This window comes from Sus scrofa, chromosome Y, assembly GCF_054392235.1.
Source record: "Sus scrofa isolate SSC_HxYL_T2T_F1_AM1 chromosome Y, Sscrofa_HxYL_maternal_Yorkshire_Landrace_v2.0, whole genome shotgun sequence".
NCBI classification, from domain to species: Eukaryota; Metazoa; Chordata; class Mammalia; order Artiodactyla; family Suidae; genus Sus; species Sus scrofa.
Window position 1 is genome coordinate 14,740,417 of NC_139402.1, and position 72,089 is coordinate 14,812,505.

General features: G+C 41.0%; 1 protein-coding gene and 1 pseudogene across 1 annotated transcript; both read right to left on the reverse strand.

Annotated features, from left to right (window-relative positions):
* Positions 1-822: 822 nt before the first annotated feature.
* LOC110257878 (small ribosomal subunit protein uS5 pseudogene) lies at positions 823-52,021 on the reverse strand (annotated as a pseudogene).
* A 6,985-nt stretch (positions 52,022-59,006) lies between these two features.
* On the reverse strand, positions 59,007-60,499 carry LOC110257954 (heat shock transcription factor, Y-linked-like). The gene is made up of 3 exons (XM_085009142.1): positions 59,987-60,499; positions 59,153-59,563; positions 59,007-59,075 (listed from the first exon to the last, which is right to left on the reverse strand). Exons 1-3 carry the CDS (start codon positions 60,497-60,499, stop codon positions 59,007-59,009), a joined length of 993 nt encoding a protein of 330 aa, XP_084865268.1.
* Positions 60,500-72,089: the final 11,590 nt, after the last annotated feature.

Here is a 72,089-nt window from a genome sequence, read left to right on the forward strand (position 1 = left end):
TTTTATTCTCCTTGCTGCAAAAGGGCAAAATGAGAGAAGTCTTAAAGTTTTATACACAATGTAAAATAGTAAAAATCATTTATTTTAAAGTCAAATGAAAGGAGACCACATTTTATATGCATGTTATTGACTTATGTATAAAGATTAAAAAAAAAACCACATACACTACAGAAAGCAACAACAGGTTTCTTCACAGGTACCTTTATTGTGCATGTATTTGTTTTTTTGGGTTGCAAGTGCAGCATAGGGAAATTCCCAGGCTTGGTGCACACATGTAGCTGCAACTGTTGTGGCAATGATGTGGCATATGCAGGATCTGAGCTGTATCTGTGGTCTACAATCCTCAGTTTGCCTCAAAAGCCTAATCCTTAACCGCTGGGCAGGCAAGGGATGGGACCCATATCCTTGCACACATGTTGGGTTCTTAACCTGCTGAGAGAGAGCAGGAACTCTGATGTAAGTATCATTAATATTATGCTACTTTACTCTCTGTGGTAAAGGATCATATTTAAGTTGCTTTGGGAAGAAAAAACAAGTAATGGAGAATTTTATTAAGTAAAAAAAACCTCACATGATTATTAATTAAGCCTAGTGATCTGGATTAGTTTGTGTTTGTTGTTTGCTTGTTTTGGGTGATTTTAAAGTTTGGAATTGTTTTTTCTTTTTTCTCCTGGGGAAATGCAACAAACAAGGACATGCAATAAACTCTCAGATAGCCTTCAATATTAATCATTGAGTAGGTATTTCATTGAGTTGGATTTTTTCCAGCTTCATTCATTTTATTCCTCTAATATAAAATTATGTGTTGGACACAGTTGAAGCCTAGGCCCTCTGCACAGAGGTTCTCATGTGGGTACTCACAAGGTGCTTAGTGAATTCCTGAGAAGCAGACTTGAAGAACACCATCTCTCCAGAGATTAGGAGTGAGATAGCTGTACTCTTGGAAATGGCATCAAAGGTGGCCTCAGGAGAGTTGCCCAGCTTGGCAGTGCAGCCCCTGGTAGAAGTGTAGCAGTCATCAATTCCACATCAGCAGTAGCTTCTTAGGACAGGGGCTGAGACAATGCCAGTGGCCCTGGGGCAGGGAAGAGGCACACCAGCATGGAGCCACAGTGGAAAGGCACTTTGCAAAGGATGATATGTGGCTTGCCAATCTTGTCCCCCGGGAGCCTTCACACTGCACCTGGATGATGGAGAGCTTGGCCAGAATGATGGCCCCATGGGTGGCAGTGGATACCAGCTTAGAGCATTTGGCACCAAAACCAACGTGTCCTTGGTAATCCCTAGTGGTGACAAATGTCTTGAACATGGTCCTCCGACCAGCAAGTTCTGCTTCTGCACAGGCATCATCTCCATAGACTGGTCCTTGAAGAATGCCTCCAGGAAAAGTCGATGATCTCAGATTCTTTGATGGGCAGAGCACAGAGAGAGATCTCTTGCAGAGACTTGATCTTCATGTCTTTGACTCGGTGGGCCACCTTGGTGATTGGGAGCTTTGTCTTCCTTGTCGTCAGCTCTGCCCCCACAAGCTCCCCATCCTTGTCCTCATCTGCCTGGGCCATGACCCTGGCCTCCCTGCAGCTCTGGAAGCCTTTGTGGAAGAGTCTTGTCCTCCAGCTGTAGGTGCCCAGAGCCTCCAGTCTTCCTGGAGACTCTGGCCCCTCCCACAACACCAGCATCATCTGCCTTTTAGTGTTTTCATGAAGAAGCGAGTTCTAGATTTTTGAGGTTCAACTGGTTTTATGGAAATTGATCTGTATTGGAAAACTGAGTGTGGTTTGTAGATAACTTCCTTCTAAGGTTTAGCTTTTCTTGCCATCCTTTTAACAGAGATTTCCAAAGAACACAATTTTAAAAATATTTAGACTCAGTTTGTACTCACTTGTTAATATTTTCTTTTATGGACAATGCATTTGGTATCAAATCTGGCAGTTTGCCTAATCCTAAATTTGAAAAAAATCTTACTTTCACTTTTTCTCCAAAGATTTGTATAGGTTTTACATTTTGTGTGGAATCTTGCTCCAATTTACGTAATTGTTCACTGTGGTGATACCTAAATTTTTGTTGTTGTAGTTTGTGTGTGATATTCATCTATTTCAATACATTGACGTTTTGTTTTTTGCCTATGATAGTCACCTGCTCAAAAGATTACCGTAACTCCATTAAATTATGTTTGCACTTTTGTGTAGAAACACATAAATGTTAAGAACATGGTTATATTTTTGAGTTCTTTATTCTGTCTGATAAAACAGGGAAGGTTTTATTTCTTGTTTCTCTCCAATTTATATCTGTCTCTGCCAGTTAAATACAGTCTTAGAGCCGCCATTGCTTTGCTGGGATTTTTACATTAGTTGCGTTAAATCTGAAACTCAAGGAGCCATTTGACTAGAATCCATTATTTTCAAAATACCTCGAATCTTCCAATCCATTGATATACTTCCAATCCAGAGTGCAGCTCCATATTTTCTTCATTTTTTTTAATACCCAGCCCCAGAATTTGGTATATTTACACTTCTTTTTCAACAATTCTTAACAGTACTGCATTTTTAATATCCATGTCCCTTTGTTAGGAGTACATGTTTGTGTATATTGATCTAGTATCCTGTGTCTGTTCTGAACTCTCTGATTCTGGGAGTTTCTTAGTATGCTCTGGGGTATTTATAGGTGTGCAATCATATCTGAAAACAGGGAAGGTTTTATTACTTTTTTCTTTCTTTCTTTCTTTCTTTCTTTCTTTCTTTCTTTCTTTCTTTCTTTCTTTCTTTCTTTCTTTCTTTCTTTCTTTCTCTCTCTCTCTCTCTCTCTTTTTCTTTCCTCTCTCTCTCTTCTTTCTCTCTCTCTCTTTCTCTCTCTCTTTCTTTCTTTCTTTCTTTCTTTCTTTCTTTCTTTCTTTCTTTCTTTCTTTCTTTCTTTCTTTCTTTCTTTCTCTCTCTCTCTCTCTTTTTCTTTCCTCTCTCTCTCTTCTCTCTCTCTCTCTTTCTCTCTTTCTTTCTTTCTTTCTTTCTTTCTTTCTTTCTTTCTTTCTTTCTTTTTTCTTTCTCTCTCTCTCCCTCTCTCTCTTCCTTTCTCTCTCTCTCTCTCCCTCCCTCCCTGCCTGCCTGCCTGCCTTCATTCCTTCCTTCCTTCCTTCCTTCTTTGCTTTCTTTCTTTCTATCTATCTATCTATCATTCTTTCTTTCTTTTTTCTTTCTCTCTCTCTCCCTCTCTCTCTTCCTTTCTCTCTCTCTCTCTCCCTCTCTCTCTCCCTCTCTCTCTCTCTTTCTTTCTTTCTTTCTCTCTTTCTTTCTTTCTTTCTTTCTTTCTTTCTTTCTTTCTTTCTTTCTTTCTTTCTTTCTTTCTTTCTTTCTTTCTTTCTTTTCTTCCTTCCTTCCTTCCTTCCTTCCTTCCTTCCTTCCTTCCTTCTTTCTTTCTTTCTTTCTTTCTTTCTTTCTTTCTTTCTTTCTTTCTTTCTTTCTTTCTTTCTTTCTTTCTTTCTTTCTTCCTTTCTTTCTTTCTTGCTTTCTTTCTTTCTTGCTTTCTTTCTTCCTGACCTACCTGCTTTTTACATCTTCTCATAGTATCTTACCTAGATCTTCCTGTCCATTACTAAGTGGTGATGGCAGACACTTTACTCCATTTCTGGTTTTAGAGGGAAATTGTTCAGTCTTTCATTATAAAATATATCATTATAGAGTTTTCATAGGTGTTTTAAGTGGAGGAAGTTCACTTCCATTCACAGTTCAAACTTTACATGTTCAAATCAAGACTGAGTGTAGAATTTTGTCAATTTTTTCTTCACTGGCTGTTGTATCAAGTGTTTTTTCCTCTTCCATCAATTTAACATGGCAGAGTGTTTGAATCCATCCACAATGATTTTAGAGTTATCAACCAGTCTTGCATGATTGAAACAAATGGCAGTGATCATGATCTCTGTGCGTGTCTCTCTTGTGTATATATATCTCCAAGTAAATACTTCGCCTGGGATTCTTTGCATCTCTGGCCATGATGGGATTTGGACTTTTTTTTATATTGCTTTTTTCTAATTTTGGAGTAAGGCTAATACTGCCTTCATTAAATGAATGAACATGTGCCCCCCCACCCTTTAATGTTTTCGAGGTGATCATAGAGAACTGATGTTAATTCTTACACAGTTTGGTGAAATTTTGCAATTTCTATCTCATTATGTAGAATCGGTGTTAATTCTATAAATGATTGGCAAAATACTCCAGTATTGACCATCTAGGTCTGCAGACTTCTCTTAAACATTTAGTCATAAGATGTAAGTAACTTTTTTGGCAACCCTGTGGTATGCAGAATTTCAAAAGCTAGGGACAAAACCCTCACCATAGCAGTGGCCTGAGCCACTGCAATGACAATGCCAGATCCTTACCCTTCTGAGCCACCAGGGAACTCCTGAGAATTGAGTATCATTTATAGTGGAGAAGTTATCTCAACTGTGTCAGTGTATGCTTTCTGAAGAATTTGTTCATATCACCTAGGTCTTAATCTTATATGTTCATAGTATTCACATTTATATTTTTGTTACTATTATTATTACTGCAGGGATGAAGTGAAAGCCCACTTCATTCTTGATTCTATAAAATGTCTTTCCCTTCTTTTTGTTGGGTAGTTTAGATTTTATCACTTTTATTGATCTCTTGAAAGAATCAGTTCCTTGATTCATCAAAATTTCTTCTTTTTTTTTGGACTTTTTCCCAATTCTTTGGCTGTTCCTGTGGCATATGGAGGTTCCCAGGCTAGGGTTCAAATCAGAGCTGTATCTGCTGGCCTATGCCAGAGCTACAGCAACTCAGGATCCATGCCATGTCTGCAACCTCCACCACAGCAAAATGCAATGCCGGATCCTTAACCCACTGAGCAAGGCCAGGGACTCAACCTGCAAACTCATCTTTCCTAGCCAGATTCATTAACTACTGAGCCACAATGGGACTCCTCATTAAAATGTCTTGTTTCTCTTTCCTTGCACTTAAATTTTTAAACTTTTAAATTGATTTCCTTTTATCCTTTAGGCCCTTTTTTCTTTATGTATTTCCTTGGAGGATGTTTAGATTAGTAACAGACCCATTTTATCTTTTCTAAAGTTTGCATTTTGTGTCATGAATTTTCCTCTCAGCAATGCTTTGCTGCATTTATATCTCAATTGATAGGCTGTAGTTTCTTTTTTCTTTGATTGAGGGTTGGATTTTGTTTTTCTTGACAGCTCTTTGACTCTGGGCTTGGGAAAAGATTCTTGCTTGAACTGTGGACTAGCTTCCAAGTGTGTGGTGCTTTTCCTATTCTGCTTATCTTACTTTTGTACACTATGGCTGGACAGCCCATTGCATGGTTTTGAATCTTTCAGTTTGTTGAGGTGTAGTTTTTGGCATAGGTGTAGGATTCATGGGCCCTTGGACATAGTGTGTATTCTGAGTTAGGTAGAATGTACTGACTATAAAGTTAGACTGTCTTGGTTAGTGATGTTTATTTTTCCTTTTTTTAATAGCTGCACTCATGACATATGGAAGTTCCCAGGCTAGGCATCAAGTTGTAGCTGCAGTTGCCAGCCTATGCCACTGCCATAGCAATGTTGGGTCAGAGCTGCGTCTGTGACCTGTGGCAATACTGGTAGCTTTAACCCGCTGAAGGAAGCCAGGGATCAAATCCTCCTGGAGACTCTGTAAGGGTCTTACCCTGCTGAGCCACAATGGGAACTCCTGGTATTGTTGAGTTCTGTATCTTTGTTAGTTTTCTGCCAAGTTCTATGAACTGAGAATAATATTGAAGTGTCCTGTTGTAATTTTATTTATTTATTTATTTTTATTTTTATTTTCCCACTGTACAGCAAGGGGGTCAGGTTATCCTTACATGTATACATTACAATTACAGTTTTTCCCCCACCCTTTCTTCTGTTGCAACATGAGTATCTAGACATAGTTCTCAATGCTATTCAGCAGGACCTCCTTGTAAATCTATTCTAAGTTGTGTCTGATAAGCCCAAGCTCCTGATCCCTCCCACTCCAGATTTGTCTATTTCTTCCACTCGTTTAGGTTTACTGCACATGTTCAGGTACAAAGACATCCCAGATTGTGGTGTTGTTTTCTTTAGGGTTTTGTTCATTTATCATTATACAGTATCTTTCCATGATATTATCTTTTCTCTGATCTGATTTATCTAATATTAATAGGTTTAAGTATTCTTGGTTTTCTTTCATTAATTTTTCATTCTATCTTGGTTCCATTTTTCCCTTTCAGTCTGTCTCAATTGTTTCATTGAAATGAATTTCTTCTGAACAGGCTGTAAGTGGATCATGTTTTCCGATTTCTGCTGATCTCTTTATGTTGTTGTATGTAAAGTGTTTAGATTTAATGACAACTATGTCATGGCTTTCTAAAAATCATTGTTATGATTATGGGCTACTTGAAGAGAATTTCAAAATCTGCTTTGATATACCTACATTAAAAAAACAAGGTTGTCCCTGGGCATGTGGAAGTTCCCAGGCCAGGTATTGAATCTGAGCTCCAGGTGCAATCCTATGCCACAGGGAGAATGCTGGTTCCTTGAACACTCTTTGCCAGGCAAGCCATGGAACATGCCCCTCTGCAAGGATGCAAGATGCTGCAGTTGGATTTTTAACAGACTGCATCACAGCCAGAATACCTACTTGTAGTGTTTTTCAATGTATGTCTGTATATCATTTGTGGTGGTTGTTCTAGGTATTATATTGTACATTTACAATTTATTATGGTCTACTGCTGCTCTGTTTTTTTACAAATTTGACTAAAACATAGAAACCTTACCTCCTTTTCAATCCCTTAGCATGCCCTTGAATGTAATTGTCTACTCTCTCTGCATACATTTAGCCTATTTGGTATGACATACTTTCTTTGTCTTTTCGTGGGGGGCACACACATGGCAAATGGAAAATCTAGAAGTAGGGGTCAGATGGAATCCATAGCCACAGGCCTATGCCACAGCAATGCCAGATCCTTAACCCACTGAATGAGGACAGGGATGGAACCCACATCCTCATGGACACTAGCAGGGTTCTAAAGTCACTGAAGCACAGGGAAACTCCATGTAGCATGTATTTTTAATTGTGTTACATTTAGTTCCATATTTACCTTTGATTCTTGCATATGGAGTTTTGATGATATTAAGGAAACATATGCTTCATAAGTTTCTCTTGAGCATCAAACCTGTTCATGATTGCTTATTTTAAGCACTTTTATGGTAATATTGGCATTTGTCCATCATCTTTTTTCTTTCACATTGAGGGCTTCATTATTGTGTCCTGAACTGCAGGTCAAAAACTGATCCTAAAAGAGAGACTGTATGGCATAAAAAACACACAAGGTAAGTTTATCTTTTAAAAGGGGGGGGGGACAAGGAGGCACTCTGTTCTGCTAACAAAGGTCCCTAGGCTTTATCCCACAAGACTTTTATTAGGGAAGGTGACTTGTTGAGGTAAGTGAGCAAAAGCAGGCATTGGGAGTATCAAAGCTATCACTTAGTGAGATTTAGGGAGACTAATAGCAATGAAAATCACAGGTGTATGCATCTAGGATATAGCATAGCTGCTTAAAGAACAATGTAGTTAACATATAAGCCCCTTATCTTATTTTGACAGGAGACCCTGCACTTTGGAACTCTGTGTTGGCAGACAGGCTTATCTGGCCTTTGCCATCACCAGCATTCTGTGCCTTCCTGTGCTTTTGCACATACCAATAAGTTTGCTTTCTTCAGAGGTCATCAGTACAGTGGTATCCAACATCTTCCTCTTTATTATTTACATGTTGCCTAAGAACCACCATAGTAAATTTTGGTTGCAGAGTGTTCATTTGGCTTCTAAGGATCAATCTGATTCTGCAGACTGCACAACAAAGGAAAAAATGTAAATACAGTGACAGAACAGCAATAAAGGAAATCTTTGGATTTTCAAGCCAGGTGTGAGGATCAAAATCCTGGAATTATGATAAAATACTTTGAATAACCTGACCCTTAGAAGTGTCCAATCACATGGAGCTAAATTCTTGAATGTCTTTGTGTAAGGTAAAACTATCTAGCATAGTATAATATTATGTTGGTAGCATTCAGACACCCAAAACTTAAGCCTTAATTTTTCCAAATTGCAGATGCTGTTAATAGAGTGATCTCAAGTAGTTATATTACAATGACAAGGAAGTTCCATTTGTGTGTGCATATACTCCCCAGTTCTGAACCCATTCAAAAATTACATCTTTTAAACTATCCAATTCATCTCAGAAGGCCAGGTCTAAGGATTGTTGCCCACAACACAATTGTGACAAGATTAGAACAAGATCATTTAAAAATGCATGGGTTTGAACTGTCTGAGACAGGGCTGTAGCAGCCATAGCTACTGAAGTTATGATTCTAATAATAGTAAATACAGCTCCAAGAATCAAACCAATCATTTTTTTCCTCTATAGAGGACCATTTGAAATATATTATGTAAATTATGTAAAATAGGGTTTTGTTCCCAAGGTTCCACAAGATTTACAGATATCCAGAGAGCAGTAGGTTGAGAAGTAATCATAATAGATGGATGCCTGTTGTATTTGTTAATGCATGATGGAAATAACAATTCCTGCATTGACTATGCTATATCTGATGACATGAATTCAAAGAGAGCTGTATCTCCTGTCCTACCATAAGCACATAAGGAGCAAAGACACAAGTCTGAACACAGCTAGAATGAAGTAGGGAGATGTCCAAAGGCATCTAGATGATTACATTTGGTTACCATAAGTATAATTTGCATCTCATAAGGAAACTCTTTGTAAGGCTTCACCTAATTTCCATTGAGTATTCTGCAGTGGCCTTTCCAAATTTTAGCTATGGGCCAGCCAATCCCAAAGCATGCTAATGTATTTGAAAGCTAGAATTTCTCTGAAGGTCCCTCTCCATTTTCTCAGCCTACGAAAATTATAATTAGCAGATCCAAATTCCCCATTAGGTCCCCAAATTATTGCCCTATTGTTTTGAATAGAAAAAACACAGGGTATATTGGTCATGCAATCATGCCATTCTGTATCTCCCTGTAACCAGGAAAGGGCTGGTCTACAAACCTTTTTGGGGGATTTAGTATATTCATTGTCAGGACACATCATTCTACAGTCTTTTCTTAGCCTCTTTGCTTGCATTGTCTATGCTGAAATATTTCAAAATATGACAAGACACCATCGAAATCCAGGAGGAGAACATAGGCAAAATATTCTCTGACCTTAACCATAACAAATATTTACACAGGTCTGTCTCCCAAAGCAACAGATAAAAAAGCAAAAATAAACCAATGGGACCTAATCAAACTGACAAGATTTGGCACAGCAAAGGAAATCAAAACAAAACCTAAAAGACAACTTACAGAATAGGAGAAAATAGATTCAGGTGATGCAACTGACAAGGGCTTAATCACTAATATATACAAACATCTTTTACAATTCAACTGCAAAAAACGAACCACCCAATGAAAAAAATGGGCAAAAGACCTGAACAGACATTTCTCCAAGGCAGATATACAGATGGCAACAAGCACTTGAAACTATGATAAACATCCCTGAATACTAGAGAAATGCAAATCCAAACTGCCATGAGATACCACCTCACACCAGTCAGAATGGCCATCATTTATAAAGTCCACAAGTAACCAGTGCTGGAGGGGTGTGGAGAAAGTGTACTCTCCTGCACTCTTGGTGGGAATGTACGCTGATACCACCATTATGGAGGGACCTTAGAAAACTATACACAGAACTACCATATGACACAGCAATCCCACTACCACATGACAAAGCAATCCCACTACCATATGACACAGCAATCTCACTACTACACGACACAACAATCCCACTCTTGGGCATATATGTGGACAAAACTTTCTGTAAAAAAAACACATGCACTGACATGTTCATTGCGGCACTATTCACATTAGCCGAGGCATGGAAACAACCCAAATATCCATGACAGATGATTGGATGAGGAAGAGGTGGTATAAAAGTGCAATGGAATATTATGCAGCCACAAAAAAGTACAAAATAATGCTATTTGCTGCACCATGGATGGAACTAGGGACTCTCATCCTGAGTGAAGTAGGTCAGAAAGAGAAAGACAAATACCACATTATGTCACATATATGGAACCTAAAGTAGAGCACAAAGGAACATTTCCACAGAAATGAAACTCACATTTTGGAGGACAGACTCATGATGGCCAAGGAAGAGGGGGAGGGAGGGAAGGATGGGAGCTTGGGTTTAGTAGATGTGGTCTCTTGTCCTTGGAATGGACAGGCAATGAGCTCCTGTGTGTAGCACTGGGAACTATGTGCAGGGACTTATGATGGGGCATGATAATAGGAGAAAGTAGAGCATATACATGTATGAGTAACAGGGTCACCATGCTGTCCAGTAAAAAAAGAAAATGTATTTGGGGGAAAAAACACTCTCCATGAAATAACCTCAACTTAATAAATGTCATATATGGTATACCCTCAGCTATCAAAATGCCCAATGTTGAAAAACTGATAGCTACTCTTTTAAGAGAAAACAGTGTCCATTCTCACCATTTTAATTCAGCTTGGCACTGGAAGTTATAGCCAGATCACTAAGACAAGAAAATAAAAATTAAAGAAATCCAGGCATCCCCACTGTGGCACAGTGGAAACCAATCCAACTAGTATCCATGTGGATCCAGGTTCCATCCCAGGCCTCACTCAGTGGGTCTGGGATCTGGGGTTGTGGTGAGCTCTGATGTAGTTTTCAGACGTGGCTCAGATCTGGTGTTGCTGTGGCCGTGGTGAATGCTGGCAGCTGTAGCTGGGATTTGACCCCCAGCCTGGGCTCTTTCACATGCCACAGGTGAAGCCATAAAAAGCAAGACAAAGGGAAGAAAGAAAAAATCAAGAAAGAAATCCAAACAAAACTTGTCAGGTTTGCGGATGACATAATGCTGAACATACACTATCCTAATGATGTCTCCCAAACCTATGAATAAATCAGTGAATTCACTCAAGTTTTGCAACATCGATAGTAATCAAGAGAAATCAGTTGAACCACCATAAATTCATTGAAAATACGTGCTCATAAAGAGAAATAAGAAAATATTCCTTAAAAGGATGGGAATGCTACAAAATTGTATTGTGATGATTGCTGAAAAAATATAAATGGAAAAAAATTCATTGCCTAAATAAAAAATGAAGGCTTTGGACATTTGAGGTCTTTCCGTGTTTCCATACCATAACATTATTTTAATTATTTTTCTTTGATGGTGCTTTTGTTAGGAATTACATTGAATCCATACATGGATTTGGGAAGTATGGCCTTTATAACATTCATTCTTGTAAGCTGTGAGCATGGTGTCACTTTTCATTTATTTATGTCTTCAGTTGCTTTGACAGTACCTTATATTTTGTAAGGCATGTATCTTCATTTCCTTGGTTGAATTTATTGTTAAGTGATTGTGAGGAATGCTATTGCAAATAGGATTGAAAAAACTTTTTCAGGTATTTATTTTTTGGGTATACGACACAACAGATTTTTCTGTGTCTGTTTTGTATCCTGCCATGTTTGCCAAAATCATTTATTTATTGTTTATTGCTGTATTGGTGCTGTTGTTGTGGTGGTATTATTTTCCACACATAAATTATAATGTCTACATACAGAGACAGGTCACTTCTTTTTTCCTGACTAGGATGGCTTTATTTCTCTTTCTTGCCTAATCATTCTGGAAGGACTTTTCAAACTGTGGTGGTGAGAGGAGACACTCTTATTCCTTGTCTTAGAGGAAAAGCTTTCACTTTTCCTCACTAGGTATGTTCGGGGTCATGTTATGACTAAGGCCTTGGTCTTAACCCAGTTTATCCACAATTTTGGGGACCCTCCTCACACCTAGATCATATTTTTTTTATCATAAAAGAATGGTAGAATTTTTAAATACTTTCCTGCAGATTGTGATCTTTATCCATTGTCTCTTTAATGCGTGCTCATTGATTTTCTTTCTTTTTTTTTTTTTTTGCATCATGTGTACGTTACTTACAATGCTATGTAGGCGTCACATGAACATTTATATGTAATAATTTTTCATATATTACACTCCATTTAAAGCTATTATAAAATTTTGGCTCTATCTCTGTGCTATACAATATACCCTTGTAGCTCATATATGTCATATGTCATAGGCTCTGCAACTTAATCTACCATATCTGCTTTGCCCCTCCTCACTTTCCTCTCCCTATTGGTTTGTAACTTCTAATTGTGCCTTTGTATCAGTGTGCCTGTTTCTATCTGGTTATATTGTCCTCTTGTTCTGTTTTTGATTTCACCTGTAAATGGTAACATGCAGCCTCTGTCTTCCTCTGTGATGTATTTCCCTGAGCATAATAGCCTTCATATGGATCCTCTTGTTGCAAATGACAGAATTTCATTCCTTTTCATGACTAATATTCCTTTGTGTGTGTATATACATATATATATATACCAGATCTTCTTTATCCATCCATTTGCAGATGGACACTGAGGATAGGCCATATCTTGGTGATGGTAAAAAATGCTGCTGTGAACATTGGGTTACATATATTTATTCTTATAAGCTGGTTTGGGGGGAGGTGTGGTATATACCCAGAAGTGATAGATGCCCAGGAGAGGGATTGCTGGATCAAAGGGTAATTCTACTTTCAGTTTGCTGAGGAATCTCCATATGGTTTTCCACAGAGATTGAACCAATTTACATTCCCACCAACCACCGTTCCCTTTCCTCCACACCTTCTCCAGAATTTATGGTTTGTAGACTTCATTCTGGCTGGTGTCAGGTGGTGCCTCCTAGTGGTTTTGATTTGCATTTCTCTACTAATGAGTGATGCTGAACATTGTTGCATGTGTTTTTGGACCTTCTGTATGTCTTGTTTTGGAGAAATGTTTGTTTAGATCACCTGCCCAATTTTTGCTGGGGTTGTTTCTCCTTTTTTTCTTTTTTCTATTGCGCTGTAGAAGTTGTTTATAAATTTTGGAGATTAATGCCTTTTCAGTCGCTTCACTGGCAGATAGTATCTGATATTCTGTGGGTTGCCTTTTCATATTCCTTAGGGCTTCCTTTGCCATGCAGAAACTTTTAAGCTTAATTAAGTCTCATTTTTTTTAATTTTTGGTTTTATTGTCATTACTCTAGGAGGTGGATCTGAGAAGATATTACTGTGGTTTATAACAAAGCATGTTAGGTTTATAGTTTCCTCTAAGTGTTCTATAGTGGATCTGGTCTTATAGTTAGTTCCTTAATCCATTTTGAGGGTTTTCATTTGTTTGTTTGTTTACAGTGTTAGGAAGTGTTCTAAATTCATGCCTTTATATGTGACTGTGCTGTTTCTTCAGCACCACTTAGTGAACGGTCTGTCTTTCCTCCACTGTATATTCTTGCCTCCTTTGTCATGGATTAGCTGATTGTAGGTGTGTGGGTTTAATTCTGGGTTTTATATGCTGTTTCACTGATCTAAATTTCTGTATTTGTGCCAGCCCCATAAGGCTTTGATGACCATAGCTGCATGGTATACTCTGAAGTCAGGGAGCCTCATTCCTCAAGCTCTATTTTTCTTTCTCAGGATGGCTTTGTCTACTCAGCGTCTTTTGAACTTCCAAACAAACGTTCAGATATTGTGTTCCATCTCTGTGAAAGTGCCCTTGGTACTTTGATGGGGATTGCATTGAATCTGTAGATTTCCTTGGGTAGTATAGCCATTTTGATAGTATTTATTCTTCCAATCCAAGAGCATGGTATATCTTTCCATCTGGTTTTGTCATTGTTGATTTCTTTTATCACTGCCTTAAGTCTTCATAGTTCAGGATTTTTGTCTCTTTAGGTATGATTCTTCCTAAGTACTGTTTGTTTGTTTGTTGTTTTTGCTTTGTGCCTTTCCTAGGGCCTCTCCAGTGGCATGTGGAGGTTCCCAGTCTGGGGGCTCTAATTGGAGCTGTAGCCACCACCTACACCAGAGCCACAGTAATGCCTGATCCAAGATGTGTCTGTGAACTATGCCAAGGCTCAAAGTAACAACAAAATCCCTAGGCCACTGAGCAAAGCCAGTGATCAAACTTACACCTCATGGTTCCTAGTCAGATTCATTAACCACTGAGCCACAACCGGAACTCCTCTTCCAAAGTATTTTATTCTTTTTGATGCAATGGTAAATGGGAATGTTTCCCTCATTTCTTTTTCTGATTTTTCATTGTTAGCATACAGAAATGCAGTTGATTTCTGTGTATTAATTTTGTATCCTGCAACTGTTCCAAAGTCCTTGATGAGCTTGAACCGTTTTCTGATAGCATCTTTAGGATGGTCTAGGTATAGCATCATGTCATCTGCATACCGGGATAGTTTTACTTCTTCCTTTCCAGTTTGGATTCCCTTTGTTTCTTTTTTTCTCTGATTGCCCATGCCTTGGACTTCCAAGAGTGTTGAATCATAGTGGTGAGAGTGGACATCCTCATCTTATTCATGATCTCTGTTGAAATTCATTTGGCTTTTCACCATTAAGAATGGAGTTAGGGGAGTTCCCGTCGTGGCACAGTGTTTAACGAATCCGACTAGGAACCATAGGGTTTGGGTTTGATCCCTGCCCTTGCTAAGTGGGTTAATGATCCGGTGTTGCCGTGAGCTGTGGTGTAGGTTGCAGATGCGGCTCGGAACCCACGTTGCTGTGGCTCTGGCATAGGCCAGCGGCTACAGCTCCGATTCAACCCCTAGCCTGGGAACCTCCATATGCCTCGGGAGCGGCCCAAAGAAATAGCAAAAGGACAAAAAAAAAAAAAAAAAAAAGAAAAAAGAAAAAAGAATGGTGTTAGATCTGGGTTTGCCATCTATGGCCTTATAATGTTGAGGCAGGTTCCCTTTAAGTCCACTCTGTGAAGTGTTCCTCTCAGTAATAGGTGTTGGATTTTATCAAAGGCTTTTTCTGCTTCTATTGAGAGGATTGCATGGTTTTTCTTTTTCAGTTTGCTAATGCGGTGTATCACACTGCTTGTTTGGTTTGTATGGAAGACTCCTTGCATTCTTGGAATAAGACCCTCTTGGTCATGATGTACAATCCTTGTAATGTATTGTTGGACGCAGTTTGCTAGTATTTTGTGAGGATTTTTTCTTTGACGTTCGTCAGTGAAATTAGCCAGTGATGTTCTTATTTTAAGATATCTTCATCTGGTTTTGGTATCAGGGTGATGGTGGCCACATAGAATGACTTTGGGCATATCCCCTCCTCTGCAATTTTTTAGGAAGAATTTCAGAACATGGGTGTTAGCTCTTGTCTCACTGTTTGATAGAATTTGCCCGTGAAGCCATGTGTTCCTGGACTTTTGTTTGTTGGAAGTTTTTAAGTCATGGTTTGGAATTCAGTACTTGTGACCAGTCTGTTCATCTTCTCTCTTTTGTCTTCATTTAGTCTTGGAAGGTTGTACTTTTCTAAGAAATTGTCCACTTCTTCTAGGTTTTCCATTTTATTGGCACATATTACAGGTAGTAATCTCCTCTGATCCTTTGTACTTCTGTGAGGTCCATTTTATCTTCTCCTTTTTCATTTCTAATATTACTGATTTGAGTCCTTTCTCTCTTTTTTTTTCATGATAAGTCTGGCTAAGGGATTTTCAAGTTTGTGGAATGTTTCAAAGAACCAGTTCTTAGTTTCATTGATCTTTTCTATGGTTTCCTTCGTTTCTATTGCCTCAATTTCTCTTCTGCTCTTTATGCTTTCTTTCCTTCTCCTACCTTTAGGTCTTCTCTGTTCTTCTTGCTCTAGTTGCTTCAGATGTAAAGTTAGCTGCTTTATTTGAGATTTTCCCTGTTTCCTGAGGTAGGCTTGTATTGTTATACACTTTCCCCTTAGCACGGCTTTTGCTGCATCTCATAGGTTTGGAGTGTCATATCTTTGTTGTCATTTGCTTCTGGGTACTATGCAATTTCCTCTTTGATGTCTTAAGTGACCCATTAGTTGTTTAGTAGCATGCTGTGTTGTCTCCACATGTTTGAGTTTTTGCATGCTTGTCTTGTTGATTTCCAGTGGTATCACACTGTGGTCAGAAAAGGTGCTCGTTGTGCTTTCAATTTTCTTAAAATTACCAAGGCTTGAATTGTGGCACAGAGTGTGCCAATCCTGGAAAATGTTCCCTATGTGAACTTGAGAAGAATGTGTATTCTGTTGCTTTTGGATGGAATGTCCTATCACTATCTATTATGTCCTGGTGGTCTAAAGCTTCATTTAGGGCCTGTGTTTCCTTGTGGGTTTCTTACCTGGGTGACCTGTCCATTGCTGTAAGTGGAGTGTTGAAGTCCCCTGCTATTATTGGGTCCTTTTCAATTTCTCCTGTAGAGGTTGTTAGCAGCTGCCTTCTATATTGAGGTGATCCTATATTGGCTGCATATGTATTTACAATGGTTATATTTTCTTCTTGGCTTGATCTGTGATAGTTACCCTTCTTTGTCTTTTACAATATATTTTATTTTAAGGTCTACTTCATCTGATATGGGTATTGCTACTCCAGCTTTTTTTTTTTTTTCTGATTCCTGTTTGCATAGGATACTTCCTTCCAGCCTCTCACTTTCAATTTGTATGTGTTCCCAGATGTGAAGTGGGTCTCCTGCAGAGAGCATGTGTATGGATCTTGCTTTTGTATCCATTCAGCCAGGCTATGTCTTTTGGTTGGGACATTCATTCCACTTACATTTAAGGAGGTCATGGATATGTGTGGTCTCACTGCCATTTTATTAACTCTTTTGGATTTGGTTTTGTCACTCTTTTTCTCTTCCCTGTTTCTTTGGTTCTCTCCTCTTGTGCCCGGATGACTGTCTTTAGTGTTGTATCTGAGTTGTGCTTTTATTTGTGAGTGTATCAATGGTAGGTTTTTGGTTTCCCATTGCTCTGAAGCTTTGATATAGGTTTCCATATACTTTCATGATTGTTTAAGGTGTTGGTCTCTTAACTGCAAGTGCATCTTCATTGTACTGCATTTGTGCCCTCCTCTTCTCCTGATTTCTGCTTTTGGCAGCAAATTTGTGTGTGAATGATTTCCCACCTCTACTGAGTATATGCCTTTACTGGTGAGCCTTGCCATTTTTGGTATTTTGTTTCTAGATGTGACCTTTTCTTTTCTGCCTAGAGAAGTTCCTTTAGGATTTGTCATAAAGCTGTCTCAGTGTTGTTGAAGCCTCTTAGATTTGCTTGTCTAAACCGTTTTACTTCTGCTTCAAATCTGAATGAGAATATTGCTGGGCAAAATAATCAGTGTTGACGGTTTTCCTCCTTTCATCACTTTGAGTGTATCATGCCACTCCCTTCTGGCCTGCAGGGTTTTATGCTGCAAATTCTCCTGATTACCATATTGGGGTTCCTTTGTGTGTTATTTGTTTCTTTTCCCTCTGCTTTCAATACTATCTCTGTCTTCAATTTGGGTCAGTTTGCCTAATGGGTGTCTTGGGGTATTCCCCCTTGGGTTTAGTTTATATGGTACTCATGGTGCTTCCAGGATTTGAGTGAGTGGTGCAATTCCCATGTTAGGGAAGTTATGGGCTATTATCTCTTCAAACACATTTCCTGTCCCTTTCTCTCTCTCATCTCCTTCAGGCACCCATATACTATGGGTGTTGGTGTGTTTAATGATGTCCCTGAGACCATTCTTTATTTATTTCCGCTGGTCTGAACCATTCTTCATCATTCTTCTGTCGTGATGGTGCCGTTGGTTGCTGCTAATGAATTTAATCTTTCAGTTATTGCATTTTGCCTCTGTGCTTGCTTAAGTGTCAAGTGGTGTATTGCTTTGCTCCAAGTGTGCTGTAAATGACCAGTTTTTGCCTCCAGTTTATTTCCAATGTCTCCCATCATCTTCAGCATCACCAGTCTAAAGGCCTTTTTCCTGGAGGCTGAGAATCTCCAGATCAATTTGCTTTTTCTTCTGGGAGGGATTTCTTGCTCCCGTATCAGATTTCTAGTTCACTGCAATTTTATAGGTTTTTGGTGTGATGTCCTATTTGCTGGCAATAGAGTTGTAGCCTCTCTTGTTTCTGATGTCTTCTCCCCTTGTGGTTGAAGTTGGCATTGGGGCTTGATCTAGGCTTCCTGATGGAAGGCACAGGTGTCTGCCGACTGGTAGATGGGGCTGATTGCTATCCCTCAGGAGGGTGGGGGTGTGTCTCCGCATGAGATTGGAGGTGGCTGTTTGCTGGGGGGGGGGCTTTTAAGGCAGCCTGTTTACTGATGGGTGGGGCTGCAATCCAAGCTGGATTTTCTTTCACCTGGGGCCAGATTTTTCTTTCACCTGGGGCCATCTCAGTGACGATGGGTGGGGACAGATTTTCCCAAACCAGTCACCTCTAGAGGAACACATACTGATGATGACTATTCCTGAGATATTTGCCTCCAATGTCATTCCCCACAATGAGCCACAACCACTTCTAGTTTTCCCAGAAGGTCCTCCAGGAACTGCTGTCAGGTCCAACTCACATTCCTATGGAGCAACTGCTTTGCCCTGGGACACAGTGTGCCCATGAGAGACTGTGTGGGCCACTCAAGAATGTGGTCTATATTTCCCCTAGACTTATAGAGGTCCAGTGCACTTGCCCCACTTATCTTCAATGTCAGATGCTCCAGGGGCTCTTTCTCCCATTGTCGCATGCCTAGGCATGGGTACCTGATGCTGTACTCACATCTCTAACACTTGTGGGTGAGTCTCTATAATATAGTTACTTTCCAGTCTGTGGGTTAACCTCCAGTGTGTGTGGGGTGGTTTATATCATGTACTTGCTCCCCCTACCATCTTGATGCGGCCTCTTATATGTCATCAGGAGTAGGACATATTTTTGAATGTTTCCAGTCCATGGGTTTGAAGGTTGTACAGCATTTGTTTATCATGTTTTTCTTTTTTTTTTTTTTTGCACCCAAATCATTCTCTATGCCAAAGCTAGAACATGACACTTAAGGCTTTTAAACTATAATTCAAAGCTAATCAAAATGATATGGATCATGTAGAGAGGATTACTCATATACCAATCAAATAGAAAAAGCCATAAACATGGCTTAGAAATAAACATATGCTTACATGGTTAGAAAAATTTTTGATAAGGGAGCCAAAAATACTCTTGAGGAAATGGCTACTTCAAATGTTTTTGAACATATGAATGTTTCAAAGAATGAAAAACCTAGCAATTGTAGCAGATTATGTATGCTTATGAATATGAATTTTGTATAAGCTTTGTATGTTCCAACATAAGGGGAATCAATATCCAGAATGGTAGCTGAAATAACCTCAATGTTTGTGGACGTATAATCACAAGTTGTACATGTAACACCTGCCAGAGAAGTAATCTTAAAAAAGAGTAATGCATTTAAATGAATGAAAGTGAAAACAAGGACCTTTATTTTAAAAAATAAAAGGTCATAAGCAATGATGAGGAAGGATTTATTTCAAGGATACAACAATTCTTCCATATCCACAAATCATTGGTATGGTAATCCACAGCAACAAACAAAAAATAAAAATGATGTGACCACCTCCATAGGTGCAGTAAAATCTTTTGACAAAATTCAACATCAATTCCTGACCTAAAAAAATCAACTCTCCAGAGAGTGTGTATAGAGCAGAACTACCTCAATATAATAAATCTTGTTTTGGGAACCCCACAGCTAACATGATTCTCAATGGGGGAAAAGTAAAAGCACTTCCACTAAGGTCAAGAACAAGACAATGATGTCCATTTTCACCAACTCTATGCAACATAGCTCTGGGAGTCCTAGCTGTGGCATTCAGAGAGGAAAAGCAATAAAAGAAATCCCAGTTGGAAAATAAGTACAGTTATTGCTGTTTGCAGATGCCATGATTCTACACATGAAAAACCCTAAAGACATTACCAGGGAACAGTTAGAACTCAACAATGAACTTGGTACAGTTGCAGGATAGAAAATCAATACAGAGAAATCTACCACATGTCTATCTAAGGACAATGAAAGATTAGAAAGGGAAATCAGGGAAACCATAGCATTTACTATCACATCAAAAGATCAACCACCTGGGAATTAAGCTACCTAAAGACACAAAGACCTGTACTCTGAAAACTCTAACATAACGTTGAAGGAAACCAAAGATGACACCAATATATGGGAAGATATACTTATACCATGGTCTTAGATTGGAAGCATGGAAAAGGTCAAAATGAGAACACTACCTAAGGCAAGCTTCAATGCAATCACTAGCAAATTGCACGTGACATTCTCTACAGAACTAGAATAAAATATCACAAAAGTTGCCTGGAAACACACAAGATCCTAACTAGCCAGAGCAGTATGGAAAAACAAACAAACAAACAAACAAACAAACAAAAACCCACCAGAACTGGCTGAATCAGGCTCCCTCACTTCAGAGTATACTGCAAAGCTACAGTAATCACAACAGTGTGGTACCAGCACACAAACAGAAACATAGATCAATGAGCTAGCCTAGAAAACCCAGAAAGAAACCCAAGCAGCTGTGGTCCACTAATCTATCCCAAAGGAGGCAAGAACACACAGTGGAGGGAGGACAGTCTCTTCAATAAATGGTGCAGGGAAGACTGGACAACCACATTTCAGAGAATGAAATTAGAACGTCTTCTAACACCACACACAAAACTAACCTCAGGATTGACTGAAGACCTACTTGTAAGGCCAGAGACTTTAAAACTCCTAGAGGACAGCATAGGCACAATGCCCTTTGACATCAATCACGGCAAGATCTTGTTCCATCCCCCACATCAGATCATTACAACAAAGACCAAAACACACCAATGGGACTGAATTAAGCTCAAAAGCTTTTGGACTGCAAGGGAAATCATTTTTAAAAATGTGATGAGTACCATGTGACACAGCCCTCCCTCTCCTGGGCGTATCTCTGGACACAACTCCAATTCAAACAGGCAAATGCTCCCATATGTTCCCCACAGTATTATTCATGACAGCCAAGACATGGAAAAAAACTAAACGCCCATCGACCCAAGATTGGATGAAGATTTGTGGTAAATACACACAAGGGAATACCACTCAGCCATAAAAAGGACAGAATAATGCCATCTGCAGTGACATGGATGGAACTAGATACTCTCATACTAAGGGATATAAGTCAGAACAAGGAAGACCAACATTGTATATTGTCACTAAAATGTGGACTCTTAACTATGACAGAAATGATCTCTCTGGAAAGCAGAAACAGATCATGCGTTTGTGGGGCGAGTGTACTGACAGGAATTTGGAGTTGGTGGATGCAGAGTGCTTCATTTAGAATGGAGGGGTGATGGGGTCCTACTGATGGCAAAGGGAATTTCATCTGGTATCTTGGGAGAGAACCTGATGGAAAATGAAAAAAAAATGTGTGTTTGTGTGGCTGTGTCTCCTTGCTGTAGAGTAGGAATTGAAGAAAAGTTGTAAATCTCCTACAATTTATTTTTTTCCAATTTGCCAAATGCAGTGAAAGCAATGTTTAAAGAGACATTTGTAGCAGAGAAGGCAGGTGCAAGAAAAGAAAAATCTGGGAGTTCCTATTGTGGCTAGGTTCCCATTAAGGACCCTCATCATGTCTTTGAGGATACAGCTGTGATTCCTGGCCTTGCTTGGTTGGCTAAGGACCCAGCATTGCCTCAAGTTATGACACAGGTGGCAGATACATCTCAGAACCAGAACTGCCATGGCTGTGGTGTAAGCTTGAACCTGAAGTACTAATATGACCCCTAGGTCTTGAATTTCCACATGCCAGAGGTGCAGATGTAAAAAGGAAAAATGAGAAAGATATAAAATTAATCACTTGAATACCTAATAGGAAAGAAAAGTAGAGCAAAAAAAATACAGAGAGAAAAGGAAAGAACATTAATTCAGTAATCAATAAATTGAAATCAGGAGCTTTATAGAGAATAATCAGCAAAACAAATGATATTTCTTTCAAAGATAAATAAAGTCTTTAGGCCCATAGGTTGGACATGAAACAAACAAACAAATGCAAAAACCAATGAGAATCCAAATACTAATATCACCATTGTAATAGGAGACACATCTGCAGATTGCATGGGTATGAAAAAATAGTAAATGAATATATGAACAACTTTATACTCACAAGTTAACAGCTGATATGGGACAGGTCAATTTCTTGACAGCCAAAATCTGTCACAGAAGAAGAAATAGACATGATGTATAAGTCTATTTCAATTAAAGAAATTAAATCAATAATTAAAAATAATCCAAAGTTGTCCCCAAGGCTGCATGAGATTACCAGAAAATTCCACCAAACATTTAAAGTAGAAGTGATACACATTTTGTACAATCTCAATCAGAATATAAAGCACAGAGTGTAACTGCTGTGTTTTTCTATCAGTCCAGCACTTTCCTGCCACCAAAAGCCAAAAATTAGATTCTTGGAAAGGAAAATGAGAGAAAAATAACTCTCATACACCCAGATGAAACATCCTCTGTGACAAATTAGCAATCATCCTAGGTACGCCTCTTCAAATTTCGGAGGTGAAGTAATATAAGCACTTCAACAGATTGAAAAGGAAACTTCATATGATCAGATCAGTGTAGAAAAGACATGTCACCAACCCAACACCTATTGATTATAAAACATTAGCTGAACTAGGAATAAAGGCAAGTTCCTTAAGGTCAACAATGTCTAGAACAAAACACCTCTAGCTAACATATTTAATAAGGAGAAGCTGAAAAGCTGCCCATGAAGCAAATCACCCCCCTCACCATTTCCACTGAACACTGCACCAGAAATCCCAGCTAAGGCAAGAGTACAAGAAAATTAAATTAAACTATGAGGCAGAACACACAAAACACTTTTTCTGCAGATGTCCTAACTGTCTTGGTAGGAAATGCCAAAGATTGATCAGTAAATACTTCTGGAAGTAATCTGTAATTATAATAAACTGGCAGGATTCAAGGTTCTTATAGGTTAATTAGTTTCCAGCCATGGAGAAGAGGAAGTTGAACGTGCAGCCAAAGTAAATTTACATGCTCAACCCTCTAAACACTGAACGTAAGTATAAGTGTAACAAAATAGCCTCAAATCTATATGAGGAAACGTTGAACATCTGATGAAAGAAATGAGTGGAAAGTAAAAGAAATTAAAGGAAATTAAAATAAGTGCATGAGTAGGCTTTATTAGAAAGACCAAAGCTGACCAAGAAGTCACTTCTTCCCAAAGCGACCTCCAGATTCCATACAATTCAAATCAAGGTGGCAGCAAGTTAGTTTATGAACATTAACATCCTTATTACTCAAAATGTTAGACAGTGTGGTGAAAGATCCAGAGTAGCTAACGCAGTGCTGAGAAAGGGCAAAGCTGGAGGACTGATGTATTGGACGTCACACAACAGTGTGGCACCTATGAAAGAAGAGACACATTTGTTGATAAAGCACCACAGAGCCCAGAAGAAGCCCTCCTCAAACCCAGTCAACTGCTCTTTGTCACAGGAACAGAAATTACCCAGAGATGAAAAGGCAGTCTCTTCAGAATGTGGTGATGGAACAACAAAAACTTCTAGGCAATATTTTACATTTTCCACACACACACAAAAATAAAGTGGACCACAGACCTCAATTTTAAGAGGTAAAACCTTATAACTTCCATAAGAGAACAAATAAGAAATGCTAAATGACTGTGTTTGTACTGATAGTTTTTCACATCAAGCACCACAGGCATGATCCATGAAAGAAATTTGTGGGCAAGTTTGATTTCATTTATGAAAAAAAGAAACAAAACAAACAAATTTAACACTTCTCCTCGGTGACATACAGTGTCAAAAGTCCAAGAAGGCTTGCTTCCTATACCTGGAGAAAATATTTTAAAAAGATGTATCTAAAAAGAACCTTTTCAAAAACACAGAAAAAAAATCCCTTAAAAAACAACAATAAGAAGAAAAAGAAACTGATTAAAAGTGAAGACAAAGACCTTAACCCACACCAAGGAAATGAAGACACACAATAGTATAAAAGCATATGAAGAGAGGCCCCACATGATATGTTGTCAGAGAAATGCAAACTTTATCAACTAGGAGCTTCAGAGGGACCAAAATGTGGGACACTAACACCAAAGGGTGGTGAGGATGAGTAGCAAAGGAAACATTCCTGCATGGCATGTGGGGATGCAAAACAGCCCAGCCACATTGTAAGGCAGTTTGCTACTGTGCTGCAAAGATAAACCCATTCTGACCATATGGTCCAACATCCATGCTCTTGGAGTTTACCCAAGAGTAGAAGATACATACACTTACACACACCCAAACATGGCACATGATATTTAGAGCAGCTTTGCTCCTAATGGACAAACCCTGAAAGCAAGCAAGAGTCTTTCAGCAGGTTAATCGGTAACGCAATTTTGTCACATCCAGACAATGGCGTATTGGTTGGTGCTAAAAAGAGATGGGTTACCAATGCAAGAAAGGATATGGAGGAAACATAAATCATGTTACTAAGTGAACAAAGCCCCTCAGAGAAGACTGCATAAACTCTGTGATTCCTACTAAGCACATTCTGGTAAGAGGAAACCTAAGGAGACGGTGACAGGATGAGCTAAGCATGGGAGGGTAGAGGGAGGAAGACTAAGGAGAGAGGGCATGGAAATGAATGAAGCCCAGAAGGTTTTCATGGTAGGGCATCTTTACAATACCAGACTTTACCATAGTGATTACACCTGTCACGATACATATGGCCAACCCCAAAAGAATGTACAATACCCAGAGCAAACTGAACTATAGGTGATAAGGATGTGTCAGTGTAGGTGAATCCACCATAATAAAGGTAGCTGTCTGGTGGGAGACATTACAATCTGAGGGGCTAAGCAACAGGTCAAGGGAGACACAAAAGGGAAACATCTATGTGCTTCTTACTTTTACGGTGAACCTAAAACTATGATACAAAAATTATGTCATTAAGCAAAAAAAAAAAAATGCAACAAGAAAAAAATACATTATCCCAAAGAAATCCATGGTTTTAGATTTAAAAAACAAATGTAATAAAATACAAAGTTTTTATCTTATAATAATGGGGATTGGGTGCTTGAAATGGATCTCACTATGCTAACATGAACATGTGGGTAGGAGTGAACACTTTTCAAGACTTCAGGAGAGAATAAATTCTCTCTTTGCAGTGGTTCGAAGCCATTCATATTCCTTGGGTCATAGCTGTTTCCTTCCTCTTTAAAATCATGCAGGTGCCTTCAAAAGCCTAAGTGAAGTTATCAACTAGAACTCTGCTTCTGTCATTATATTTCCTTATTGACTCTAACTCTCTTACCACCACCTTTTGTTGAAGGAAAGGGAACCTTCCTGCACTCTTGCTGGGAAGGTAAGCTGTTACAACTACTATGGAGAGCAATATGGAGGTACCTTCAAAATCCATACATAGAACTGCCATGTGACCCAGCAATCCCATGCTTGGCCATATATCCAGACAAAACCTTCCTTGAAAGAGACAGGTGCACCCACATGGTCATGGCAGCCTTATTCACAGCAGCTGAGACGTGGAGTCCACACTAATGTCCACTGATAGATGATTGGATTAGGAACATGTGGTATAGATACACAATGGCATATGACTTAGCCATTAAAAAAATGAAATGATGCAATTGGCAGCATCATTAGTGGAACTAGAGACTCTCATCCTGAGTGAAGTAAGTCAGAAAGAGAAAGACAAATACCATGTGATATTTCCTACATCTGGGATATAACATATGGCACAAAGGTACCTTTCGACAGAAGAGGAAATCATGGACTTGGAGAATAGGTTGTGGTTGTCAAGGGGGAAGGGGAGGGACTGGGAGCTTGGAGGTAAAAAGATGCCAAATGTTGCCTTCGGGACAGATTAGCAATGGGATCCTGCTATGTAGCACTGGGAATTCTGTCTAGTCACTTACAATGTAACCTGTAATGTGAGAAAAAAATAATGTATACATGTCTGTGTAACTGGGTCACCAAGAGGTACAGTAGAATAAATAAATAAATAAATAAATAAATAAATAAATAAATAAATAAATAAATAAATAATTAAACAATAGAAAAGGACTTCAAAATCCTAGAATGTGGGGAAGGAAAGTAAGGATATTGGACTCCATTTTCTTTAACGAGTTTGGCTATCAAACTACCACAAGCAGATATAGGAAGGGCTTAAAAATTACTTGAAAAACAGGGCACCCACAAATGACCACAAAACATTACATACACAAATGTTGGGGGAGGGGAAGGCACAGGCATATACTAAAAGCAAAACATCAAGCCAGAAAAAATAACTGAATGAAGGAGAGACATAAAGTGAACTGGAAAACAAGGTTGATAATGGCAATCAGTATATACATATCAATAATCCCCTTAAGTGTCGATACACTGGATGTGCCAATCAAAATAACTAGAGTGGCAACTTGGCTGAAAAAGCAAGCACCTAAGATATGCTGTCCAAAGGAAACTCACCTTAGGGCAATGGACACACATAAAGTGAAAGTGTGGAATATCTTTCCATTTCTTTACAACATTTTCTTTTAATTTCCTTGATTAATGCTATATACTTCCTGGCATTTAAGTCACTTTCCTCCTTGGTCAGGTATATGACAAAGGTATTAGATATTGGGTATTAGAACATTTTCTTTTAATTTCCTTGATTAATGCTATATACTTCCTGGCATTTAAGTCACTTTCCTCCTTGGTCAGGTATATGACAAAGGTATTAGATATTGGGGGGTACAATTATAAAACATATTGTATTTTGTATTCTTTTTCTAATAGTTCATTTTGAGGGTACAGATATGCAACTGATTTCTGAATGTGAATATTTGCTCCTACTCCATTGCTGAATTTGTTGATCAGTTCAAGTAGTTTTGGGGTTGAGTCTTTTGGAATGTCTATATACAGTGACATGTCATCTGCCTACACTGACAGTTTTACCTCTTCCTTTCCTATTTGGAAGATTTTATTTTTTTGTCTGTCTGATTGCTGTGGCTAAGAGCCAGGTAGTCTGTTGAATAACAGGGATCAGTGTGGGCATCCCTGTCTTGCTCCAGATTTTAGGGGGAAGACGTTCAGCTTTTCTCCATGGAGGGTTATATGTGCCAAGGGTTTGTCATACATGGCTTTGAGTATGTTAAGGAATGTTCCCTCTATAGGTGCTTTGGGATGAGTATAGATCATGAATGGATGTGGGACTGTGTCAAATGCTTTCTCTGCATCTACTGACATGATCATGTGTTTTTTGACATTTCCGTTGTTATATGTGGCGTATGACATGGTTTTATTTACTTATGTGGAACCACCCCAGGGCTCCTGAGATGAATCCCACCTGATCACGTAGTATGAACTTTTTAAATATATTTTTCAATGCAGATGGCTGAAATTTGGGGTGACACAAATTAATATTGCAAAACTGGCCATACTACCCAAAGCAATCTGCAGAGTCAATGCACTCCCTATCAAACTAACCACGACATTTTTCACAACACTACAAAAAAAAATCAAAAACTTATGTGGAACCACAGACGACTAAGAATTGCCAAAGCAATTCTGAGGAACCAAAACCAAGGAATAACGTTCCCAGACATCAGGCAACTTTGCAAAGCCAACGTCATCAAAACAGTGTGGGTGTGGTACCAAAACAGAAACACAGAACAATGGAACACAGTAGAAAACCCAGAAATCAACCCAGACACCTAGGGTCAATTAATCTCTCACAAAGGAGGCAAAAACATAAAATGGGCAAAACACAGTCTTTTCCGCAAGTATTGCTGCCAAGCCTGGACAGCTGCATGGAAATCAATGATCCAAGAACACACCCTCACACCATGCTCCACAATCTAATCAAAATGCCTGAAATACTTAGCTCTAAGACAAGACACCAACAAACTCCTGCAAGAGAACACAGGCAAAACATTCTCCGACATCAACCTTATGAACATTTTCTCAGGTCAGTCTCCCAAAGACACAGAAATTAAAGCAAACATAAACCAATGGGACCTAAAACAATAACAGGTTTTGCACAGCAAAGAAAAGCAAAAGGAAACCAAGAAGACAACTTCACTGAAAGGGAGAAAATAGACTCAGATGATACAAATGACAAGGGCGTAATGTCTAGAATATTCAAACAACTTATAACACTCACCAGCAAGAAACACCAACAACCCAATGGGAAAATGGGCAAAAGATCTGGACAGATATTATTCCAAGGAAGATGTAGAGATGGCCAATGAGCACCTGAAACAATGGTTGACATCCCTGTTTAGTAGAGAACGGCTAATCAAAGCTACCATGAGTTACCACCTCACACCCGTCCAAATGGCCGTCACTCATAAGTCCACAAATGACCATTTCTGGAGGGAGTGTAGAGAAAAGGGGACTTTCCTGCACTCTTGGTGGGAATGTAAGCTGCTACAACCATTATGGAAAACAGCCTGGACATAACTTAAAAATCTACACACAGAACTACCACATGACCCTGCAATCCCACTCGTGGGTGTATATCCAGACAAAAGTTTCCTTAAAAAGGACGCATGCACCCACATGTTCACTTCAGCCCTATTCACAATGCATAAGACATGGGAACAACCCAAATGTCCATCGAGAGGTGATTGGATTAGGAAGATGTGGTAAAGATACACAACGGAATTCTCCTCAGCCATAACAAAGACTGACATAAGGCCATTTGCAGCAACATGGATGGAACCAGACACTCTCATCCTGAGTGAAGTAAGTCAGAAAGAGAAAGACAAGTACCATGTGATTACCATTTAATGTGGAATCTAATATAAGTCACAAATGAAGCTTTCCACAGAAAAGAAAATCATGGACATATAGAATATACATATGGTTGCCAAGGGGGAGGGGGAGGAAGATGGGTGGTTGGGGAGTTTGGGATTAATAGATGCAAATTCCTACCTTTGGAATGGAAGAGCAATGAGATCCTTCTGTGTATCACTGGGACAGAGTCTAGTCCCTTATGATGAATTATGATAATGTGAGAAAATATAATATGTACGTATATGTGTTACTGGGTCAATATGCTGTGCAGTAGAAAAAAGTGTCTTGGGGAAATAGCAATTACTTAGACTTCAGGAATGGGAAAGACATTTCATGCCAATGGACAAGACATGAAAGCAAGAGTCGCAATACTCAAATCAGACCAAATCAGACTAGATATATAAATATATTTGGTCTTTTTGCTTTTTCTTGGGCTGCTCCCACTGCATTGGAGGTTCCCAGGCTAGAGGTCTATTTGGAGTGGTAGCTGCAGCCTCTGCCAGAGCCACATCATGTGGGATCTGAGCCATGTCTGTGAACTACACCAGAGCTCACTGCAACCCTGGATGCTTAACCCTGTAAGCAAGGCCACAGATCAAACCCACGACCTCATGGCATGCTTCCTCTTCAGATCCATTAGCCTCTGAGCCATGATGGGAACTCCCATAAGACCACATGCACTTTAAATGAAAGCCATAAAGAAAGGCAAAGAAGGACATTACTCAATGATAAAGGAATCCTTCCAAGAAGGGGCTATTTCAGTTGTCAACATATATGCCCCTAATGTGGGAGCACAGAGGTACACACAATACTACAACAGACATAAAAGGAGAAATCCATAGGACTGCAATGATAGTGGGAAACGTTCACACCCAACTCAAATCAAAGGACAGGTCCTGTAACAGAAAATCAGCAAGGCAATAGAGATCCTAAAGGATTCAATAGAAAACTTAGACTTCACTGATATTTTCAGCACATTGCATCCTGCCAAATATCAGAATAGACATTCTTTACATGTGCAAATATAACACTGGCAAAGATGGACCCTGTGCTGGGCATGAAACTAACCTCAGCTAAAAGGAAAGTATAGAAATTATTTCAGCTATCTTCTCTGACCACAGAAATCAACAAAGGAAAAATAATGGCAAAAAACAGACTACGTGAAAACTGAAAAACATGGCAATAGAAAAAAAAAGCCAGTGGGTCAATGAGGAAATCACAAAGCAAATGGAACAATACCTGAAGACAAATGATAGTGAAGACACAACTTTTCAAATTTATGGGATGCTTCAACAGGAGTGCTTAGAGGGAAATTGCAGTGATAGAGGGTTTCCTCAAAAAGGAAGAAAAATCTCACCTAATCAAATTGGGCCCCACCTAAATGAATTAGAAAAAGAACATACAATAGGTAAAGTCAGCATGAGGAGGGAAATCACAAATATCGAGTGGAAATCAATAAAATAGAGATTCAAATATAATAAAAAGTCAATGAATGGGAAAGGTGGTTCTTTCCATAGATATTAAAAACTAAATGAATTGTTCAAGCTCCGTACAGGCTCACCAAGAAGTGGAGAGGTAAATCCCAAATAACCAAAATAACAATATGAAGAAGAAGAAGAAATACCAATGGAAAAAAGCATAAACAACAAAAATAAGAGAATACCATGAACAATTACATGCCAATAAATCTGACAACCTAGAAGAAATGGACAACTCTCTAGAGATTAGAACCCTTCCAAATGGAATTGAGAAGTAGCACTATGCAGAAACGGAACCAATTTTGGAAATGTTAATCTCATATCCTGGTATTTTGCTGAATTCATTGATCAGTTCGAGGACTTTTGAGCTGCCTCCTTAGGGTTTTCTAGATATTGTACCATGTATTTGCATGAAGTGACAATTTTACCTTTTTCTTCCAAGTTCTTGCTATTTATTTCTTTTGTTTGTTGAATGGATGTAGCTAGTAATTCCAATAGTATGTTGAATAAAAACTATGAGAGTGGGCATCCTTGTCTTACTCCAGATTCTAGAAGGAAGGCTTTCATCTTTAATCCATTGAGTATTTCACTGGCTGGGAGTTTGTTATAAATGCCTTTTTTAATGTTGAGATATGTTCCCTCTATACCCTGGTCGATACGCAATTTTTGTTTGTTTTTTGGTTTTTTGTTTATTGTTGTCTCTTTACCTTTTCTAGGGCTGAACCTGTGGCATATGGAGGTTCCCAGGCCAGGGGTCTAATGGGAGCTGTTGCTGCCAGACTATTGCAGAGCCACAGCAACATGGGATCCCAGCCACATCTGTGTCCTACACCACAGCTCAGCACAATGCCTGATCCCCAACCCACTGAGCAAGGCCAGGGATCAAAGCCACAACCACGTGGATGCTAGTCAGATTTGTCAACCTTTGCACCATGGCAGGAACTTCAAGTGTGTTTTTTGTCAAGAATAGACGTTGCATTTTGTCAAAGGGTTTTTCTGAATCTCTTGAGGTAATCATGTGTTTTTTGATGTATCTTGGGTGCACTTTCTCCCCTCTGTTCTCTCCAGAGTTCCTATAGCTGGCATGACCTAGGCTGGGACATCATGTTGGCAGCAGCTGTGGAGGTAGCTGGGTAGAAAAAAGGAGCCAGTGGCTGAGAGGTGGCCTTAGTACCCACAAAGGCTATATTAGGACAAGGTGTGTGAAAGATGATGACCACAGAGCACTTGTTGCCAAGTGAAAACTGACCCAGGAAGGTAATAGAGGGAGCAATCCAGGCAGAGAAAATGGTACACCTATCGATTGATTTTCATTCAGGATTGCTGATTTATTGTTTAAACCCGTTAGCTTTTCTGCTTCCAACTCCTGAACATGAATGTGAGTTATCTTTACATTTATTGAGGTGTTCTCTAGTTTGTGCCAGCTATGTTTCATAGGTTTTCTGCTGTGGACTTGCATTTTGCTAATTAGGAAACAGGGTTCTACATTTAAATATTATTTTAAATATATTTGAAAATTTCATTTTGCAAATGTTTGACACTAGTGTGTAAACTACAATTTATTTTTGCAAGTGTAATTTATGTGTTGCAATGTTGATAAATCATTTATTAGTTCTACAGATTCTTTGTGATTTCTTGAAGATTTTATGCTAAGTTATACTGTTTGCTGCAAACAGATGTGTTCACTTCTGTTCTGGTGGCTCTAGTTTTTTGTTGTTGCCTGATTGCATTTTTACACTTGTAGTGCGTGTGAATGTGGGTGTGTGTGTTTAAATTTTTCAATCCTTCTACATATACTGCATTGTATCTGATGCTTTGGTTAGGAATTATTGCACCTACCTGAATAAGTGAAATATTTCTTTTATAGATATATTAACTGGAATTGAAATCAAGGTAATCACTTGACAAGACTGGAAAGCTATTGTTCTTTTCCACAATAAATTTTCTTGGAAGAATTAAATATTTCTTAAGTGTTTCCTAGAACTCATTTATGAGAACACTTGGTCCAGCTTATTTTATTTTTAAGTAGTTTTTATTTCATACTTAATCCATAAGGCAAATGAGACTGACGATATAGGCTTTTTTTTAATTTTTAAATTTTATTTGTATTGGAGTATAATTGATTCACTGTGTTGTGTTAATTTCTTCTCTGCAGCATAGTGACCCACTCATATATCTATATACATCCTTTTCCTCATACCCTCTTCCATCATGTTCCAGGCGAGAGATTGGATATAGTGTCCTGTGCTCCACAGTAGGACCTCATTGCTTGTCCATTCTAAATGTAAGAGTTTGCTTCTACTATGCCCCCAACGCCCCATCCATCCCACTCCCTCCCCATTGGCAACCACAAGTCTGTTCCCTATGGGCATAACCTGTTTCTATTTAGTAGATAAGTTCATTTGGGCCATATTTTATATTCCACATGTAAATGGTATCTAATGGCATTTGTCTGCCTCTTTCAGACTTATTGCACTTACTATGAGGGTCTCTGTTTGCATCCATATAGTGCTGGAATGGCATTAGTTCATTCTTTTTCTGTTTTCCTTTTCTTTTTTTTTTTGGCGGAGTAGTATTCCATTATATATAGGTGCCACATATTCTTAATCCATTTATCTGTTGATGGACATTTTGGTTATTCTGCAACTTGGTTATTGTACATAGTGTTGTTTTGAACACATCTGTGCATGCATCTTTTTGAATTATAGTTTTGTCCAGATATATGACCAGGAGAGGGATTGCAGGATCCTATGGTAGTACTATGTTTAGGTTTCTGAGGAGTTTCTATATAGTTTTCCCTTGTGATTGAACCAATCTACATTCCCAGCAAAGGTATAGAAAGGTTCCCCTTTCTCCACACCCTCTCCAGCCTTTGTTATGTGTTGACTTGTCAATGATGGCCATTCTGCCCAGAGAATATACCTCATTCTGGACCTCATCGTAGTTTAGATTTCCACTTGTCTAACGATTAGTGATGTTGAAAGTCTTTTCATGTGCCTGCTGGCCATCGCTACATCTTCTTTGGAGTAATGTCTATTTAGGTCTTCTGCCTATTTTTGACTGGTTTGTTCATTTCGTCGTTATCATTGAGTTGTACAGGTTGTTCACATATTTTGGTTATTAGGCCCTTGTTAGTTACATCTTCTGCATAGATGTTTCTCCCAATTTGTAGCTTGTCTTTTCATTTTTTTTAAGTTTTCCTTTGCTGTGAAAAATTGTTGAATTAATTAGGTCTCATTGGTCTATTTTTGTTTTTATTTTTGTTACCGTAGGAGATGCCTCGAACAAAATGTTGCTGTGATTTATGTCAAAGAATGTTCTGCCAATGTTTCCCTCTCAACTAGATTTTTCTAGCATCTGGCTTTACATTAATGTCTTTAACTGATTTTAATTATTCTTGTGGATAGGGTTGGAGAATCTTCTGATTTCAGGTTTTCGTTTGTGTGTTTCTTAGGGTTGCACCTGTGACATATGGAAGTTCCCAGGCTAGGGGTCCGATCAGAACTGCAGCTGCCAGTGTATAGCCCGGACACAGCACCAGGGGATTCGAGCTGAGTCTGAAACCTTCACCACAGTTCATGGCTGTGCTAGATCCTTAAACTTCTGAGTGGGGCCAGTGATGAACTCACATCCTCAGGGATCCAAGTTGGTTCCTTAGCACTGAGGCCCAGCAGGAATGCCTATTTTCACTCTTTTGCATGTACCCAACTACCCAGTTTTGCCAGCACCATTTGTGAAGAGACCATCTTTCCTCCATTGTATGATTTTTTCCCACCATGTCATGGGTTAGTTGACCAGAGGTGCATGTGTTTATTTCTGGGATATCTATCCCATTGCACCGATCAATGTTACATTCTTTGTGCCATTACAATCCTGTTTTGATTAGTGTAGCTTTGTAGGAGGGTTTGGATTCAAGGAGCCTGATTCTACCATCCCTCCACCCCCTTTTGCCCCCCAAAATACCTTAGGCTCTTTGGGGTCTTTTGTGTTTCCATATGGATTTTAACATATGTGGTTCTAGTTCAGTGAAGGCTGCTGTTGGTAATTTGATAGGGAATTCACTGGATCTGTGGATTGCCATGGGTAGCATAGTCATTTTGACAATACGGAGTCATCCACATTGCTTCAGGAGAGTGGTGTATCTTTCTAATTGTTATTGCCATTACTCATTTCAGCCACTGACATCTTGTAGTTTGCAGATGTCAAGATTTTTTCTCTTTAGGAAGGTGTATTCCCAGGTGATTTTTTCTTGCTATGAAGGTAAAGGAAATGTTTTCCCTATACTACATGTCTGATCTTTTCTTAGGATGTAAAAAAGCAACCAATTTCTTTCTATTAATTTTTAACCTGCAAGATTGCCAAGATGGTTGTTGAAATCTATGAGTTTCCTGAAACTGCCCTTGTGATTTTCTACGTATAGAATCATGTCAGTTTCACACAGTGGTAGGTTTACTTCTTCCTTCTCAATTTGGGTGGTTTTCCTCATTTTTCTTCCCTGATTTCCATGGCTAGGATCCAAAACTATGATTGAATGTAAGTGGCAGAGTGGACACCCTTGTGTTGTTCCTTATTTTACTGGAAGTGCTTTCAGCATTTCACCTTTGAGAATGATACTAGCTGTGGGTTTCTCATATACCTGTTTCACTAGGTTGAGGAATGTTGCCTCTATGACAACTTTCTGGACAGTTTCTGTCAGGAATTGGTATGAAATTCTGTCAAAAGCTTTTTATGCATCTACTGAGATGATCATATATGTTTTTTTTTTATTTTTCTGTTTGTTGATATGGTGTATCATACTGATTGATCTGGAGATATTGAAGAATCCTTGCACCTGTGGGATAAATCCCACTTGATCATGGTGTCTGATCCTTTACATATACGGTTGGATTCGATTGTGAACACTTAGTAAAGGAATCTTATATTTATGTTCATCAGGGATTTGGGGCCTGTGATTATTTTGCTGTTGTTGTTGTTGTTGTGCATTTTCCTGGTTTGGTATGAGTGCTGGTGGCCTCATGGCATGAGTTTGGGTATATCTGTTTCTCTGCAGTTTTTCTGGAAGTGCACCAGAAGAATGGGTGTCAAGTCTTCTCTGAGTTTGACAGAATTTTCCTGTGAAGACCTTAGGCCCTGAACACTTTGGGGGAGTAAGGTTGTCAAACACAATTTAAATGTGAGTACTTATGTTTGATTTATTCACACATTCTCTTCCTTCCTGGTTCAGTGTTTGGAGTCTGTACCTTGGTAGATTATGATAAAAGCATCTGTATGTGTAAGAATAATTGTTGATTGCTGGCCTCCTTTTCAAATGCACTTTCAAGTGTCCAAGTTATCCTCTCCTTTCTCAGGATTTCTAGTTTTGATTTCACACTTGTCAATGGGTGCCTTCCTATGTTTATTGTTCTGTTGCCTTTCCTGGTTCACTTCTTTCCTGGTTCACTTCTTTTGCCTTTACTGGTTCACTTCTTTCCTGGTTAACTTATTTTCTTCTTCCTAATTGTGGCTTTTTATTTTTGGCCTAGAGAAATTCCCTTAGAATTTGCTGTAGATATGGTTTGGAGGGGCTGAATTCCCTTAGCTCTGGTCTAGAAATCTTTTGACCTTTCAAATCTGAGTGAGAGCCTTGCTAGGTGGAGTCTATTGGTTCAGCAATCCCTCTTTTCATCATTTTAAATATGTCATGCTGCTCCCTTCTGGCTTGTAGAGTTTCTGCTGGAAAATGAGCTGTTATCTTTACGGGGGGGGGGGGTTCCTTTGTATGTTAATTGTTGGTTTGTCCTTGTGGTTCTTTATAATTTTCTTCTTTTTATTTAATTATTGTCCTGCAGTGGTTCATGGTTCAGGAAAAGCTTTTGCTGCAGTGGATCCTGCAACACCTTCTGCTACCAGGTAGCTCTCAAGACCACTTCCTGCAGCTGGCAAGGTCAGCAGCTGCTCCTGCAGTCCCTGTCTTTGTTTCAGATGCTCTTGGGTCTGCCCTCCATAGCTCCATGGCAGGCACTCTTCCACTGTTACTCCTTTTGTTGAGCATCATATGGATCATTTGTTGCAGCCCCATGGGTGGGCCTTGCTCACAGATGTGGCTAGTCAGAAACTGCGCACAAATGGCTACTGGAGCCTGAAAGAGGACAGTCACAGGAAACCAGAATACAGGGATGTATGCCATTCCTTCCCTCCAGCACCCCAAACAACGGCACCTGGACTTCTAGCCCAGGTGGTTTTCCTCAGCTTACACCCTCAAATGTCATCTCCCTAGAGTTTATCTGCTTCAGACTGTTTCCAGGAAGCCCTGCCAGCTTTCCCCCACATAGCCAGCACCTGCTATTTCATTGAGTGTGGTCTCCAGAGCTGAGTTTTCAGGTCCCTACTTCTGCTTCCACCAGCACTGGGTTGCAACATGCCAGGAGGTAGAACTGACACTTTCTCGAGGAGTGTTCATCTTGATTACTGCACCCCAATTCCTGCCATGTTCTCCTCCTACAGTTTAGGTGTCCTCCTTGTCCTGGCTGTCCTTCTCTCTTGGACAGAGAACACTATGCTCCAGGAGATTTGCATCTTTCCAGCTCCATCCTTGCAGTGTGGGTCCCATCCTGAGTCCTTCTCTCTTGGACAGAGAACACTATGCTCCAGGAGATTTGCATCTTTCCAGCTCCATCCTTGCAGTGTGGGTCCCATCCTGAGTCCTTTCCCATGTTCTCTCATTTTCTGCTTCCTTTTATTCCATCCTCTTGTCAAATGTCTCATGCTCTCAGAGTGCTGGAACCTTAGGTAAGCATTCAGCCAATTTTCTGTGTTAATAACTCCACCTGTCAGTGGCTTCCCAGTGTATGTCTGGAAGTGGGTGTCCCTCCCCTAAGGCTACCCCTCAGTCTTCTCTCCAGTCTTGGTTCATTTTGTTCCTGCTTTATTTGTAATATTGATACTTCCTCTCATTCAAAGTGCATCCTGATTATATACTCTGAAAATATCTGTGGCTGGAAGTTGTGCAACTGAAGTGCAGCAGAATTTCTGCTGTACAAAGCAGCATGTGGACCAGGGAGATAGAGAGTGTTGGAAAGAAAAGGGTTGGAATTGACAGAGATGTGAGAGTCAGCATTGTCCACACGTACGCAAGAGTAATGTCTATCTGGTGTGGTGGAATTGAGGGTTCTAGGGGGACAAAGTGGATGGGGGTGCCATTGTTATCTCTTTCACTACCTCTTAGAAAGCACAACCATCATTACTCTTTGCCCCCAACCCAGTCCTTCTTCTGGCAGATGCAGATGTGGTTCTAAAAGGGCAATTGTGGGGAGAATCACAGCTGGTGCACAAGGGTCAGAATAGGGATTATCATTTGTTTCCTCCTGAGAATGGCTTCAAGGAGGGCAAGCAAGGTCATGATCATCTGTCTCAGGGGGTGTTGTTCCAGGCAGTCCTCCCTTCTCATGCTTTCATATTGTGCTAGCCTCACTGTATCGGGAATATCTGTCCTCACTGCTCTCTCTAAGGACTCCTCTTTTGACTTGGGTCCCACTGACTTACATATGTTGGGCCCTATACTTCTGGGGTCACTGGCCGTGATCGAGTTCCATTCCTTCTTATTCATTTTGGATCCATGTTTCACCATAAGCCCTGACTGTCTGATTATTGTGGGTGTTTGAAGAGCCTCTCATGTGGAATGTGCATCTAAGCCTTGCAGGGTAGCAGGGAAGCTGACTTGTACCTGTGGGAGACAACCCTGGGAATTCCCAGTGGAGACAGAGCTCCTAAACAAATGAGAAACTCTCTTTTAGGCCTACCCTGGGGGTAAGGCAGGATTCTCAGGATCAGGGATTTCTTCATCTAAATGGACTGAACATTCTTACTTTAGCAAAAGCTCTATTTGAGTGGGGACTCAGGCACCTGGTCCAAAAAGTAAATGGTGCTCCACTCCAGCAGGAATGGCCTTTCCAACCCTCACCCTGATGGGCAGAAAGTAATCTGCCTGGTACCCTCTGAATGGTCCCCTGCAAAGACGTCTGTGATTGACCACTAGCTTTACTAATGTGTGAGGAAATGAGGGCTGCCAGTGGAAAGGGTTCAGCTATTCCTGTGTGTCTCTAGGGGAGATGCTGTGCCCTTAGTGCACCCTGGCCAGGAAAGGGACTGAAGAACTGTGGAGGGATGCATGCCCAGGCCTGACCCCTTTGTTCTGGAATGGGTAAGATGGGCAACCAGAATTTAGGCATTGTGCCGTTATTGAAGGAGAGTTGTGATAGTGGTTTGTGCAGGCTTTGGGATCAGCAAGGGACCGTGTCTGAGACAGTCATTCTCTCACCATTTCCTACTGACTGGCTCTGGTAGGGATCTAAAGATTTATGCATGTCTACAGTTTGGTGTCAGAACTCAGGCTTTATTGAGAAAGAGTTACAAGTGTATATTTTTGAGAGTTTCATGGAACAATTGTGGAAATAGCAGTTGGGCTACTGAGGGGGAAGGGAGGAAAGAACTTATGTTCTTTTTATAAAGTGCACTCTGATATACAGATCCCATCAGTTTTCATAAAGTTTGAACTTTGTCAGTTGGCCTTTTCAGTAATTGCATCATATTTATTTAGTTAGTTAGTTAGTTATTCATTTTTGTCTTTTTAGGACTGCTCCCACAGCATATGTAGGTTCCCAGGCTAGGGTTAGAACTGTAGTTGTAGCTGCTGGCCTACACCCCAGTCACAGCAGTGTCGGATACAATCATCTCAGATCTACACAACTCAGGGCAAATGTAGATCCTTTAGCCTTTGATCGAGTCCAGGGACTGAACCTGTATCCTCAGGGTTTCCAGTCAGATTCACTAATGCTGAGCTACAATAGGAATTTGATGTGGCCTGTTTTTCTTGTTCCACAATGGCCCGCCACCTCTTCTACTTCCACCCATTCCACCAATACCACCACCAACCTCTCCCTACCCAGATCCTCAAAACACTTCCCCAGAGTTCTTCTTTGCAGATTTTCCAGCCCCCAACCCTCTAGACACTCCCATAGGGAAAAAAGGGGATTTCATTTCTCTCTTTATCCTCTCTATTGTTTTTGAGAGTTGTATCAGCTCTCTCACCAACCCAGCAATGGAACCCTTTCTTTACTGTGCTCAAGCACTTGCTACCCTATTTTTCCTTCCCATGATTCAATTCTCTCTCGTCCATTTTTCTGCTTTTTTCTCCTGTTTCCTTATCATAAGCCTTCTCATACTCTATATGTGGAAGTTCCCAAAGACAATTGCTACAGCCTCCTTAGCAGCATCCCTGATATGCATCCATCTTACTGTGGATTCTCTACTTACCCCTCCTCATAAATCTCTTGACTTCCCATTTTGCAATGCAGACAACTCTCTTCTGTATATTTAAGATCCGTTCTAGGCTGGCATGCCTGTTGTGTTCAGACACCAGCAGAAAATGACTTCATATATTTCTTGAGTGTTTACCTCATAGCAGGTCTGGTTTAATCTGTTTTACAGCAGCGCTGCAAGGAAGTAATTCTTTCTGCCCCCATCCTACACGTAAGGAAACACACTCTACAGTTGTCAAGTGACTTTCCCCAGGTCCCACACTCACTGAAGAGCTGCATCTGGTCAGAGTCATAGTCAATATTTGCGCTGCTCTCACAATCTAGGCAGACCCTATGCCCACATACATATTGATTTCTGACATCCAGGGAATCAACATCATCACTCGCTGGCTGAACCAGTCTGGAGTCTTCACGGTTGTGTTCAATATTCAGTCAACTTCTTCCACCTGGTGAAGGTTCCTGTGTCTCCAAACAACTCAAGAAGAGGGTTCAGGATATCCTCTCTAGCCCCTGAGAAGGAACTGGAAATATTTCCCTTTGCTTTTTTTTTCCTGCTAAACTATTATGTGAAGAGTTTGACTGCTTTCCTGAGTTTCTGCATTGTCTGAGTTTTCTGATGAGATCACATTTTGGAAAACACAGAAGGCCTAGAAGGCTAGTGTTTTTTCTCCAAATTATACATGGTGTATGGAGTGGTTGGGTTGGCTCCCCAGGAAGGTCCTGTAACCTTCTTCTTGGTTTCAATACCTGGCTGTATGTTTCCCAGCATAATATGACTTTCTCTGCACATAAAACACAACTCTCTGTTGTAGTCATAGGACAGCTGGAGATGGCCTAACTAGAAGTGGATCATCTTCACTGTAACTTATTTAGAGAAGACATTTAGGTCTGTCAGTGTGACAATTCTTCAAGGGAAACCACATTAAAATGGAGTCCAAAGGCCAGGTGTTCTCAAGCAGTGACAGTCTACGGAATTACTGGAAGAACATCTATTACATACACCAACACAAAGACGATCGATGAGGAAGACTCTTCTACTGTACGTGGTAACAAGAAACAACATGCCTTACACCCTATTCACTTCTTTATTGATATAACAAATGAAGTTTGACTTCCTGCTTGCTGCATAGGAGACAATTTGGCTTACTTTTTGTTGCAAATGTTGCCATATGTTCCCCATGTGTAGTGCTGCATGCTCTGTGCTATAGAGCTGCAGCGTGTCTCCCTGAGATGGTTAGGCTTTGTAGGATGGCTGCTGGAGAGAGGGTATCTAGACTGATGGTTCTGGGTACTTCAGATAGGTGGTTATGCTTCCTGGCTTGAATAGTGTGTGGGTGGCCATTAGGGATTCTGGGTTAGATGTCACAGAGGTTGCAGCAGGTATTGTAGAAGCCATGGTTTGATTATCTGACTGGCTGCAGCAGAGGTGTGGTTTAAGCATCCCTGGCCAGTTAATGCAGCAGGTGTGGTTTCTACGCCTGTTCCCATAATGGAGGTCATGATCAGACCTCTTTTCCAGAGATTTGCCTGTTGTGTACTTTGGCTTCTTGTCTGTGGCTGCTTAGTTATGGCGTTGGGGCCTGGCAAGTTACTGCAGAAGTTCTGCTTTTGTTTACTAGGCTGGTGTTTGCAGATATGGTGAGATAAACTGTCTTGTTAGTTGAAATGAGTACAGTTAATTTTTCCTTCCAAATTCTTCAGAGGTTGCTTGGTGAATATCTACGGGGCTGGGACAGAGTTTGTGGTTAGTTTACATGGCTGCTGGCTGTGGAAATTATGCTCAGAAGTCTTCTCTGGTTTCTGCAGAGACTGTGGCTTGGCTGGCTGAATGGTTATAGTAGAAGTTCTGGTTTGACTTCCTGATCAAGCTAGTGGAAGTTATGATCAGGCCGGCTGGCTGGTTACTATAGAGACTGAGGTCCAACCTTCCAGTCCAATTACTACGAAAATATGGTCAGCCTTCATCATGTGATGACTACAGAGGTTTTGGTTTTGGTGCTTACCCTGGTAGCTGCACAGGTAGAGATTAGTCTTGCTGGACCAGTGGCTATAAAGAGATTGTGTTGGGATTTCCTGAAGGAATATGGAAGAAGTAATTGTTACACTGTAATCTTGTGAAGAATTTGCAGTTTGGCTTTATGCATGGTTGCTGCGTTGAGTGTGGTTGTCTCTCTGCCTAGTTGCTGAGGAGGTGGTTGTTTCCAAGCCAGCTACCACAAAGGTCTGAGGATTACTGAACTGCTTTCATGAAGGTTTCACTTAGGGATACTCGACTGGGTCTTGAAAATGTGAAAAATAGGCTTCATAGCTCTCTGCTGCAGAAGTAGAGTTGGCCTTTCTGTGCTGAGTGTTGAACTTATTTACTTGATGATTCACAGCTCTTGGCTTGGCGTCAAGGGCTGATTTCTTCAAAGGCAGAAATTAGGCTTCCTAGGATGATGGGTGGGGGTGTTTGGATGTGCCTCCCAGGATAGTTGCAGAAATTCACAATTAGGTTTTGTGGTGGCTGCCTAGATTTTGATGTGTTGTTCTAGCATGGCTATCACTCATTTGGAGAGAGCATCCTGAGGCAAGTGCTCAGTGGTGTTGTCTCGCTTCCTGGCAGGTTCCTTCCAAGACTGCAGTATTCTTTACTTACTGGATGCTATGATGTTTGTGTTAAGGCTTCCTGAGGAGATAATCCAGATACTGTGGTGGTTCAGAATGCTTTGTTTTTTTTTTTTTTTTTTTTTTTTGGAAATAGAGGTTCTAGTTGGGCTCCCAAGACTGTTTCATAGAGCTGTTGAAGGCAGGTTTCCACCACATGGAAATACCGTAAATTCAGGATCTGTGGTATTTCTGCCTGATCTAATTATGGTAAAATTTTTGGTTTGCATTCATTGTTTCCAAAGAGTATAGATTGTTTTCTGGATTGGCTACACAGAAATGCAGATTATATTAGACCGAAGAAATTTTCACATATGGACATCTGGGGAAGTCATTCTGGCTTGTACGTGATTCAGTTTAACCATGATGGAGACTAGGAGAGCCAGTCGTATAGCCCACTAAACATGTACTTCACACCGACCAGGGTTCTTGGCTTCCTGGTAAATAGAAGCTGATGAGAAGTGAGGCAACAGAAGTTCAGGGAAGGCTTTATTGAGCCCTTCAGGAGAAGTAGGAAACTAATAATGTAACAAGTTCTTTTTGTTGCTCCTTGGTGTGGGGCAAGCTTATTTCTTCTCTGGTGGGATAAGGGTAAATTTGGTGTAAGGTTTGGGTCAGTGGGGTGGTTTAGATTTTCTCTGCACTTCCTCAGTGGTATTGTCCACTATGTATGCCACATAAACTGTTTTTGCACCTGACACCCCGATTTTGCTGGAGGGTTACTTTTTTATTTTATTTTATTATTTTATTTTATTTTATTTTATTTTATTTTATTTATTTTATTTTATTTTATTATGTTTTTTATTTTAATTTTTATTTCATTTTATTTTATTTGTCTTTATGAATCTTCTCATTCGTCTTTTTCCCAACTGCCCATGCATGCAGTTATCTGTAGTCCCTTACTGCTTCTTTTTATTTCTTTGTTCAAGGAGACATTGTTCAAGAGGCAAGCAGCACAACAAAGATCCCAGGTCCTAGCCTGCCTCTTCCCCCCCCAGGTCATTGTATACCCCTTATTCTTATCTTTGTCCTTAAAGTTTGGACCTGTGGAGTAGGTGTGTCTTATGGTCTCTATACACTGATGGGATAAGTCCCCAATTTTGACTGCTGGAAACAGGCTTAGGCCACCAGTAGGGTAAAGTAGGGAGTGTATTTCAATAGGCCCTCATATCTTGTTAAATTTTCTCCAAAGGATCAGGTGATGTCCTTTGACTCTAGCAAAGCCTGTGGATGATGAGGGGTGACTGCATCTCTGTGTTGTGCAGGTGGAGCTTGCAAGCATCCCACAGGCAGAAGGACATGCCAGGTTCCCTGAGTCGAGTTATGGTGAAAGGTTAGCCCCTGGTCTCTAATCTGGTCCCAGCTTTGGCTCAGGACTCCTGGTGCCTTCCCTGACCTCTGTGATTGCAGGGAGTTAAGAATTTATCCACACTGGGAAGTCCCCATGCTGTCACTCTCTTCAGCTCGGCCTTTAGAGTCTGAACATCCCACTGGAGGTCCCTATTCCTTTGAAGGGGGTCACTTTGCCTTCCCTTTGGAGCCCTATGTATTGCTTGACTCTCAGGGCATAATTTGGAACCATATATGGCAGGGCCAGCCACCCTAAGCAATCCACAGTTTTGCCTCTCTCTGGTTAGAGGCAGTAATGCACTAACTGCTGTATTCCATCTATGTCCAGGGCCCATGCGCTTTGGTTAACACAACGCCTCTAGATTGAACCCACTGCTGTGAGACCTGAGATTTTGTTTGCAGAGATTTTGCTTTATATTAATTTTTCATGATTGTTATTTTTCCTATTATCACTGGTTTCCAGCATTCTGCCAGTTTTCTCCTGTAGAGCAAAGGGACCAAGTCTGTCCCTCTTTATTTCTTCTTCTCTCTCTCTCTCTCTCTCACACACACACACACACCGACACACACACAATCACACCCCCCCAAACTATTATTCTCACATTACCTCCATCATGTTCCATCGCCCCTGACTAGATAGAGTTCCCTGTGCTAAACAGCAGAATCTCATTACTTATCCACTCCAAATGCAAAAGTTTGCACTTCTTAACCCCAGACTTCAAGTCTGTCCCACTCCTCGCCCCTCCCCCTTGACTGTCTTATTCTCCAAGTGCATGCATTTCTTTCCTCTAGAATGTTTCATTGGTGCCATTTATTCATTTCCAGATCTGTGCTGTCTTATGGCATTTGTCTCTTCCTTTCTGATGTACTTCACTTAGTATATGCATCTCTAGCTCCATCCATGTTGTTGCAAATGGCATTATTTTGTTCTCATGAACTCTAGTTTTCCACTGTGAATATGTACCATATCTTTTTAATGTACCCTTCTGTCAATGGAATTTAGGTTGTTTCTATGTCTTGCATATTGTGAATAGTGCTGAAATGAACTTTCCAGTCCATGTATATCTTTCAAGGAAAGAGTTATCTGGATATATGCCCAAGATGGTATCGTTGGGGCATAGGGTAGTTCTATATTTAGTTTTCTAATGCACAACCATACTGATCTGCATAGTGGTTGTAGTGGTTGTCCCAATTTACTTTCCAACTAACAGTGCAGCTGGGCTCACTTTTCTCCACACCCTCTCCAGAACTTTTAATTTATTGACTTGCTAATGATGGCCATTCTGACAGGTGTGAGGTGGTACTTCACAGTAATTTTGAGTTGCATTTCTCTAAAAATTAGTGAGGTTGAGCATTTATTCATGTGCCTGTCAGCCATCTGCAGGTATCCTTTGGATAAATATCTTTTAAGGTCTTTTGCCCATTCTTCAACTGGCTGCTAGGTTTTTTGCTGTTGAGTTTTATAAGTCATTTATTTTAGAGATTAAGCCCCTTCAGTGGCATCATTTGAAACTATATTTTCTCTCATTCCAATGGTTGTCTTTTTTCATTGTTCCCTTTGCTGTGCAAAAGCCTGTCAATTTGATTGAGTCCTTTCTTTATTTTTGCTTTTACTTCTGTTGCCTTTGGAGACTGATGTTGAGAAAAAATCATTTTTATTGTTGATGTCAGAGTATGTTTTGCCTCTCTTCTCTTCTAGTCATTTGAGGTGTCCTAACTTATGTTTACATTTTTAAGTGATTTTGAGTTTACTTTTGTATATGGTGTGAGGGTGTATTTCAGTTTCATTGACTTACCAGCAGCTGTCCTGTTTTATCAGCATCCCTTTCTGAAAAGACTGTCTTATTCCCATTTTATATTCTTGCCTCCTTTGTCAAAGATTAATTGAATGCAGGGTTGTGAGTTTATTCCAGGGTTCTCTACGTTGTCCCATTGGACTGTATGTCTGTTTTGGTACCAGTAGCACAGTGTCTTGACTACTGTGGCTCAGAAAAATTGCCTGATGTCTGGGAGAGTTATTCTTCGTACTTTATTTTCCCCTTAGTGTTCCATTGCGTATCTGGGTCTTTTATGGTTCCATATAAATTTTTGGATTGTTTGTCCTCGTTCTGTTAAAATAACAGGGGTCTTCTGTTAGCGATGTCATTGAATCTCTAGATTTTATTCCATACTATTGCTTTTTTAATAATATTAGTTCTTCCAAACAGGGATCATGGGATATCTGTCCCTTTATTTGAATCCTCTTTAATTTCTTTAAGTTTTATGGTTCAGCTTATTAATCTTTCAGCTCCTTGGTCAAGCTTATTTCTAGGTCTTTAAATTTTGGGGGTGCAATTTTCAAAATATTCTATTTTTTATTTTTTTAATTTTCTTACTTATTTTGAGTGCAATCAAGTGCAACCAAAATCTGAGTGTCAATTTTGTATCCTGCTACTTTGCCAAATTTGTGGGTCAGTTTGAGTAGTTTTGGTGTGGCCTCCTTAGGATTTTCTATACATTGTGTCATGTCATCTGCATGTAGGGAATATTTTGCCTCTTCTCTTCCAATTTGGATGCCTTTGACTTTTTTGTTTGTCTAATTGCTGTGCCTAGTGTTTCCAATATTATGATGCATAAAAGTGGCCAGAATGGGCCTTCTTCTCTTGTATCAGTGTTTATTGGATAGGCTTTCAGCTCTTTTCCTTTGAGTATTAAGTTTGCTGTGGGTTTGTCCTAAATGGCTTTTGTTGTGTTAAGATATATTTCTCAGATCCCCACTTTGGTAAGAGGTTTGATCGTGAGTGGATGTTGGACTTTGTGGAATGCTGTTGCTGCATCTATTGAGAGGATCATGTGGGTTTTTAGTTTTCATATGTTCGTGTACTGTGTGATGTCCTCTGCTTTGTGTATTTTCAACCCTCCTTGCAAACCTGAGACAAAATCCCCTTGGTCATTGCGTATGATTCTTTTCTGGTCAATGCTTATTTGTCCAAAGGCGTCTGGGTTTCTTTCTGTGTTCTCCATTGTGTTCCATTGTTCTGTCTCGCTGTTTTGTTACCATTACCACACTTTCTTGATGACTGCATCTTTGTAAGATGGCTTAAGGTGTCGGAACATTTCACCGTTTTGCCTCCTGCTTATTTGTTTTTTTTTTTTTGTTTGTTTGTTTGTTTTTTTCTTTTTTCTCTCAGGATTGCTTTGGGAATGCTGGATCTATTTTGTTCCATGTACATTTTTGGATTGTTTGCTTTCTTTCTGTGAAAAATGTCGTGGGTAATTTGGTTTGGATTGCATTGAATCTGTAGATTGCTTTGGGTAGAATGGCCATTTTAACAGCATTAATTTTTCCCATTCAGGGGCGTGGAATATCTTTCCATTTCTCTACGTTTTCTTTAATTTCCTTCATTAATGTTTTATAGTTGTCAATCTATAAGTCCTTTACCTCCTAGGTCAGGTTTATTCCCAGGTATTTGATTTTTACCATGCCATTTTTAAAGGTGTAGTATTTTTTTATGCCATTCCTAAGTTTCTTCTTTAGTATACAGAAATGCAACTGATTTCTGAAGGTGAGTCTTATATCCTCCTACTCTTCTGACATTGTGGATCCATTCAAACAGTTTTGAGGTTGACTATTTGGAATTTTCAAAATGTAGTATCATGACATCTGCATAGCATGACCGTTTTACACCTCTTCTCTTCTTATTTGTAGACCCTTAATTACTTTTGTTTGTCTGATTGCTGTGGCTAGGTCTTTCAATAATATGTTGAAGAGCTGTCTTGTTCCAGATTTTAGTGGGAAGGATTTCAGCTTTTTTCTTTTGAGTACAATATTTACTGAGAGTGTGTTATATATGGCTTTGAATGTGTTCAGGAATGGTCCCTCTATCCAGTTTGGTGAGAGTTTTCTATTGTGAATGGATTTGGGACTCTGTCACATGATTTTTCTGAATCTTTTGAGACCATCATATGGTTTTTGATGTTTCTATTTTTAATGTGGTGTATGATGTTGATTGATGTACCCAGGTTGAGCCATCTTTTTGAACATGGAATGACTCCCACCTGGTGGTGGTGTATGAACTTTTTGATATGTAGTTGGTTTGGGATGGCTGAAATTTTGTTGAGAGTTTTTGCATCTATATTCATCAATGATATTGGCCTATAGTTTTCTCCTTTGGTGGTATGTTTGTCTGGATTTGGAATTAGGGGAATGCTAGCATCCTAGAATGTTTTTGGGATGGTTCCTTCTTATTCCACATTTTGATAAAAACTTAAGGAGGGTGGGCATCATTTCCCGTGTGTATGTTTGTTAGATTTCGCCTGTGAAGCCGTCTGGTCCTTGACTTTTATTTGTAGGTAGTTTTTTGTTTTGTTTTGTTTTGTTTTTGACACAGTTAACTTCATTTCTAGGGATCCGTATATTCAGTTGATCTATTTCTTCTTGATTCTGATTTTTCAGGCTGAAAGACTCCAGAACATTGTCCATTTCATCTACATTGTCAAATTTGTTGGCACATAATTGTTGGTAGCTTTCTCATATGGTTTTTTCTTTTTCTGTAGTATCCATGATGATATCTCTTTATTCATTCCTTATTTTGTTTATTTGAGTCTTTTTCTCTCCTCTTCCTGGTGAGCCTAGCCAGAGGTGTGTCAATGTTGTTTACCTTTTAAAGAACCAGCTCTTGGTTTGGTTGATTTTGTGTATTGTTTCTTTGATTTATTGATTACTCTTTCATCTTTATGATTTCCTTCCTTCTGCTGACTTGATTTTTTGTTGATTCTTCTTTTTCTGATTCACTTAGGTGGTGGGTTAAGTTGTCGATTTGAGCCTTTTCCTTTTTGCAAGAGGAAGACCTGTATAAGAATGAACTTTCTTCTGAGCACTGCTTTGGTGGCATCCAATAGAATTTGAGTGGTTGTGTCTTCATTTTCATTTGTCTCCAGGTAACTTTTACTTTTCTCCTTGATTTCCTCATTGACCCATTGGTTTTTTCATAGCATGTTGTTTTTTCTCCATGTAGTAGGTTTTTTTCTCATTTCCTTCGTTCTGGTTGATTTCTAGTTTCATGCACTGTGGTCAGTGAAGATACTTGCAATAACTTCTATACGCTTGTATTTGTTGGGCTTAGCTTCATGCCCCAATATGTGATCAATTCTTTAGATTATTACTTACACACATAGGAGAACGTGTATTCTGATTTTTTTGGGTGTAATGTCCTGAAAATGTCGATTAAGTCTATGTTTTCCATTGTGTCCTCTAGGATCTCTGTTGCCTTATGGATTTTCTGTCTAGAAGCTTGGTCCATTGATGTGAGTGGGGTGTTAAAGTCTCCTACTGAGATTGTAGTCCCATCAGTTTTTCCTTTCATATCTGTTAATGTTTCTTTCAGGTATCTGGGTGCTTCTATATTTGGGGCATACATGTTGCTGTTTATAACATCCTCTTCTCGAACAGAGCCTTTAACTATTAAATAGTGTCCTCCTTTGTCTTTCTTTACGGCCTTTGTTTAAACGTCTCTTTTATCTGATGTGAGTATTGCAACTCCTGCTTTCCTCTCTTGTCCACTGGCATGAAATATCTTTTGCGCTCCCCTCACTCTATATGTGTCCTCTGTCCTAATGTGAGTTTCCTGTATGTGGCATATTGAGGGGTTTTGCTCTTTTATCCCATCAGCCACTCTGTGTCCTTTCATTGGAGTGCTCTGTCCATTGGCATTTTATCTGATGATCGATAGATGTTTATTTATTGCCACTTTAAAACTCTTAGTCCAGATGATTCTATTATTCTTCATTCTTTCTTTCTCTTTTTTTTTTTTTGGTTGGATGGTCTCCATTTATTTTATGCCTGAGTACCTTCTCTTTTCATTTTTGTTCAATGTAATTTTCCATTTTTATTTGTGGTTGCCCTATTTTTTAAGTATGTTTACCCCATCCTATCACTGTGTGCTTTAGCCTGATAGTTTGATTGCCCTCTAATTGCAGTTTCATTCCTCATCATTTCCCCCAATTTTTTTTTTTAATTTACACAAGTGTTTTTTGTATTGCAGTAATCTTTCAGCTTAAGTTCATTGGAAAAATACTTTATTTCCCCTTCTATTTTAAATGGTATTCTTGCTGGATAGAGTATTCCATGATGCATATATTTTTTTCCTTTCAGTTCTATAAATATCTCTTGCCATTCCCTCCTGGCCTGTAGAGTTTCTGTGAAGAAATCAGCTGATAGCCTTATGGGGGTTCGCTTTTAATTGACATTTTGCTTATCTCTCTCTGCCTTTAGAATCCTCTCTTTATCTTTAATTTTTGCCATTGTTATTATATGTCTTGGTGTGGTTCTATTTGGGTTCAAGTTGTTGGGGCCTTCTGTGCTTCTTGTTCCTTGAAGTCAGAATCCTTTAGATTTGGAAAGCTTCCAGGGGTAATTTCTTGAACTATGCTTTCAACCCCCTCCTTTTTCTTCTCCTTCTGGAATTCCTACTACGCAAAGATTGGCCCACTTTCTATTATACCGTAAGTCTCATATGGCTTTCATCTTTTTCCATTTGGTTTTCCTTCTGCTCTCCTGTTTGGCTGATTGCCATTGTTCTATCTTCCACATCCCTAATTCATTCCTCTGTGTTAATCATTCTGGTCCTTACTGCCCTTAGCTCTGTTCGTATCTCTGCAAATGAATTTTTTGGTTTTGCTTGGCTCCTCCTTATGTTTTCTAGTAGCATTCTGAGGGCGTCTGCATTCCTGTTCATATCTTGTCTTCATTCCTTCGGTATTTTCACTGTCTCCCTTTTGAACTCCAAGTCTGTCAGACTGCTTCAGTCTTGAAGATTTTAGGTGAATTTACCCATTGCATAAACTGGGCATGTTTTCTGAGCTTCTTCATCTTGCTTGTGTTTTCCATTTTCTGTGAATTTGGGGAAGCCAGAGTGTACTTTGGCACAATCCAGGCTGCACCGTGGTAGTGTAGCACTTCAGCAGGGCATGCATGGTTTGCTGGGTCACACTGCTGAGCCTAGGTTCTTCCCATGGCCAGGCATGGTTGGCCTTTGTGCACCATTGTGGTCATTCACTTCTTGCAGCCAGGATGTGCTTGCTGGGGTGCTCTGCAGTGGTGGGGCCCTTCCTGAGGTCAGGTGGGGCTGAGTGGTATGGGATGTGGTTGAGGCACAGCCCTGCAGTTGGGCAGGGCTTTCCCTGGTGCTCAGTGGCAGCAGAGTGCCTCCTGTGGGCATGCGGTGCTTTTCAGTGTGCTCAGCTCATCATTTGCCAAGGGTGGGAGGGGCTGGCCTCCTTGCTCTGTGGCACAAAGTTGCTTCCTGAATGTGGGCTGAACTAGGCAGTTCACTCCATGGCAGAGGGACCTTCCTGAGGGTGGATGGGCCTGGCAGGTGTGCACCATGGTGGAGGTGAACTTCCCACATGTGCCTGGGGATTGCTGGGGCATGCCATTCAGCAGAGCACTTCCCAAAGGGGGGCAGTCCTGGCCTGGTTGCCCCATGGAAGGTGGGTACTTCCCAATGGCTGGTGGGCCTGGCCAGGGCTTGCCATATTGGAGTTGCCCTCCCTGCACATGGGCGGGGCTTGCCCTGGTGCTCCATGGCAGTGGGATGCTTCCTGAGTGTGGGCAGTGCTGGCCAGCTCGCTCTGCAGTGGAGAGAGCTTCCCCAGTGTGGGTGGGGCTGGCAGGTGCCCACGGAGGTGGAGGTGCATTTCCCATGGCTAGCTGGGGCTTTCTGGGGCAACCTGTATCAGTGGAGCACTTCCCAAGGGTGGACAGGGCTGGCCGAGTTGCCCCATGGTGGCAGGGCACTTCCCAAGGGTAGGCAGGGCTGACCAGTTTCCACTGTGGTCGTGGTGCATTTCCCAATGTGGTGAGGAGTTTCCCAGGGCATGTCAGGGCAGTGGGGCACTTCGCATGGCTGGGCATAATTCCAGACATAAGTTCTTCCAATACGTTTTCAATAATCTTTTCTTTTACTTCTCCTTCTGGAATTCCTACTATGCACAGATTGGCCCACTTTATGTTATCCCATAGGTCTCTTATATTGCTTTCAGGGTTTTTTCATTTGGTTTTCTGTCTGCTGTCCTGTTTGGGTGATTTGCATTGTTCTATCTTTCACATCACTAATACGTTCCCCAGCATTATTCCTTCCAGCCCTTACTGCCCTTAGCTCACATTGTTGGTCTGCAAATGAATTTTCTAGATTTTCTTGGCTCCTCCTTATGTTTTCTATTTCTTTTCTGATGGAGTCTGAGTTACAGTGCTTATCTTCTCTGAATCTCTTTCGTATGGTCACTCTGTGTCGTTTGAACTCAAAGTCTGTCAGACTGTTTGAGTGTTGAAGGTTTTAGGTGAATTCTCCTGTTGCATAAACTGGGAATGTTTGCTGAGCTTCCTCATCTTGCTTGTGTTTTCCTTTTAGTGTGAATTTGGGGAAGCCAAAGTGTAGTTTGGCACAGTCCAGGGCACATGGTGGTGGTTGGGCTCTTCCTGAGGGCATGCATGGCTGGCTAGGTCTCACCGCCATGGCTAGGTGCTTCCTGTGGGCAGTCAGTGTGGCTAGGTTGTGCTGCTCTGGTGGGGAGCTTCTGTAGGCTGGGTGGGGCTGGCCAGAGTGTTCTGCCTTGGCAGTGCACTTCTTGAAGCCAGGTAGGGCTTGATGGGTTGTGCCACAAGATTGGAGGGCTTCCTGAGGGCATGCAGGGCTGGCCAGTGCCTGTCATGGTGGAAGTGCACTACTCCCAACAATGGTGCAATGTCTCTCCTAGTGTGGTGTACGTCCCATTGTTGGTGCCCTTCCTGCAGCCAGGGGCAGCTGCCTGTGGTTCTCTCCAGCAGTGGAGGGCTTCCCAAGGGTGGGGAGGGCTGGCCGGTGCATGCCTTGGAGGACGTTCACTCCCCATGGCCGGGAGCGTCTTGCCCTAGTGGTCAACAGCAGTAGGGGGCTTCCTGAGGGTGGCGGTGCTGGCTCTCTCACGCTGTGTCAGCAGAGCCCTTCCCAAGGGTGGGCAGGGCTGGCCTGTTCCTGCTGCTGTGGTGGTGAACTTCCTGATTTGGGGAGGAGGTTGCTGGGGTGCACCAGGGCAGTGGGCACTTCCTGTGGGTGGACCACCAAGGAGGTGGTTGCCTTCCCATGGGTAGTGGGCCCAGTCCACTGCAGAAGGAATGTGGCTTCTCCCCGGGCATGCCCGTGGTGGAAGAGGGGGATGTGCTGGGAATGCCCTCTGTGCTCTACTAGCTGTTGTGCAAGTGAAAATGCTGTGGAGCAAGGCGTATTCTCTGGTGGCCCACACATCCTGCTCTCCCCTCCCCAACAATGGTGCAATGTCTCTCCTGCAGGCCCAGACCTTCTCCTGGGTTCCCTCTCTTGTGGCTTTCCAGTCCCCAGCCCTTAGCACTTTGCAACCCTTCACCCCTGGGGCACCACTTCCTCATCTCTTATGCTGTCTCCACACCACCAATCCCAGCCTGCTCCCAGGGACTCACCTCCAAAGCTTAGGGCTTGGCACCCAGTCCCCACCACAGCGTCTCAGTCTTTGGGACCTGTGACAGCGGTTCTGATGATCTGTGTGGCTCTCACACTGCCTCTCAGTCCTCTGACCTGCTGATACACTTTTCGTGGCATCTTGGAGATCCCTTGGACTCAGCTGATCTTTCCGCAGGTTCGGTGAGTTTCCAGGGTGTGGGTTCCCTTTCTCCTTCACAGCTCCCTCTCAGGAGTGCTAGTCCAGTCCTGATGCCCCTTTTCTCTCTCTCTCCTCTTTTCTGTTGCTTTATGCAGTTGTGTCAAGAGATTCTTCCCATTTTTGGAGGTTTCAGTTCTTCTGCCAGCGTTCAGTTGCTGTTCTGTGTGAGTCATTTTACATGTAGATGTGTATTTTTTGTTGCATCTGTGGGAGAGGTGAACAAATCCCCTACTCTCTCACCATCTGGGCTCTCTAAAATTGCGTCCTTCTTTATCTTTCTCTATGGCCTTTGTTTGTTTCAATGTCTAGTTTTTCTACTATGTGTATCACAACTCCTGCTTTCCTGTCTTGACCATTGAAATATCATGTCCCATTCTCTCACTTTCAGTCTATATGTGTTCTTTGCTCTAAAGGGAGTCTCTTGCAGACAGCAGGTTGTATATTTTTGCTTTTTGATCCAATCTGCTGCTCTGTGTCTATTGATCAGAGTACTCAGTCCCTTGACCCTTAAGGTAATTATTGAGAAACATGTATTTATTCCCATGTTAAACCTTGCTTTTCAGTTGATTTGGTGTATTACCTTGGTTCTTTTTTTTCTTTTTCTTTTTTTTTTTTTTGATGATTTCCATTTATTATATGCTTGGATATATTTCTTTTTAGTTTTCATGAATGTAATATTTGCTTAGATTTGTGGTTTTCCTGTTTTTCAACTAAGTTAACCACTTCCTATATCTGCTTGCTTTAGCCTGGTAGTCATACAGGCTGCAACACGATATTTAAAAATAGGTGTCTATATTTTCATACTTCCTTACCTACATTCTATGCTTTTGAATTTCTTCTTTAAGATCTTCGAGTTTGTCCTTTTGTTGTTCCTTGTGTTTCTCATCACTTTTTGAGTAGATTTTTGTTTGTTTGTATGTGTTGGTGATGTATGCTGGCTTATTTAAGTGGCTGCTTTCCAATCTGTATATCTTCTGTCTTATTTCTTTTTCTCCTTCTTTTTCTCCTCCTCTTCCTCCTCTTTCTCCTTCTTCTTCTTCTTCTTCTAGCCATTTCAGTATTTTTTTAGAATGGGTTTAGTATGGATGTACTCTTTTAGCTTTTTTTGCCAGAGAAATTCTGTTTCCATTTCCAGTTCAAATGATACTCAATAAATGAATAAAACATAAATAAATGTATAAATAAATAAATGAATAAATAAATAAATGATAGTCTTGCTGGGAAGAGTATTCTAGGCTACAGAGTTTTTCGTTTTGGAACTTTGTATATAGCTTTCCAATTTCTTCAGGCCTGTAGTGTTTCTGTAGAGGAATTAGATGATTTGGGGGTTCTCTTATATTTAAGGCATTGTATTTCTCTTGCTGCCTTTAGAATCCTCTCTTTATCTTTGGCCATTTCCATTATAGTAGGTCTAGGTGTGGGCATATTTGTGTTCAGCCTGTTTTGTGCCTTCTGTGATTACTGTATTTTGATACCTGTTTCCTTTAGTTTGGGAAAATTTTGAGATATAATTTCTTCCAATATATTTCCAATCCACTTTTCTTTTTCTTCTGCTTCTTGAATTGCTGTAATGCATAGATGGACCCCTGTTATGCTACCCCATAGATCTCTTATGTTGCTTTCATGTGTTTTCATGTAGTTTTCTGCCTGCTGTCCTGATTGGGTGATTTCCATTATGCTATCTTCCATGTCACTAATTCATTCCTCTGCACTCTTCACTCTGCCCTTTAGTGCCTTTAGCCCAGTTTGGCTATCTGCAAAAGACTTTTCTAATTTTTCCCTATTTTCCCCTAAATTTCCTCATTCCTCTCGAAAGTAATCGACATGACTGTTTGTAATGTGCTCGTAAATCCCTGATATTCAGCCTTCATTCCTTCAGTATATATTCACTCTACCCTTTTTGAACTCAGTATCTTTTGGCCTACAGAGGTCTGTTGCATTGTTTCTGCTTCACATGAAATCTCCTGTACCTTACGTGGGAATTGTTCCTGGGCTTCTTCACCGTGTCTATGATTTTCTTTTTCTGTGAGTTTGGGGAAGTCAAACTCTAGTCTTGGAGGGTTACTTCTAGGCAAGAGCAACCCTTTGTATTTTATGGGGTGTTACCATTTATTTGGGGCATGGAGGATTGTATTCTTGCTGGCTCAATCTTGGGAGTGAGCAGGCCATTATCCCGAGGGTGCAGAGTGTATTTCCAGGGAGAGGGAGGCAGTGGGTAGGGCTGGTAGTCAGTGCCTTCTTCCTGGGGTCTTAGCAGCAGCAAGTACATGCAGGGAGGTGGCACAGGCTACTCCTTGTTTCAAAGCCTTGGGAGTGATAATGAGCTTTTTGCAGAATCATGAGGTGCCCAGAGCATTTGGTAGTGGCAGTGGCAGTGACAGTGGCATGGTTTGTGCGTTCTCAGAGAACTTGGAGCAGAAACAGGTAGTGTTTGGTCACAATGACCTCTTCTGAGGTGCCCTCTGAGGTGCTTAGGGTCACAAGGGTGCCTGTTCCTAGACCCCTAGTGGTAGCAGGCAATTCACACCTCTGGAGTGGGAGATAACCATGGTGGTTTGCCCCCCAACTGAGGACCCTTATAAGAAGCAGCGTGTCCCTCTTAGCCCACACAGGAGGTGGTGCACCACTGCTCCTAGTTACAGGGTCTTGGCAAAGGACAGTGTTCAACCTTCTGGGTGCTTCTTCCCTGCAACTGTCAGAGCATTTGGCACTGACAGTTGCAGGGCGGTTATATGCCCAGGGTGTTGATACCAATACTGGGTGGGGCTCAGTTGTAGTGCCCCACCTCTGAGGTGACTGTGGTCAGAGATTGGACCTGATCTCACACCTCTACTGGTGGCAGGCCTTGAGTCCCTGTGGTTTCTGAGATGACTGCTTTGGTTTGTCCCTGCTGCCTATAGATCACTCAAGAGACACCACATCTCACTTACCCACCTGATGCCCATAGCCCCCACCAGAAGGATCTGGACACCTATATCTAGCACAAGAAGTGCCCAGGCTGCTGTAGCACGAGCAAGTGGCTTCTTGCCACCTGTAGCCTGCACCAGGGGCACCCTGCCCTCTGAAAGCCTGTGCACGGGTGAGCAGGGAGATTCCTTTGGCATCTGCCCCTCCTCCTTTTCCCCTCTGCAACAGTGGCACATTGCTTTATAAGACAAAGTGGGGTCCTTTCTACTCCAAGGATGGTTCTGAGGTGCCTCTTTGTATGATTGAAAATAATTCTTCTGAATGTACTCCAGAAAGACAGTAAAAGAGAAACATAAGAAGCTGCTAAGTCAAAGAGATTCTATATCTTCAAGGGACCTGTTCACCTGGCTGAGGTTTGGTGTTAAAGGCCAGCATTTGTATTTAAGGCTGTCTCTGTGTAAAACAAGAAAGCAAACTCTACGTGTGAATCGGGACATATAAAGGGGTGGAGATAAAGGCAAAAATAACCTAGAACAGTTTGAGGATTTTAGAGAGAAAATGACACCCCCATTTTTCTTCTTCTTCTTTTCTTTTTCTGTAAATGGTTCACTGATGAACTACCAACCTGTGGTGACCGTGATGCAATCTGATGATGTCATGTGGACATTGTTGTGGCAGTTATGGTGAAAATTATGGTCATGTTTCCTGGATAAGCTAAGATATGCTATCGTTTGGAGTGTGAAATGTACTTTTTAAGTAATTGTTTACCTTTTTTTTTTTTTGTCTTTTTAGGGCCACCCCTGTGGCACATGGGTGATCCCAGTCAGCGTCAAAGCAGAGCTCTGTCTGCTGGCCTACATCCACCATAGCAATGCTGAGACTGAGCCACATCTTTAACTCACATCACAGCTCATAGCAACACTGGGGCTTTAAACCACAGAGCGAGGGCAGAGGGTGAAGCTGCTTCCTCATGGACACTAGTTAGGTGTGTTAACCTCTTTGCCATCATGGGAACTCAATGGAATTTATTGATTTATTTTTTCTTTGCAATGAAGACAATCTTGTCAACTAATATCCAGGTTCAATTTGAAGTAACAGATAGGCTATAATGTCGCTGAGAAACCACTAAGTAAATACTATGTATTTTCCCTTTCCAAATTGACTTTTATTTGCCCCTTTCTCCACACCATCATAATTGAGACCCCCATTCAATACAACCTGGAGTATTTCAGAAATCTCTTGACAGCTATTCTCTATTTCCTTAGTTCCATTTTCCTTTTTGAAACAGTTACAGCTAGGGGACATGTCAAATACTCCTCTCTAATTATCAAACATTTCAAATATTAAAAAACGGCAAAATAATCTGCCATTGAAAACAATTAAAACGACAAAAGGACAACCTGCAATGGGAGACAATTATTTCAGATGATGCAACTAATAAGGTCGCAATCTCTAAAATCTACAACAACCTATACACCTCAGCAACAAAACAGCCAATTACTCAGTGGAAACATGGGAAAGAGACCTGCATAGACATTTCTCCAAAGAGAATATACAGAGGGCCAACAAGCACATAAAGAAATTCTCAACATCACTGTTTATTAGAGAAATGCAAATCTACACTACTATGAGGTTTCACTTCACACCGGGCAGAATGGCCATCATTAACAAGTCCATACATGAGAAAAAGCTAGAGAGGGTATGGAGAAAAGAAAACTCTCTTACGCTGTTGGAGGAATGTAAATTGTTACAACCACTATGGAAACCACTATGGAAATACTTCAGAAAACTAAATATAGAACTACATGACACCCAGCAATCCCACTCTGGGCAGACCTGGGGAAAGAAAAAAAAAAACTTTCCATTAAATAGTTACATGTGCATGTGCGCCCATTGCAGCACTATTCCCAAGAGCCAAGACATGGAAATAACCTAAATGACCGTTGGAAAGAATGGATTAAGGGATGTTGTATATATACACAATGCAACACCACTCAGCCGTAAGAAAAGAACAGAATAATGCCATTTGCAGCAACACGGCTGGAACTAGAGACTATCCTACTAGGTGAAGTAAGCCAGAAGGAGGAAGGCAAGCACAATATGACATCACTTATGTGTGGAATGTGATATATGGCACAACTGAAACATTCCACAGGAAAGACACCCATGGATTTGGAGAACAGGGTTTTGGTTGCCAAGGGGGAGGGTGCAGGATTGTGATGGACTGGGATTCGGGGGTTGAAAATGCAAACTATTACATGTTGAGTGGGTATGCAATGAGTTCATGCTGTATATCAATGGGAACTATCTCTAGTCACTTTTGATGCAGCATAATGTGAAACAAAGGATATGTATGTGTGTGGGTGTGGGTCTTGGGTGGGTGGGTGTGGGACTGGGCCACTTTGCGGCACAGTATGAAAGTGATCGAACACAGTAAACCAGCTATGATGGAAAAATCATTTTAGAAAAATAAATGCAGCATCCTTTTACTCTTAACTGTGTCCAAAATAAAAAAATGTAATTGTAATATATCATGTAAGGATAACCTGACCCACTTGCTGTAGAGTGCGAAAATAAAAAAAAAAAAAAAGAAAAAGAAAAAAAGAACTTGAAAAATTAAAAAAAGAGATCCAGGTGAATAAGAAAAAAAAGAAGATGAAGCTATGAGGATGAACATACAAGTTTATTGCTGAAATAACAAAATTGCAGGAATTTGGTGACATTTGCCAGCATAAATGTTCATCTTCACTCTCCTGCATAACCTATAGTCCTTTGATAGGTCAGTGGTAATTAGGGTGATGTTCAGATACGGAAGAGGACTGAGGATTTGGCCTTGAAAGCAAGGCAGCAGATGTGTCAGTGGCCATTGGCATTGGGAACCATGGATGGGCTGCTGCTTGGGGGTTAGACACAGGGCCCTCAGTTGGTGATATATTCTGGTATCTGGTTGGCAAAGGAGAAGGCTCCACCCTCGGTCCAAAATAACCACTTGAGAAGTTAGAAATACGACGGTACTGAGAAATGGAAGTGGTAGTTGTAATGAAATTCACGATGTGGCCACTTGCTGGAGAGTAGCTGCTTTGTGAGTGCATGTGAAACGTGGTCAACTGATTAAAAATAGCATGTTGAGCCATGGCAATTTGTCCTGGTGGCCTGACTGATGGTGATGATGGAGAAGAAAGACCGCTTCTAGTTGGGGTAGTTGTATTAGAAATTCTCTGGCTCATAGAAGGCCATCTTATTAAAGGCACATTTAGATTTGTAGAGGTTGAAATTGCATCTTCTCCACGAGTTTCTGCAGCCACATCAGAATTATGGTTATCCACATCACCCCCTGTTCTAGAGCGCTTCTTGCTGCAACCTTGAAGTAGAGAAGCCGATACTGGAGAAGCACTTTTCATCCTGACTCTTCTTTTCATCCTCACCAACAGATGGGGACAGCCTCGTTTAAAATTTGGATTATGGTAGAACTGCAGCTAAAACCAAAAGAGAAAGGTATTTAGTGACCTTTTAAACAAAGATACGAGGACAAAGAATCCATAAAAATCTGACTTGTTTCATCACACAGAGTTAATGTCAGGAAATAATACTCATCTATTACTAACATTTTCAAAAATTTATGTAGTGGGAACAGGCAATTATGGTCCTTAAATAAAAATGCCTGGTGCATTTACAGTAACAGTATGAGGTTCAGGGGCTTGTATTGGGTGAGGTTCATCGAGAAGGCTCCAGGTGGCTAGGAAATTTCTCTATCACCCCAAATATTTTATGACCAAGTGGCCTTCAACTTAAAAGCGTAGCAGTACTTCATCCCACTTTCAAGGTCTACTATGACCCTATATGTATGAACATATTTGCAGATGTCCCTCTGTAAATAGTAACTGGACATTTCATAATACCTTGTTCCAAGCAGAGACTTCATTATCTTCTGCCAGAATGTTGGCTAGTGAGGCAGGTCTTTGAAAATTCCTTTGCAATTTAGTAAATCCATAAAGGTTAAGCTGTCGAACTAAGCTTTTCATACTCTCAGTTTCAAAAATTCTGAAGGGAGCCTTTCTCCCCAGAACTTCTTTCTTGAAGCATTCTTCATTAATCACGATCGAGGTTCCATTTTCATCCCACCAAATGGACTTAAATCGATCACTTTCAACAATTTCCCAAAGTTTTCTGGGAAAGGGCAGAGGAAGAAAATCATTATCTCCATCTGGTTCAGAGGCACACAATGTGTGGCATGGCTCTTTCATCAGGGAGCCCTCAGACAAAGCCTGGAAAGCTTTTTCTTCAATCTGAGACTTCAAGTCCAAGTCCCCAGTGATTGAGTTATCACACCATGGAGATGTAATGGAGGATTCTGAACCAGTTGGTGCATCTTTAGGAGACACACCTTGAATTTCTGAAGGAGCATGTGCCATCTCAGATAAATTTCTCTTCAGCTACTTTTCTCACCTGCATGGCTTTTGGACTCTGCAGTTTTAAATGCTGCTTTGGTAAGCCTCACAGATAAACTATCCAATCCATCACAATGGTTGCCAGCCTGAGTAGCTGTGACATCACAAGACACTAGTCTCCTAGCAATCTGAGCATCACCTTCAGTCAGGGTTTACTTCTCTATGAAATTAGCCCAGTTAATATAAAATACGAGCTCTGTACTTAAACAGTAACCCAAAGAGAAAAAAAAAATGAGGTCAGCAAATGAGATCCCATTCCAATGGAATCTTTTTAATAAAAAAATCACATAAATAAATAAATCCATTTCATCCCTGAAGTAAACGCAATTTCTCTCTTGTGCACATATGCACTTGTGCCTGTTATATAAGGCCTTGTAAATGGAGGAAAAAAATAAAAAACGGCAAAGTGAAACAAAAGTAATCCAGTGTTCTATGGTGTCTAGCTTGTTACAAAAGTGTTCTGATCTCTGCTGTGCTATGGGTTCAATCCCTGGCCTGGGAATTTCTGCATGCCCCAGGTACAGTCCAAAAAATGAAAAGACAAAAAGAAAAGAAAAAAAAGAAATAAATACACAAGCAAAAACAAAGCAAAACAAAACAAAACAAAACAAAAACCACGACCTTTATCACTAACCAAGGCATAGAATGGCCCTGGGCAACAAGCAAAATATCTATAGCCATAGAGGCAAAATAAGGTTGATGGTTGCATGTGTTAGGAGAGGAAATTTGGGGAAGTACCATCCAAAGGGTATGAGATTTCCTTGTCGATTGATGACAATGAGAACTGGGGAATTGATGGGTGTACCACATTCTGAAGATTATGTATGCCATTGAACTGAATACTCTAAACCTTCTACCATAATGTTTTCCCATTGTTAAAAACTGACAGTGATCTGGTATCACTGATTTTATTATATCGAGTTTTCTGTGTATTCTACGTAAGTAGTCTGTGTGTTAAACAATATTCCAAACATTTTCCATTAGGTTTCCTGAGGGAGGAATGCACAAGGCCAAATAGTACACAAGAGGGATTTATTAGGGTCTCTGAGGGGGCTGGGTGGAGCTCACGATGGCATCAGCCTTGACTGCAAGGAGGTGTTAGGCTTATAAAGCATCTGTGGTGGGAGTCTGTGGTTGGAGTCCACGGTGGGACCTTGCGGCAGGGAAAATGGAGAAGAAAGGGAAGGTCAAGGGAGGTGTAGGGGCTCAAGACCCATGACAGAGCACAGTTAATCCTTGTAGGCAGTTAGTCTGTGCAGGCAGTTGCTTCCCACAGGTCCTCGTTTCTTGCTGCCCAACTTGCACATCCACATTCTGGGAGGGGTGTTCACAGCAAGTCTCTCAGATGAGCAGCAATAGTTGAGGTGTATGGCGGTCTGTCTCCATCCTCCTGGGATCCTCTCATTCAAGCCTTCCATTATATGGGATAGGGATGAATGTCTACTCTTCTCTATCTGCTTCCTGCTGGCCTGGGGTGGGGAGTACTTGTGGATGGACATGGTACATGCTACCATAGAGGATGGGAAGAATAGAAAAATAAGATTAAACATGGGTTGATACCAGTATTGTGGAAGGAGGAGTGTAGTTTCATCTGAGTAGGTTTTAACACGTGATGTGGTATTAACATGTAAATCACAGGAGCTATTGGTCATAATACATGTTGTCTCCTTTCTGTTGCTATAAGAGAAGACCATGAAAATATAAGGTTGCTGCTGCCAGCTGATGCTGCTTTGAGAACAGCTGGTGTCATCACGTCTGACAGAGCACATAAACCCTAAGTTCTTGGCAATACAAAGGCTTGCCTAAAATTACTTCCATAAGATTTCCTAGTCTTCCCAGACCCACAGCTACTCCATTCTGCCTTTTCTCCCTTTTGGCCCAGCAGATGCCATGGTCAATGATCTCTGTATTTCTAGATGAGAGAAGATGCAAGAATTGGGCCCATAGAGATCCTCACCTGAAATCAGTCTGAAGGCCTGTGCCTCACCCCTGGTCTCCTCGCTGAGCTCTGCTCAGCAGGTGCTGCAGGTCAACAGCTGCTGTGCCTCAAGTTTTCCTGCACAGAGAGCCTCTAGGCAAGTGCTAACTTGAGGTCACAGTTGGCCATACTCCCCCATGGCCGTACATTTGACCATAGTTTGGGGAGGCATCTCATGACCATTTCATCTCACAGTACCAGCAATGAACATTGCTAGGTCTGGCAATGATGTCACAGATAGGCCATTAAATGTGCTAGTCCTGGACAAAGCCATACTAGGAGTAGCCAAATGTCTCTGGACCACCCATCTTCCTAGTTTTTATGGTCCAGGAAAATATTCCCTCTTGCTGCATGTTCCCATATCTAGAGACCACTGATCTCATATGGAACCATATATCATTTTCAGTGACTCAGTTACACTTCTGGAAATGCAAGAGATAGCAATTTTGTGGAGACAGTGAATAAAACATAAACCTAGAGACTCTCATGCTGAGAGAAGAAAGTCAGAAAGAGAAAGACAAAGACCACATGATAACACACACACACGCAGAGAGAGAGAGAGAATGCATATTTTAAACACCTGGCCAAACAGAATCTCACTTTATTGTAAAACATTACCTAGTCACTCAACCAACGTAACAAAGGATTTCAAAAGCAAATACAAATTAAAGGCCAATCGATTCATGTAACCTGTTATCAAGAGTATGAACAAGGTAAGGTTAAGAAGGTTCAGAAACCTTTCTTTTAGCAGAGAGACAGAAACCTAATTCAAGTTTTACACGAGCTTACCTTTAAAGTTAGTTTATTTTTTAACTTTAAACTCCCAGTCAGTCCCGACCAAGCTTGAAAATCCTGTCTAGTGTCCACTTCGCAGAAATCTTCCATCACTTTCTGTATCCGTATTATTCTGTCTGCTAGCTTTCCATTCAAAATAACAAGCTACACGACAGACTTACTTTCTGTTCCCTTAATAGAATGCAATTCCATTCCTCCTTCCTTCTTTACTGAAAACACAATGTCTACTTTTCTGGATGGACTTTTTATCATTTCTAAAAGTATGTGTTTCCTGGTACAGAACATCACAGCATAGCACCAAAACACCGATAATAGTCTTAAGTGATGTTGCTGTCCCTTCTTAGTAACTGAAGCCTCAGCATCCGATTTGACTTTTATCAAACCTAGGTGCAATAAGAAAGGCTTCTGCCAATGACTCTGAAGACATGCCCATTTAAGTTAGATCATTCAGTTTGAATGGGAGCAAGCTGCTGAGCTATGGAATGGGTGGAGGTATCCCACACCCAGGGCAAAAGAACGGAGGCAGGGAGAGGTAGCTTATCATGTTCTAGATGAGCAAGGGGGAGGAGAGAGGGCCCGGAAAGAGAGACAGGAGTGAGAAGTCTGAGGGAGGGTCTGAAATTAGATAAAATATCTCTGCCAAGAATTGGGGCTGGGCACTTGGTTAATATCAGGAAAGAACAGCTAAAGGGTGTCCCTGCTGAGGTGCAGGTTAGAAGGGGCTATGGTAAGGGTTTGGAGATGAGACCACCAACATGCACAATAGAGACTTGAGAGGGGTGTTTGTGACCTGTTAATTCACGATGTGCTGAGTAAGTGGCCCCTGTGTTGATAAGAAAGGATACCAGCTTGCCTACAACTAGCAGAGTTACCTGGTGCTTCACCCGAGTAGTAGTTGTGGGTCCAGGATCCAGGGGTTTCCAGGGCACCCTCAGTCTTCTGTGATCCTGCCAAGGTGGCTTGGCCTGTTGAGGCCCAAGGATTCTGGTCTCCCTGCAGGGAGGGGTGTGGCCCTCCCCTGAGAGGTTTCCAGTGGCCTCTCTTATCACACCTGCAGCATGGGCCTGGAGTGCCTTAGAGCCATTGTCCAGGGAGGGGGCTGATATTTGGGGGAGCCCTGAATGGCAGTTGCCTGCATTTTGTATTTAGCCCGATCTCTTTTTAAGTGTTGGCTTTCAGCCTCTTTATGCTGATTATTAAAGACCTTGAAGGTGAGGGTGAGGACATCCTGCTGAGGGGTTTGAGGGCCATCCTCCCACTTTTGTAATCTGTGCCTTATGTCAGGGACAGACTGAGAGATGAAGGGAGTGTGGAAGGAAAGATTCCCTCCAAATGGGAAAGGTCTAACTATGTATCTTTTTGAAGTGCCTCTGTTAATCAGGAAGGAGAGCAGGTTTTTCATGTGGGCTTTGATGAATTTCTTCTTCTTTTTTTAGTTAAGACCTGCTTCACATAGTCCTCCTATGAGACAAGTTACCATGTGACTCTGGTGTCTGAAGGCCTGGGAATCGACTGGAGAGTCCCAGTTTGGATCCTGTCTTGGGACTGCTACCGCCCGCACTCTGTGGTTCTTGTTTTGCCAGCAGAGGTCCTCTGTGTGGGCATGAGTGGCTAACCAGACCCTTTCCTTTTCCTCAAGGTCGAGGATGAAGGATAAGGTGACATCAACACCATGGCAGGTAAGGTCACAGGACTGAGTGATTTGTTCAAATTCCTTAAATGTAGATGGAGGGATCAGAAGAGAAGGAGTCTCATCTTTTTTGTTTTTCAATTTAAGTGGGAGGGGTTGAACATGGAAATGGGGACATGGACCTGGGCAATCCCTCCAGTGCTGGCAACTCCCCTTCAAGGGACCAAAGGAGCTGGTTGGGAGGAGTTTGGAGAAGGAGGAAACTGGGTACAGAACTGTGAATGAGGAGGAGAGAGAGAGAGAGAGAGAGAGGGGTCAGTATCTGGGTTAGGATGGGGAGAAGCTGAGGACGGCTTGGGTCAGAGAGTGGAGGATTTTGAGTTGGGGGAAAGCTGGAGGCATGGAGAGATTTGTATTGTGGAGAATAATGATCTGCAGGATCAAAGCAGGAGCTATCAGAATGAGCGGGACTATGACAAGAATGGTGGAGAAGAATTTGAAATGTGAAGCAAGGAGAACAGAGGGAGGGGTATGGGCTGAGGGTAAAGACATAGGGCCTTTCATGCCACTCGTCATTACAGTGACAAATGTTATTGAGGTCACTCAAGCTATTTACATTGAATGTGGACTTGTGGTTGCCAAGGGGGAGAGGGAGAGGGAGGGAGTGGGATGGATGGGGTGCTTGGGGTTAATAGATGCCTTCTAGTGCCTTTGGATTGGATTAGCAATGGGATCTTGCTGTGTAGCCCTAGGAACTCTGTCTGGTCCCTCAGGGCGGAAGCATGATAAAGGGAGAAAATAGAATGCATACATGTATGTGGAAGGGGCTCACCACGCTGTACAGTGATGAAGCAGAACATGAACAGAACACGGTGGACCAGCTATAATGGAAAAAAAAATACAACATCACTATAGAAAAAAATTGAAAGTGGCATTTTGGGAGCATTGAGAGCCATTAGCTAATGTTTATCCTGTGCACACGGAGTTACAGAAGAAGTAAAGATGCTTGGACCTAACATTTCCTTTTAGGAATACCTAAATTCCATAGAGGCCACCAAGAGGTGTCCCCTGTGGAGGAGTGGAGGGCTTCTTCGCCATGATGAGGACTAAGAGGGGACGTGGGCTAAGGAAGGGGCCACCTTAGGGAGTGCCACTTCTTAGGCTGAGTGTCTCTAAAGTCTGGATAGTGGACGCTGAGGGACAGAGAGGGAGGTTTTTCGCTGATCCAGGCACCTCTGCACCAGTCCTCTCCTGCTCAGCCAGGCAGGAACTCCTAACGGGGAATTCCACCTTTCCATGACTGCCTCTGCATCCAGCACTTGCCTTCTTATATTTGGGTGAGAAAATGTCACTTTTCTGGGACTCCTGTCAGCATGGCTCTTGGGCCCCAGTTCCTCTGGCACATCAGAGTACAACCTTCTGCAACAAAGCATCACACTAGGTCTGTAGAATGCATAGACACTTGGCCCCATCCCTCTCATCAGGGACCCAAACCTGGGTGGGTTCCAGAGGTTAAGCCAGGAAGAGCTGCCCCTGCCTGCTGCTCTCTGGCTTTCAAACCCAGGAGTTTGGGGCACCACTGATCTGATTCCCATTCTCGTATCATGCCCGCTTGGGGTTTAGCACCATATGTGAAGTTTGCTGAGGGAGGAGTGGGCAAGGGCATTTGATAAACAGGAGAGATTTATTAATGGCTCAGGAGGGCACCAGCCTTGACTGTGAGGAGGGGCTAGGCTTATAAAGGATCTGTGGCAGGAATCAGTGGTGGGAGTTCATGGCAGGAACCTTGATGGGAACAATGAAGAAAGAGGAGGGGAAGGTCAAGGGAGGAGTAGGGGGTCAAGTCCCATGACAGAGAGCAGTTCATCACTATAGAAGTTAACGTATGCCTCCAGGTGTTTTCCTCAGTCCGTTGGTTCTTGCTGCTCAAACGGAGCATCCAATTCTGGGAGAGGTTGTCCATAGCAGGTCTCCAAGTTGAACAGCCATATATGGGCTCAATGGGGGTCTGTCTCCACGCTGCTGGGAACCTCACATTTTCATAGTCATATTAGCACAGCAAATATGATTCTTGTTGGTACGTCTATCAATATATGCTAAGCATTCATGAAGTAGCGATTTTGCGTTTATGTAAGGCCCATACCATTAAGGAAATCCAACAAGTAGGAGATAAGTCATAACAAGAGAGTTTATAAGAAAAACGACTTATATGAGTGTAAGAGGAAACTTGCCATTCTTGAAAGAGCCAAAGGATATAATCCAAGATTACATGGAATCGTAGTCTTTTTTTTTTCTTTTGTTAGAACAGGAAATAGGCGGAGGGGTTTTGGTGAGGAAATAAGTAGGGCATAGAGTCAGGAGCATTGAGGTTTCCCATAGGTTTTGTGACCAGGAAATGGCCAGGGGATGTGTGAGAAGGCTAGGCCTTCCTGGCATTATGGGATTGCAGGTTTCCTAGGGGCTTGTGGCTGAGGTAACCAGTGTCAGGCTTAGCCTCAGGCTGTAAAATGTGCATATGAGGAAAGGGTGAGACTGTTCCAAGATAGGGTCATGGAGGGGTAGGTGGAGAGGGTGAGAATTTGCCAAGGTATGGTGTGCGGTGGAACTTACAAAGCTAAAAGGTAGTCAGGGCCATCATTGTTCCAGAGAGTTGGTTCTTATTTGGAAAATATAAGGGTCTCAGCAGTTTGGGTGCATTGATCTGGTTTTCTGAACATTATTGTGTAGGAGTCCAGAAACAAAGGAGTAGCAACATAAAATAGGACCTAGATTTTATGAAGTGGTCTTAATATGGGATAACAAGCTGCTCCTTTGCACAAAGAGACCTCATGTTTGGTAAGAATTTCTGTGGCTTCATGGCTGAAAGAAGTGTTACAAAAATGTTGTGAGTGGTTTCCCATTCCAGCTTTGGTAAATATTTAATATGTGTCAAAAATACATGATGCTTTCCATATTTATCACATTTAAGGACGGAATATTTTCACAACTAGAAAGAGTGTCTAGTTTGGCACTATGTCTTAGTGTAATGCAGTTCTTAAGTCAGAATGCTTTGTATTAACAAATGGTCGTGAATTTTCCTTTCAGTAAACATTTCATGAAGATAGACACTCCACAAAATGTAGTTTCATGAAATTTGACAGTGATTTCTCCTGATTTTTTTTTTTTTTTTTTTGGAGAATGTTAGTGTCTATTTTCTTCACAGGACATGCCCTTAGATTTACACATGCAGATTTTGTGGGGGATTGGCTGATAAAATATTATGTATATGTGAAAAAAATAGGAGTTCATGTTAAGAATTTAAAATGTCTCATTAAACCGTGGCTGAGAATTTTGGGGTGCTAGAATGGCTGGATCATATATGAAAGAAGTCACCTTTGGGGCTATCAGGGGAAGACAGCCTAATTCAGGTGTCTCTGAGCTCCAAATTGCAAACTGTACCTTGAATCACAACCATAGGAGAGAGTGAAAAGTTTTATCTTGAAAAGATGCCTATAATACGTTGTATGAACTTACCTGTATAACGAATGAGATTTAGTTTGGGCTTTGCATCTCTTTACTATTTAGCATTGATGCACAGTGGTTTCCTTCCTCTTAGTCATGAGATGCTCGACTAAATTGGATGGTAATATTGTCTTTAATCATATATATGTGTGTACACATACACACACACATATATTTCTCAAAGGAATTTATCACATCTGTAGTTGTATAATGATCATAACAATCTGAATCCACAGGATTTCCATCCCAAAGCCCAAGCACCTCCCACCACCCACCAAACTGTCTCCTCCAGAGACCACAATTTTTTTCAATGTCTGTGAGTCAGCATCTCTTCTGCAGAGAAGTTCAGTCTATCCTTTTTTCAGATTCCACAGATCAGTGAAAGCATTTGTTGTTGGTGTCTCATTGTATGGCTGACTTCACTTAGCATGATCGTTTCTAGGTCCATCCATGTTGCAAAAAAAATGCCAGTGTTTTGCTCCTTTTAAAGGCTGAGTAATATTCCATTGTGTATATGTACCACATCTTCTTGATCCACTTCTCTGTTGATGGACATTTAGGTTGTTTCCATGTCTTGGCTATTGAAAATAGTGCTGCAATGAACATTGGAGTGCATATGTCTTTGTGAGTCATGGCTTTTTTGGGTAGATGCCCAGGAGTGGGATTGCTGGATCCAATGGGAGTTCTGTGTTTACTTTTCTGAGCACTCTCCATACTGCTTCCCACAGTGGTTGCACCAATTGACAATCCCACCAACAGTGTACTAGGGTTCCTTTTTCACCGCACCCTCTCCAACACTGATTGTTTGTAGATTTTGGATGATGGGCATTCTGGCTGGTGTAAGGTGGTACCTCAGAGAGGTTTCGATTTGCATCTCTCTAATAATGAGTGATGTCGAACATCCTTTCATGTGTTTCTTGGCCATCTGTATGTCTTCTTTGGAGAACTGTCGGTTTAGATCTTCTTCCCGTTTTTCGATGGGGTTGTTTGTTTTGTGGGTGTGGAGCTGCAGAAGGTGTTTATAAATTTTGGGCATGAATGCCTTGTCAGTCCCTTCACTTCCAAAGATTTTCTCCCATTCTGTGGGTTGTCTTTTTTGTTTTGTTTAGGGTTTCCTTTGCTGTGCAGAAGCGTTGAAGTTTGATTAGGTCCCATTTGTACCTTTTTGTTTGTGTTGTCAATACTGTGAGAGGTGGATCCGAGAAGATGTTGCTACCGTTTATATCAGAGTGTTTGGCCTATGTTTTCCTCCAGGAGTCTGATAGTGTCTGGTCTTATATCTGCGTCTTTCATCCATGTGGAGTTCATTTTTGTGTATGGTGTTAGGGAGTGTTCTCTTTTCATCCTTTTCCATGTGGCTGTCCTGTTTTCCCAGCACCACTTACGGAACCAGCTTTCCTTTCTCCATTGTATATTCTTGCCTCCTTTGTCATAGATGAGTTGGCTGTAGGTGTGTGGGTTTACCTCTGGGCTTTCTCCCCTGTTCCAGTGATCTCTATTTCTGTCTTTGTGACAGTACTATGCGGTTTTGATGATTGTTGCTTTGTAGTAGAGTCTGAAGTCCGGGAGCCTGATTCCTCCAGCTCCATTTTTCTTTTTCAGGATGTCTTTGGCTAGTGTGGGTCTTTTGTGCTTCCAAAGAAACTTTAAAACATTTTGGTCGAGTTCTGTGAAAACACTCCTTGGTGATTTGATAGGGATTGCATTGAATCTGTAGATTGCCTTGGGTAGTATAGTCATTTTGATAATATTAACTCTTCCAATCCATGAGCATGGTATATCTTTCCATCTATTGGTGTCATCTTTGATTTCTTTCATCAGTGGCTTATAGTTTTCAGAGTACAGGTCTTTTGTCCCTTTAGGTAGGTTTACTCCTAGGTTTTTTTTTTTTTTTTGGATACAATGGTAAACGGGATTGCTTCCCTAATTTCTCTTTCTGCTCTTTCATTGTTAGTGTACAGAAATGCCATTGATTTCTGTGTATTGATTTTGTATCCTGCGACTTTGCCAATTTGGTGGATGAGCTCTAACAGTTTTCTGGTAGAGTCTTGAGGATTCTCTAGGTATAGTATCATGTCATCTGCAAATAGGGAAAGTTTCACTTCTTCCTTTCCAATTTGGATTCCTTTTATTTCTTTTACTTCTCTGATGGCTGTGGCTAGGCCTTCCCGAACAATGTTGAAGAGTAGTGGCGAGAGCGGACATCCTTGTCTTGTTCCTGATCTCCACGGGAATTCTTGCAGCTTTTCGCCATTGAGAATGATGTTTGCTGTGGGTTTGTCATATATGGCCTTTATCATGTTGAGGTAGGTTCCTGTTATGCCCACTTTCTGAAGGTTTTTTTTTATCAGAAATGGGTTTTGGATTTTGTCAAAGGCTTTATTTCGACATCTATTGGGAGGATCATATGGTTTTTCTTCTTCCGTTTGTGAATGTGGTGTATCACCTGATGGATTTGAGGATATTGAGGAGCCCTTGCATCCCTGGGATAAATCCCACTTGATCATGATGTCCAATCCTTTGAATGTATTGTTGGATGCGGTTTGCTAGTATGTTGTGGAGGATTTTTGCATTGATGTTCATCAGTGAAATTGGCGTGTAGTTGTCTTTTTTTGTGGTGTCTTTGTCTGGTTGTGGTATCAGGGTGATAGTGGCCTGATAGAATGAGTTTGGGAGTATCCCTTCTTCTGGAATTTTTGGAAATAGATTCAGAAGGAGAGGTGTTAGCTCTTCTCTAAATGTTTGATAGAATTCGTCTGTGAAGCCATCTGGCCCTGGACTTTGGTTGGTTGGAAGTTTTTAAATCACCGTTTCAATTTCAGTTCTTGCGATTGGTCCAATTGTCTTTTCTACTTCATCTTGGTTTAGTCTTGGAAGATCGTACTTATGTAAGAATTTTCCCATTTCTTCTAGTTTTTCCATTTTATTGGCATATAGTTGCAGATAGTAGTCTCTTAGGATCCTTTGTATTTCTGTGATGTCCATGTTACTTCTCCTTTTTCATTTCTAATTTGATTGATTTGAGTCCTCTCTTTTTTTTGCTTGATAAGTCTGGCTAGGGGTTTATCAATTTTGTTGATCTTTTCAAAGAGCCAGCTTTTCGTTTCATTCATCTTTTCGATGGGTTTCTTTGTTTCTATGTCATTGATTTCTGCTCTGCTCTTTATGATTTCCTTCCCTCTACTAACTTTAGGTCTTTTCTGTTCTTCTTGCTCTAGCTGCTTCAGATGTAGAGCTATCTTGTTTATTTGAGCTTTTCCTTGTTTCCTGAGGTGGGCTTGTTTGGATATAAACTTTCCTCTTAGAACGGCTTTTGCTGCATCCCAAGGGTTTTGGAGTGTTGTATCTTGTTGTCATTTGCTGCCAGGTAATTTTTAATTTCCTCTTCGATTGCTTCAGTGATCCATTGCTTGTTGAGTAGCATGTTGTTTCGCCTCCATGTGTTTTCGTTTTTTGCAGTTTTTTGCTTGTTGTTGATTTCCGGCTGTATAGCGTTGTTGTCGGAAAGGATGCTTGATGTGATTTCGATTTTCTTGAAGTTACCGCGGTTGGATTTGTAGCCCAGGATGTGATCCATCTTAGAGACTGTTCCATGTGCACTTGAGAAGAATGTGTATTCCGTTGCTTTTGGATAAAATGTCCTATCAATA

What these genes read in the sequence shown, in the direction of transcription:
- LOC110257954 (XM_085009142.1), bottom strand. Translation starts at nt 60,499, where the DNA reads ATGGCACATGCTCCTTCAGAAATTCAAGGTGTGTCTCCTAAAGATGCA. An exon ending in AAGTCTCTGCTTGGAACAAG is followed by an intron (nt 59,564 to 59,986) that starts GTATTATGAAAT and finishes TTTTGGTTTTAG; the next exon opens with CTGCAGTTCTACCATAATCC. An exon ending in CACAAAGCAGCTACTCTCCA is followed by an intron (nt 59,076 to 59,152) that starts GCAAGTGGCCAC and finishes TAACTTCTCAAG; the next exon opens with TGGTTATTTTGGACCGAGGG.